The sequence below is a fragment of the Zingiber officinale genome, chromosome 9A (genome assembly GCF_018446385.1).
Source record: "Zingiber officinale cultivar Zhangliang chromosome 9A, Zo_v1.1, whole genome shotgun sequence".
NCBI classification, from domain to species: domain Eukaryota; kingdom Viridiplantae; phylum Streptophyta; class Magnoliopsida; order Zingiberales; family Zingiberaceae; genus Zingiber; species Zingiber officinale.
This window is the reverse complement of record NC_056002.1, coordinates 44,911,183-44,983,271: the sequence shown is the minus strand read 5'-3', so window position 1 is coordinate 44,983,271 and position 72,089 is coordinate 44,911,183. Positions and strand designations below refer to the sequence as shown.

Sequence of the window (72,089 nt, the reverse complement as noted above, 5' to 3'; positions counted from 1 at the left end):
CTTGGTCAGGTCTCTAGATCAAGTACTGGTCAGGCCTTTGGATCACCTCTAGGTCGGTGTTCCAGACTCTCGCCTTAGTGCGAGTTATAAGTGAGCATGTTGTTGTAACGACCCAAATTTCCTCAATTAGAGTCCTAAAAGTAATTTAAAAATATTTAAAAATGCTATAAAAATATTTTAGGGATTTTTAGAAATTTTTAGAGTATTTTTATGTAATTTTTGGAGGTCGTTTGGTATTTTTACTAAACGAAGGAAGTTTCGAAAAAAAAATGTCCAAGTCGAGAATTGGTCAAAACCCAACTGACCAGGTGAGCAAACAAATTTTTCTGTTTAGAAAAGGCAGCGAATTTATTTAAGATAGTTAACATAATATTGGATTATAAAAGGGATAAGTTGATGTTGGATTTGTCTGTTTAGAAAAGGTAGCGAATTTATTTAAGATAGTTAACAGAATATTAGATTATAAAAGGGATAAGTTTATGTTGGATTTGTCTGTTTAGAAAAGGGAGCGAATTTATTTAAGATAGTTAACAGAATATTGGATTATAAAAGAGATAAGTTGATGTTGGATTTGTTTGTTTAGAAAAGGTAGCGAATTTATTTAAGGAGTTAACAGAAATATTAAGTTATAAAAAGGGATAAGTTGATGCTCTGTTTTCCCGTGACTTAAACCATTCTCTCCTTCTCTTCTGCGTACGATGGTGGAGCTCGGGCAGAAAATGAAAGGGAGTTAGGGCATCGTCTCCGGCGGCCAGCCAAGGTCCTAGAAGCCCTTTTTGTTCGGTTGTGAGTCCAAGAAGCAAGGTAAGTGCTTCTCACCTGCAGTAGGAGTAGTTTCGGACCTTTATTCTTCTTGAATTCGAAGCATAAGAAGCGCTTATAGTGCAGATTTTTAATTAAGCCTATAGTGCAGATTTTTAATTAAGCTTATAGTGCAGATTTTTATGTAGGCTTATAGTGCAGATTTTAATTAAACTTATAATGCAGATTTTTATGTAAGCTTATAGTGCAGATTTTAATTAAGCTTATAGTGCAGATTTTAATTAAGCCTATAGTGCAGATTTTAATTAAGCTTATAGTGCAGATTTTTAATTAAGCTTATAGTGCAGAATTTTGATTAAGCTTATAGTGCAGAATTTTGATTAAGTTTGCAGGTAGATTTGATTAAGCTTGTATGCAGATTTAGTTTTAGTGCAGTTCAATAAGCATTTCAGTACAATTCTATTAAGTATTTCCATGCAATTCTGTTAAGCATTTCAGTGCAGAGTTAATAAGCATTTTAGTGCAGTTTTGTATGAGACATCTTTTTAATAGAGGTATTAACAAGTATAAGCAAGATAAAGAAAAGAAAGAAAAGGGCCAAGACCTTAAGTAGATCCCAAAGTCAATACTTTAGGGATTTTGACACACAAGGTGCTTGTTAAAATGCCAAGGCATTTAAAGAAGAAATAATTAAGATAATAAAGTATTTTACTTTTTAAGAGGCTAGTACCCAACTTTCGAGGTTGTCGTTAAACAAATCCAGGTGTCCAATTCCGAGGTCTTGGCCCTGGTAGACCGAGGTCTGCTCTTTTAGGATTGGTGGCTCACTACCCCAACCTATTAGGGAACACGCATAAGATGGTACTACGCCTGGGCCCCAGAAGAAAGTTGATTATTATTTTGAAGTATTAAAGTATAAGTTTTCAAATAAAAGAAATAAGCTTCACATAAGTTTAAAATTCAGCAAGTTTAGCTTTCTTATATACTGACATGTTGTTTAGATTTGCTTACATGTTTAGTATTTCAGTATGCTATGTTTCGTTTGTTATTAGACGAGCATTCAGTTTCTAGATTTCTTTCAGCTTACATGCATATTCGAGTTTTGTGAGTTAGATAGCGCTTACTAAGCAATTTTACTTATAGTTGCTTTTTCCTCTTACTGCAGATAGAGCAAAGGAAAAGTTATAGCAAAGGAAGGCGACAAGGAGGTGCGGATGGATGTGTGATGCCTGGACTATAGAAGCCTTGGGATTTAGCATAAGAATTTATTAACAAAAAGTTGAGTAGAATGTATTAGATGAGTCATTTAGTCTTTCGCTGCTAGTTAATTATATGTTTTGAGTTTTTTTAGAGTTTATGTATTGATCTTTACATGTGAACAACTCTAATTAAGTAAAGTTAGTAGTCCAGTAGCGCTCCGCCCTCACAGTACAGTAGTGAGAAGAGTGGGACGTTACACATGCTTTCACGCCCAACGACCGACATGTCGAGTCCTAGATTCTCGCCCCAGTGCGAGTTATAAGTGAGCCCTGCTCTCACGCCCAACGACCTTCCCGGTCGGGTCCCAGACTCTCGCCCCAGTGCGAGTTATAAGTGAGCACTGCTCTCACGCTTCCAGACTCTCGCCTCAGTGCGAGTTATAAGTGAGCATGCTCTCACGCTTCCAGACTCTCGCCTCAGTGCGAGTTATAAGTGAGCATGCTCTCATGCCTAACGACCGGCAGGTCGGTGCTCACCCCTCACTTGTAGCTCTACCTGGCACTCATCACACTTGATTCACTTGCCGCTCTGCCCGACACTCTTAGCTCACGTTTTCGCTCACTATTGTTGCTCGGTCGGCACTGACTCACTCGCCGCTCTGCCCGGCACGCATCACACTTGATTCACTTGCCGCTTTGCCCGGCACTCTCAGCTCACATTTTTGCTCACTGTTGTTGCTCGGTCGACACTGACTCACTCGCCGCTCTGCCCGGCACGCATCACACTTGATTCACTTGCCGCTCTGCCCGGCACTCTCAGCTCACATTTTTGCTCACTGCTGTTGCTCGGTCGACACTGACTCACTCCCCGCTCTGCTCGGCACGCATCACACTTGACTCACTCGCCACTCTGCTCGGCACGCATCACACTTGATTCACTCAACGCTCTGCTCGCCACTCATCATTCGCGTTTCGCTCACCGCTGTAGCTCAGTCGGCACTCACCGCTCACTTGTCGTGCTGCCCGACACTCGTCACACTCGTTTTACTCGCCACTCTGCTCAGCACTCATCGTTCGCGTTTCGCTTATCGCTGTTTCTCGATCATGCTCATGACATTGCTCGTTCATCATTTGCTTGATTACCCAGTCACGATTTACCATCTCTCGGTCGGCACTCTCTCGGTCGTGCTCACGATTTCACGCGTCCATCATTTTCTTTATTACCAGGTCGCGATTTACTAGCGCTCGGTCGACACTCACTTGGTCGCGCTCATGATTTTGCGCGTCCATCATTTTCTGTTTTACCAGGTCGCGATTTACTGGCTCTCGGTCGGCACTCGCTCGGTCGCACTCACGATTTCGTGCGTCCATCATTTTCTTTATTACCAGGTCATGATTTACTGGCGATCGGTCGGCACTCGCTCGGTCGCGCTCACAATTTTACGCGTCCATCATTTTCTTTATTACCAGGTCGTGATTTACAAGCGCTCGGTCGGCACTCGCTCGGTCACGATCATGGTTTGCTAGTCCATTTTCTTTATTGTCAGGTCACGATTTACGGTCGCTCGGTTAGCATTTTTCGATCACCAGGTCTGCATTAGGCGATTGCTCGATCGCGATTTACTATCCCTCGGACAACATTTTCTCGATCATGCGTTTGACACCGCTCGTCCATCATCTTTCGACCCGTTCGGCATTTTCCGATTGCCTGGTCAGCATTTTTCGATCGCCAGGTGTAAAATACCGGAAAATAGACGAATATTAATAAGGGAATTTTTCGGAATTTTTGGAAATTTTTTGAGAAGTTTTCGGAGCTCGTATGGACGAGTTTACGGGGATAAATATTGAGTCCCGGGAAAGCCTGTTTAGGCTACCCATTTAAGCGAGAAATTGTTTATTTTATAAATTCTTTTTTTTCCTTTTCTTATTACTTTTCCTTTATTCTCTTCCTCGCTGAAAAAAAAAAAAATCCTGCGCCCTTTTCTCTTCTTCTCTCGCACCTGACTCTCTCTTCTACCCTAACCGCCCCCAAATCGGCGATCTTCTCCTATCTCTTCTTCTCCTCTGCCGACGCCGACCTCCTTCCCCTGTGCCCTAGCTGCCGGCGACGCACGGAGCAGCGCCGACAACCGATGCCCTTTCTGCCGCTGGGATAAGGAGCGCACCCTTTTCCTCCTTCCTCGCGTCGGCCACAGCCGACGCCGCCACCAGCCACCCGATCGTCGGGCAACGATGCTGACAGCCAACCCTAGTTCTCCTTTGGCGTGCCACTGTTGAGTCCTCTTCCCGCACGAGGCCAGTACGGTGACGCCAGCCGACCACCGGCCACAACTCATAGAGCCGACCTTTTCTTCTGTGCTCAGCCGCGACACTCATCTCACGGCGGCACCTCTTCTCTACCTTAGCCTTGTGCCCTAGCCCTTCGACATCTCCTGGTATAGCCGAGTCTTCACCGGATCTGTCCTAAATCTGCCGAAGACTTCCCGGGTTGTGCCTAGCTCTACCCATTGTAGCCACCATCAACCACTTCATCTTTGGGTAAGATTTGATTTGAGTCTATGTTTGGAGGTCTCGGCTGAAGAATTTGGAACCTGTTGAAGTGAGTTGGGGTTGTATGATATGTGATCTTCATTGCTTGAGCTTCTGTTTGATCAGTTTTGATTCCAGCAGTGATTCCGGCTGTGAGGAGAAGACAGACTTGCAGTGGGCTTGTTTTAGTTCTAGCAGCGAGACCGCCCTTCTTCGGTAGTAACAGCGTCGGTGAATTGAGGTATGGTTTAGGGTTTTGAATTTTGTTGTAGGTGATTTCTACCTGTGTTAGGATTAAATGTTAATTTGGATTCATATGTAGGTTTCAATTGAAACCGAATAGTGGAATGGTTAGAGTTTTGCCCTAATTTAGTGTAAGATTTTATTTAGCCATTTATAGGAATGTAGCTAAATAAAATATATTTATGTTGGTTGACACAGGAATTTGATATGTTTTGTAGTTGGACGATCATGTGTATTAGATCTTGTTAGATGATTAGGAATACATTGGATTAATCCATGATTAATTATGATCTTGGTACCTATTGATAATCTATTTATCATTAGGTTGTGAAGATTAATTAGGTTATATGGATTTAGGTTTTGGATTTTTCTATCAAAAGGGTTGTTTGGGGTTAAGGTAATTAACCCTAATTAACTGTTAGAAAGGTTGAGGGATAGAGTTTAAGGTTTATTCCTAAATTTTCTATTTAGGATTTATTTAGCTATTTGTTTGTATTCTAGCTAAATAAAAGTAAATGTATTTGTTTACACAGGGCTCTGATTCGAGACGGTATCTCGACGTCGGATTGGACATTTCTATTATCGGAGGCGGGTACTTTTGACTTATTGTCTTTGATATGCTTAGTAGTGAAATTAACAATTTGCATTAATTGTGTTTTCTTATTTGTTTCGGTTAATCACTACCCGATACATGTTACCTGCTTGATTGATTTCTTGTTTGCATCTCGTATTGATACCTATCTGATTTCACATGCTCATGGGTAGTGATATAACCATGTTTTACCATGTCAGGACCTAGGTTTGATACCTTATTTGATCAGTATACCTTGATATGATTTATTTACTTTGGTGCACATTATTATATGTCCAGAGATTGATTTAGCATATTACCATGCTTAGTGACATGCATCATTCGCATGATTGCATGCTGTGTGAGAGATTGCTCCATTATTGTCGAGCACTTTGCCAGTTTTCATCACTGTTCGGTGCTCCGTTGTGACGCTCATGGGTAGCGTGACACAGCGTGGTAGCACGTCAGTTTGACTCTTCCGGTGCTCCGTTGGTCCGCTCATGGGTAGTGTGACGCAACGTGTAGCACATTAGAGATCCCTCCCCGTCACAGTGTACCGGGAGATGAGAGCATTGCGCTCCCCCATTTATGATTTGGGGTAGGAGTATGTGTGTACTCCGACAGCATCCCGTCCACTCGGTCACTCATCAGGGGTAGTGATGCAGAGTGCACGGTCGTCACAGCCCTACCCACTCGGTCCCACTTTTGTTGTGAGTTGGCTGACTGGCGTCAGGGGTGACCATGACATTAACATCATATGCATGATGCATTTATTGCTTATGTTTATGTTTGTTGCATTTATATGCTGCATGTTGTTTGGATACCTATGTTTGACATGCATACAGGTTTTCTATACCTTTCGGACTGTTTATCCTTTTTACCGAGTCCTGGTTAGTACAGTTTCTCTCCTGTTTACTTTGATTTGCATTTACCTTTATTTTATCAGGAGACTGTACGCATGATTAGTGCTAGGTGTTATTTCCTTACTTTGCATATCAATTGTACCTGCTGAGTGTTGGACTCACCCCGCCTCCATTGTCGTTATTTTCAGGTTGATGCTGTCAGGAGGGAGTTCCAGTCGCTAGTCCCCACAGCACGTAGTGCTAGATCTCTGCAGACCTCGATGGTTTATATATCGTTTAGTTTTGTTTTGCATTTATTGATTATGTGTGGACTTGGTTTGTTTGGATACTTGGTTGTTGTATGGATTTTTGTGATGATGATGGATTTTTATTCGATGTGTTTTTTTACTATGTGCCTGCCTGGACGGCAGAAGAGGTGAGTTCGTCGGTTTTGAGCTTTACGAGTGTAGTTGAGTAGGGTGGTTTTTGAGTCAGAGTATTACTACTTTGTTTGATTATATATAACTGCGTGGTGATGTTTTATTTTGTTGTTATTATTCCAGCCGCCTGTGGCTGAGGTATTTGTGAGATGTAGAAAAGTTTCAGATTGTCCACCGTACAGGGGAGATGCTGCCGAAATTTTCTCGGACAGGGACTCCTCTGGGGCGTGACACCAGGTCTGCATTATGCGATTGCTTAGTCGTGATTTACTCTCGCTCGGTCGACATTTTCTAGGTCGCACGCTTGACACCGCTCGCCCGTCATTTTTTCGACCCGCTCGGCAGTCTCCCTATTGCCTGGTCAACATTTTTGTTCGTATCTCGCTCATCGCTTTGCCCCGCATTCATCACCCGGTTGGCACTTGTGTTTTTTATTTGTCATTTGCATAATCGCCCGACCACTCTTCTCAGTATCGCTCAAGCGTCTTCCCGATATCACTCAGTCTCACTCAGCATCCGATCGATCGCTTGCTTGGCATGCGCTTCGCGTTATTTCTCGTCGCTTGATACTATTGGAGGTACCTGCTCAGCATTGTCACAGCTACTCGTTCGACGTTATATGACAGGTCCTGCGATATGACTCTGCATTTAGTAGTGATTTTGCTTTTCGTTTGGTTGGGTCTAGTCAGTCGGACTTGCGCCTCCTTCGACTAGACTTGAGGGGGAGACTTATGATGTGGATAGGTATCAAGGGCAGAGGAGTGATTAATGGGAGAGGAGGAGGGCATTTGGGTCAATTTACTGTAGTAGCCCTATTAGGGCACTATTCACGCCGCAAGCAAAGGGGGCTCGTGTTTTCCTCTCCACCGCCAACAGGAACAGGAGAAAAAAGGACTTTCTTCATCCCTCTCGCATTCCTCGCCGGCGCGGGCATCGGCTGCCAGCCTCCACCTCTTCTTCTCTCGCTCCTCGCGACACCCTCACTGGACCAACCTGCCGCCAGTGACCACAGTCTCTTATCCTTCGTCGCCACCCTCGAACGCCGGCCAAAGCCCTCTTCTTCTCTCCTCTTCCTCGCGACACCCTCACTGTACCAATCCGTCGCCGGTGACCACATCCTCTTCTCCTTCGCCGCCACCCTCGAACGCCGGCCAAAGCCCTCTCTTCCTCTTCCTCCTCGCAAACGCCGGCGACAACCCCTCTTTCCTCCTTCTCCTCTCGATGCCAGCGACGACAGCATCCTCCCCTCCCCGCGACGCCGCCACCGAGCAGCCCCGCGACGCTGCCCTCCTCCTCCTCTGACGTTGCCGCTTCCTCTCCCGTTCGTGCATATCGCCGGCGACGCCAGCAGTCGGCACCCATAGCCTCCGGGTGTCGCTTGCCTCACGCCAACGAGGTCCTGCTCACGTCGTCTCAGCTCTCCCCCTATCCAGCGTCGCTTCCCTCTCTCCCACACTCGCCGACAGTCCATGCTCCTTCTTCCTCCTCACGCTAGTGCTGGTCGACACTGCCTTCAGCGGCTGAGGCCGCTTATCGGTGGTTGACTCCGCTCACAAGCGGTCGATTCCGCCCATAGCCGGGTGATACTATCTCTGGTGGTTGCCGATATCCTTCGGACCATCCTCGTTAGTACAGGCTCCTCCAATCCATGTCGTTATTATGTTCCAGCCTTCGCGCTGATCTGGTTTGTGCACTATGTTCCAACCTATGCTTTAACCCCGTCCATGTGTTGTGGTCCGGCCTTTGGGTCGTGGTTGTATTTTGGAATGTATGTTTTGTATCTAGGGTTCTTGTTGTTGTTATTTCCCGGCCTGCGTGCCGAGATTCTATCCTGGTCTGAATACTGGTGTCATATCCCGGTCTACGTGTCGGTGTCTTATCCCAGCCTATGTGCCGCTAGTACCTCCCGGCCTGCGTGCCGATCTCGTTTCTGTTGGTGCAACCTTAGGTCAAGGTTGACCTGACTCGAGTTGACTTGACTCGAGTTGTATTTTGATGTTTGACGAGAATAGAAAAGCTCTATTCTGATGTTTGACGAGAGTAGAAAAGTTGTATTCTGATATTTGACAGAATACAAACTTGGGAGATTGTGGGTATAATCTTTGGTCAAGGTTGACCTGGTTGACCCGAGGTGAGTCGACCTGATTCGGAAAATCCTGGTGAGTGAAGCCAGGTGAAAGTCCTGGTGAGTGAAGCCAGGCAAGGGAAATCACGGGAGTGAAGCCAGGTGAAAGTCCCGGTGAGTGAAGTCGGGCGATTGGAAAGTCCCGTGAGTGAAGCCGGGCAAGGGAAATCGATAGGTCAAGGTTGACCAAACATCAGTGAAAAGTCCAAGTATGGAGACTTGGCGGAAAAGTCCAAGCGAGGAGCTTGGCACGGGAAAAGTCCAAGTATGGAGACTTGGCATGGAAAAGTCCAGCAGGGAGCTTGGCATGGGAAAAGTCCAAGTATGGAGACTTGGCACGGAAAAGTCCAAGCAGGAGCTTGGCACGGGAAAAGTCAAGTATGGAGACTTGGCAGGAGAAGTCCAAGTATGGAAGCTTGGCATGGGAGTCGGAGAGGGCTCGGCAGTTCCCGGACTAGGTCGAGAGGACTCGGGAGCTCGTTCTGGACGAGGAAGTCGGAGAGGGCTCGGCAGCTCGTTCTCGGGACTAGGTCGAGAGGGCTCGGTGGCTCGTTCTCTGGACCGGACGAAGTCGGAGAGGGCTCGGTAGCTCGTTCTCGGACTAGGTAGGGTTTAGGGTCGGGAGCTCTAAACTGGATCGGTCCGTGACCGATCCATGTCTGTTGGTTGACTAATCGGTCGGTAACGATCGGTAACAAACAGTGTGTTTCATGAATTACCGATCGGTGCGGTGACCGATCGAAGCGAAGATCGGGAGAAGAAGAGGGGATCGGTGCGTGGACCGATCCACAATCTGATCGGTCCTGAGGCCGATCGAGAGCGAAAGCCAACTCTCAGAGAGTTGGCTGATCGATCTGAGGACCGATCGGCTAAAACTGATCGGTCCCAAGACCGATCGAACACTCTGGACCGATCGAGGTGTGCATGATCGATCGAGCCCTAGCCGTTGCGACACAACGGCTAGTTTATCTGTCTTCTTCTTCAGGTTATATATCAAGGTCGAGGGCCTCTACAGTAACAACTCTTCTTCCTCCTAACTGCGACTTGAGCTTTGCTGAGCTCTCGGTTTGCTGAAGCTTCGCGTGAGCTTTGTGCTGGTTTTCTAGCTGCTGGAGCCGTGAAGCTGCTGCTTCATCAACGGACTCCGACAAGAAGGCAAGCAAGTGTGTTTACAATTTCTATTGTTCTTGTTTGTTTCCTCTATTGTTGTACTCCGCTGTTTTGCTGTTGCAAAGACTTTGTGGTGAGGTTTCTCCACCCAGAAGGAGTTCATATTAGCCGGTTATCCGGGGTTTCATCCACCGACGGATTGATAGGCTTCGTCCACCTTACGGACACGCCGAGGAGTAGGAGTTTCATCTCCGAACCTCGTTACATCGCTGTGCTTGAGGTTTGATTTCTCCATTTATATTTCTGTTGTTATTTTTCCACTGCGCTAACTTGATTTGTAGAAAGAAACGATAATTTGGGGTCGGCTATTCACACCCCCCTCTCTAGCCGCTATCTGAAGGTCCTAACAAGTGGTATCAGAGCCAAGGTTGCTCTTCGTCGGATTAACACCCGGGGGAGCACAAGCTAGAGAATGGATCTACTTGGAGAAGACATCACGATTCCACCCTTCTACGATTGCGACGACTTCGTGTATTGGAAGGTCAGAATGAAGTATTTTCTTATGACTAACCTAGTGAATTGGAATTGTGTACGAGTAGGTTTTTCTCCTCCGGTGGATAAAGAAGGAGAACCTCTCGAGAAGAAGAAGTGGACGAAGGGACAAATCCACCAATCCATGATCAATGATGAGGTAACGAAAATTCTTGAATTTTCATTACCTAATGATATGTTGTGCAAGATAGGTGGATACAACAATGCCAAGGAATTATGGAACAACTTGGCTAAGTTCCATGAGGAGAGCTCCACTTCAAGTCATGAAGAGGAGTAAAGTGAGTCAAGTAGCTCACATCATGGAGGTAAGGAATTAGAAGTTGAGGGCTACTCAACATCTAAGAAAGAAGAGGAGGAGAGTTCTTCTTCAAGATTGGAGCAAGAAGAAGAAGCCTCTACTTCCGGAAGGGATGAAGAAGAAAGCATACAACCATCCTCAACCCTAGGTAACTCAAGCAATTTACTTTCAAGTAAATTACATATAATGTGCTTTGAGTGTAGGGAATTTGGGCATTATAAGAGTAAATGTCCAAAGAGGATTAGGAAGACTCCACCGGCGCCAAAGGTCAAGGAAGCCGGAGTCCCGATACGCAAGGGCAAGGAGCACGTGGTGTGTTTCCAATGCAAGCAAAGGGGACACTATAGGAGCCAGTGCCCGAGGGGGAGGCAACCTCACAAGGACAAGAGACCGAGCACATCGATAGGGGGAGCTAAGGCAAACCCTAAGGTAACCTTTAAGGCACATTCTTGCAATTTGAATAAGACACATGTTAATAGTAGTTTTGTTGCAATTGTCAATAAAGATAGGCATGATAACAATAGAAATCAATACATGTGCTTATGTGCCAAACATGTTAGCCTAGGTAAGGACAATTCTAGAAATGCTAACCCTAGAATTAACTCATCTAAGGCTAAGGAGAACCTAGGTAGAAATCCCAAAACAACTAGACATATGCCTAGGAATACCTCAAAGATAAATGACAAATTAAAACTTGAGGTATTAGAAAAGGAAAATCAAGTCTTGAGGTCAAGACTTGACAATTTAGAAGAGGCCCTTAAGAATTTAGAGAAGTCAACTCTAGGGTCTAAGGGTCAAAAACCAAAGCCCAAGGACATGAGAGGTTTGTGTCACAAACCTAAGTCTCGAGTAGTCAAGCCCACTTATCATGATGTTCCATTCGATTATGGAACAAGACCTAGGGCTAGGAAGACCATCACCAAGGTCACAAGGGGAGTCACCCCTAGAGTTGATCTTGATGAGTCCCAAATGACCAAGGCTTTAAAGCCTAGGAGGGTCATTAGGAGGGTTGCTAGGGAAGTCATCCCTAGTGAATATTTAGTGAACCCAATGAGCTCAAATAGGTTTTGGGTTCCTAGGAGCGTGATTCCATCACGCTAGATGGGTTAGGGTGTGCCAACCTTAATTGGATAGGTAGTTAACCTAATCATGGCAAAAGGTGGCATTTTAGGAATTTTCAAGGTGTAATCAAGCCTTGAAAATGAAATTTTACTCATTCCTAAGGTGATTAGGATGTGCCAACCACATTTGAGGAGTTTTCTAGGATCAATCTAATTGGCACATAGTGATCTAAAAATCTTTAGTATATGATTTTAGGTCTATTACACTTAGGAATATAGAATTTATGGCAAAATGATCAAAATTATCAAAAATGGCAACTAAGGCTAGAATTACGTATTTTCTATACCTTTATATGTTATTTGCCATATATTGTTTGCCATATGCCATGTCATGACATCATATTTATTTTATTATCATTTGAAATGTCATGATAATGCTTAGGTTAGTTATATGTCATGCCTTATTTAAGTTTCATACTTTATGACATGACATCATGACATTGGCACATGTTTTCACTTATGATATTATTTTATGTCATGTCATCATCTCTTACATGTATGATCAATTAAATTGATTTAAGGATAAAAACATAATTTGATATGGAGATCAAATTGTTGTTTAGAAAATGCATGAGAACTTAGCTTAAGATGACCTAAACCCATATCTCACATCAAAATTGACTTGGATGTGTTTGATACACCTTAGATGTGTGTGAGATATTAGGATCATGAGTTAGGATCAAGGTGCATAGTTCTTGTACCTAGATGAGTCTAATTCAAAATGGAGGATCATAGGGAAAGCTTGTGTACAAGTCATGTACACTTAGCCCTAAGATTGTGGTCCTAAATTAAATGGTTTAAAATCATTTCAAAATTGATTTGAAAAACCTTGATGAAGCTTTTCTAGTGATAGCATTCATCATTGAGCAAGTTGATACAAAGTTTTTGAAATTTTGAGCTATTTCAAAACTTTTCGAACTTTGTATCAAGATTTGAAAATGGAAGTTATTTTCATAGAAAACTATTTTTCCATGATAGTATATGTTATGAGGAATGTATTCTCAAAATTTTATAATTTTTGGAATTTTCTGTAATTTTGTAGGGGTTTCTAAATTTCGGGAGGAAGAAATTGAATCGGATGTGTGACCGATCGGGAGGTTCCCCGATCGGTCGAGATCTTGGATCGGTCCTTGGACCGATCCAGAGCTCTGATCGGTCCAGTGACCGATCGGCGTGCAAAATGCTGATTTTCACCGTTGTGTTGTCTGAAATTTCAGCTGAAAGTTAAAACACAGTTTGTGTTTTGGATTTCTAAAGGTTTGAAACTCTCCAAGACATTGTTGGTGCAATGGTCAAGGGGGAGTTGACCTTTAGGGGGAGATTTACCTATTAGTCAAGGGGGAGTTGACTTTTAAGGGGAGTTTTTACTCTAAAGACTTGAGTGATATGAGATTATCACTAAGTTGATTGTTGACTTTAGTATCAAGGTGGAAATTAAGGGTTTCAATGAAAGGTATGAGACTTTCATTAGGAATAAACTCTTGACCTTAATTCACTCTTTTTGATGTGTGTCAAAAAGGGGGAGAATGGGAGAATATCCAAAGAATGTTCAAGGAAGAACATTAGAGTTTGGGGAGAATGTTCAAGGAAGAATATTGGGAAACCTAAGTTAGGTTATCAGGTTAACCTAACTTGTTTATGGTTTTGTCAAACATCAAAAAATGGGAGATTGTTGGTGCAACCTTAGGTCAAGGTTGACCTGGTTGACTTGACTCGAGTTGACCTGACTCGAGTTGTATTTTGATGTTTGACGAGAATAGAAAAGCTCTATTATGATGTTTGACGAGAGTAGAAAAGTTGTATTCTGATGTTTGACAGAATACAAACTTGGGAGATTGTGGGTGTAATCTTTGGTCAAGGTTGACCTGGTTGACCCGAGGTGAGTCGACCTGATTATCCTGGTGAGTGAAGCCAGGTGAAAGTCCTGGTGAGTGAAACCAGGTAGTTGGAAAGTCCTGATGAGTGAAGCCAGGCAAGGGAAAGTCCTGGTGAGTGAAGCCAGGCAGTTGGAAAGTCCTGGTGAGTGAAGCCAGGCAAGGGAAATCCAGATAGGTCAAGGTTGACCAGACATCTGGTGAAAAGTCCAAGTATGGAGACTTGGCACGGAAAAGTCCAAGCAGGGAGCTTGGCACGGGAAAAGTCCAAGTATGGAGACTTGGCATGGAAAGTCCAAGCAGGGAGCTTGCAGGGAAAAGTCCAAGTATGGAGACTTGGCACGGAAAAGTCCAAGCAGGGAGACTTGGCACGGAAAAGTCCAAGTATGGAGACTTGGCACGGGAGAAGTCCAAGTATGGAAGCTTGGCATGGGAAGTCGGAGAGGGCTCGGCAGCTCGTTCTCCGGACTAGGTCAGAGAGGGCTCGGGAGCTCGTTCTCTGGACCAGACGAAGTCGGAGAGGGCTCGGCAGCTCGTTCTCCAGACTAGGTCAGAGAGGGCTCGGTAGCTCGTTCTCTGGACCGGACGAAGTCGGAGAGGGCTCGGTAGCTCGTTCTCCGGACTAGGTAGGGTTTAGGGCTGGGAGCTCTAAACCTGGATCGGTCTGGTGACCGATCCAGTGATACGCTGGTTGACTGATCGGTCTGGTGATCGATCTGTAACCAAACAGTGTGTTTTATGAATTACCGATCGGTCCGGGTGACCGATCGAGCGAAGAAGATCGGAGAAGAGAGGATCGGTCCGTGGACCGATCCACTCTGAGTCCTCGGTCCACGGCACCGATCGAGACGAGGCCAACTCTCACGAGAGTTGGTCGATCGGTCTGAGGACCGATCAGGCCTCGATCGGTCCCAAGACCGTCAGAACACTCTGGACCGATCGAGTGTGCCTCGGTCGAGGCCCTAGCCGGTATGCGACAGGCTAGTTTATCTGTCTTCTTCTTGTGTTATATATCAAGGTCGAGGGCCTCTACAGAACAACTCTTCTTCCTCCTAACTACGACTTGAGCTTTCTGAGCTCTCGGTTCTTGAAGCTTCGCGTGAGCTTCGTGTTGGTTTTCTAGCGGTGTTTCGTGAAGTTGCCGCTTCATCAACGGACTCCGACGAGAAGGCAAGCAAGTGTGTTTACAATTTCTATTGTTCTTGTTTGTTTCCTCTATTGTTGTACTCCTCTGTTTTGCTGTTGCAAAGACTTTGTGGTGAGGTTTCTCCACCCAGAAGGAGTTCATATTAGCCGGTTATCCGGGGTTTCATCCACCGACGGATTGATAGGCTTCGTCCACCTTACGGACACGCCGAGGAGTAGGAGTTTCTTCTCCGAACCTCGTTACATCGCTGTGCTTGAGGTTTGATTTCTCCATTTACGTTTCTGTTGTTATTTTTCCGCTGCGCTAACTTGATTTGTAGAAAGAAACGATAATTTGGGGTCGGCTATTCACACCCCCCTCTCTAGCCGCTATCCGAAGGTCCTAACAGTTTCCCGGTCGGTGCTGATTTTGTGTCCCGGCCTGCGTGTCGCTAGTACCTCCTGACCTGCGTCGGCCTGGTCTTTATCTCCCAACGTCTAGCTCGTCTTCCGGTTCCGCGTCGTAAGATCCAGCCTGATCAGAGTCATCTACTCTTCCGGGTCGCGACAACTCGAGCCGCGTCCCATCCGAGGGCGCCCCCTAGGCCAGGGTACGTTCTCCGTTCATATTCTATGCATATTTTATTATTTTATGGCTTAGTCTTGTACTCATATATTCATTGGATCTGCCTCGAGCATCGGGGTACAGGGGGCCGGGTCAACCCGGTCGCTGGCTGCAGGTAGCGTTGACCAGAGACTTTTGAAGACTTGGTTAACATAGAAGTCATCCCAGCACACTCCCCTCTGGGACATCGCGATTCAGTCAACATTCCATCCTCCTCATCCGACGGTCCGTCTGACTCAGCTTCTGGACAGGATCATGTGTATATATGTCATAAGCTCATTATTTTGTAGATCCGAGCTATAACATGAAAATAAGTGCTTTTCAAGTTGCAAAGGTTCATGCATACACTACAATTACATGTAGAAGCCACAATCTCCATTTTGATGAATGATCAAAGAGTTTGACTTTTTATATTAAAAAAACAAGGGTTGAAGATAAATGTGTGTTGATGTTGTCCGAAAACTGAGTCAGAGGGACCGTTAGGTGAGATGGCTAGAATGTTAACCGAATCGCTATGGTCCAGAGGGAGGTATGTTGAGATGACTTTTATGTTGACGTTAGAAGTCTTCTGGTCAACGCTACCTGCAGCCATCGATCGGGTCGCTTCGGTCTCTGGTACCCTAATGCTCGAGGCAGAACCAACGAATATATAAGGAACAGACTAATAGTAAAATGATAAAATGAATGTAGAGTGGGTACGATAACGTACCCTGGTCCAGGGGCCCCCTCTGTGGATCAGTGAGCTGGTCGAGATGTTGCTCGAGTTGTCGTGATCCAAAAGAGCAGATGACTCTGAACAGGATGAAAAGCTAGATCTGACGACACCTAGTCGAGCGCCACTTGGATCCGGAAGACGACATATAGGCTGGGACCTCGCTGCGCCACGTAGGCTGGGATACAATAAAACTGGAATATAGCCTTCGCTCGAAGGCTGAAAACATAGTATCAGCTCAAAGGCTAGAGATAGGCTAGATCAGAAGTGCCGGCTCGAAATAGACCGGGCTGAATGGGGTGTTAGATCAATAGGACAGAGAGGAACATAACAAGGTGCACATTAATTAGGATTTGGAGGCCCGATCGACGAGGAAAGCATACAACAATACAGATCGAGAGCTGGATCACTGGATCGGAAGGCGAGAGTGTCGAATAGTCAGATCTGATGGCGGGGGTACCGACAGCAATGCACGAGATACTAGCGTGTCGAGAGAAGAGAGATGACGTGTGGATTGCCGACGTGTCCATGAGGAGACGACAACAGTGCCGAAGGCCACATGGAAGTTGTGGTGTTGTCCAGCAAGAGGTGGCTACGACATTGTGGATTGTCGACGGTGTGGGGGTCTGCTGGAGGCAGCGCGTGGGCTGCCGGACGCATGACGGCGGGTGGCGCTTGGCTGTTGAAGGAGAGGCGACTGGCGTGGGAGGCATCTGGCGTTAGAGATCGACGAGAGGTGAGGCAGCTACGTGATGAAGGTTGTGTCGAGTCCGTCCGATGGCAGCGACAGCGTGAGGAGGAGAAGGGGGGTGGTGGCTGGCGCCCTTGCGAAGGTGGCGTTGGCATGCCTGGCAGAGGCGACGGCTGGAGGCGTTTGGCGTTAGAGAGGAGAAGGAGAGAGGAGAGGAGGGGCGACGGCTGGAGGCGTTTGGCGTTAGAGAGGAGAAGGAGAGAGGAGAGGAGGGGAGTGGTGGCTCGTCGACGATGAGGGAGAAGATGATGCGGCGAGGCATGTGTCGCTAGAGAGTGGCGGCGTGAGATGGAGAAGAAAATGAAGCCTCCCCCTACCCCTTGCACATCCTCTCTCCTCTTAAGCCCTAAATATTGTCCTCACAAAATTACCCCTCCTCGCTCTCCTAATTTTTCTTTTGCCCTTAAGACATATCCACATCATGTGTAAAGAAGGTTAGATCTTCTATATCAAAGATATTATTTTATTGGAAATAATATTTCAATATTACTATCTATCAAATTTTATAGTGTACATTGATAAAATGTTAAAAAGCTTCAACATAAGACCATCTAAGCACATATTGCATTAAGATGTCACATGATATGACACTCCCTGAGGGCATATGTCCTTAGATACAAGTCAAAGTCATGAATGATAATTATATATGAAAATGATATAATGATAATCGAACTGTAAATAATAACAATAACAAAAATAACAATAATAATAATTTGATTAGTATGAAAACATCAAAATTCCACCATAAGAGAGTAAGAAGAGAGATTTGAATATCCTAATGTCATTGGTCTCTCTAGGGGTTAGAGAGGATTGGAAGAGAGGTTATGACGGAGAAGGAAAGTAATCAATGAGTAAAAGGTTGAGTGAATGATTGGTCAAACTCTAGTATAAGTTTATATACTCACCCCTTTTGGTTAACCATATATTCTAGGGTTTTTTTTTTAATCGAGGTGTCTAAGTTTTGCCAGATTAATCTTAAAGATAGATAACTTTTCTTCTAGTTCATCTACTTAGTAAAATTGGAACATAATTTATATATACTTAGAGGTCGAAATTTAAAATATTCATCCCTATTAGGATTTGAACTTTATTCCTCTTATTTATTTATTTAAATATTTTACTATGGTACCACATCCTAAACATCAAAGATCTTTGTTTAGTGGACCAAAGGAGAGAGAAAATCATTCTATGATTGTGCACCATGACTTTAGATGACCAAAGGTTGGTCTTTATTCAACTAGGTACACCATGACTTTAGATGACCAAAGGTTGGTCTTTGTTCAACTAGGTAAGTGATTGTGTATGTTTAATCAGCTAACTAGATGAGAGGAAAAACTATTTGTGCCTAAGATTGATGTCTTTCATTGACTAAGAGTTTACATTTAGTTGATTAAGATAAATTATTCGATCAACCAATGGAGAGAAAAATAATTTGATTAGTATGAAAACATCAAAATTCCAACATGAGGTTGAGTGAATGATTGGCCAAACTCTAGTATAAGTTTATATACCCACCACTTTTGGTTAACCATATATTCTAGGGGTTGTTTTTTTAATCGAGGTATCTAAGTTTTGCCGGATTAATCTTAAAGGTAGATAACTTTTCTTGTAGTTCATCTACTTAGTAAAATTTGAACATAACTTATATATACTTAGAGGTCGAAATTTAAAATATACATCCCTATTAAGATTTGAATTTTAATCCTCTTATTTATTTATTTAAATGTTTTACCATTGTACCACACCCTAAACATCAAAAGTCTTTGTTTAGTGGACCAAAGGAGAGAGAAAATCATTCTATGCTTGTGCACCTTTGTTCAACTAGGTAAGTGATTATGTATGTTTAATCAACTAACTAACTAGATGAGAGGAAAAAATATTTGTGCCTAAGATTGATGTCTTTCATTGACTAAGAGTTTATATTTAGTTGATTAAGATAAATTATTCGATCAACCAATGGAGAGAAAAATATTCTATGCCCAAGCACAACATCTTTGACCGTCTAAGTGACCAAGGTGAACAATTTAATTGATCAAAACTTAGAAAACTCAAAATCCTAAATTAAAAAAATAATATTATGAAGACTTAAAAAATCTTTATTTATATGATATGCACCTAAGAAAAATAATTTCCTTAAATACTTAGTTTTTAATATAATTTAATACAAACTAAGTCTATGTTCAAAATTATCAATGCTCAAAACCAAGTCTATGTTTTAAATAATTTTTAATTTTAAAATTTATTTTTTAATGTTTAGATTGGGCTCTACTTGTGGAATGGGCTCAATCTGAGTCCTTGCCCAGGTCCAAGCCCGGCCCAGTTTGTTGACGTGTGCTTTTGTACGGCAGATATCGGGCTAAGCCATTTCTGCCCAGTCCGACCCAGAGCCAGATCTGATCAACTCGGTCCGGTCTGGCTTGGCACTGTCCAAACCAGGCCTGGTGTGGCAGGATCCCGGGCACGACCCGATTCGCTACCTTCGTCTCCTTTCTCATTCCCCTTCCCATTTCGCTGCCTTCCTATACAACTGCCCGCACCGGCGCCGCCGCCCTAAATCGCCTTCGCTTCCCCTCTCCATCGCCCTTTCATTTACCCTTGCGTACTCTCTCGGCGCTCTCTTCTAAACAAGCGATGGCCTGGTGGATCCACCGTGGACTCCGCAGAGCCCTTGTTCCGCGAGGCCTCAATTCTTCGTCTCCTCTTCTTCGCCCGCCGGCGGCCTCCTCGCCCTATTTTTCATCTCTTCAGAGCAGATCCCAGGAAAATGCCGCCCCTGAGTCTGGGATCGGTGGTAGCACAAGTAGCAAAACCGCTTCTTTCCGCTCTTCTCTGAACCCGACCGAGGTCGCTAAGTTCGCTGCCATTGCGGAGACATGGTTAGTGTCATATCCCTTTTTTATATTGTGTATTATTTGTGCGATATATTGCCTTGTTTCCAATTGTTGTGGAATGGTATCCATAGAAATCTCTGCCAGTAAACACCATTCCCGATGACACTATTGCTGCTAGTTTGGTGTTTAAAGAGCTCAATTTGGGATTTTGCAACGAGTAATATTCAAAATAAATATTTGAAAAATCTACTGTTTGACGAGAATAATGTCCTTGACGAATAAAAATGTCTGTCAAGAAGGATAAGAAGGATAAGTAAACATTTTAGCCTGTTTATAGTAAGTATAACTGGACTGTTACTCTGGGAAATTTATTTCACTTATAATTCAGTGAATAAGAGCCAAACTTTGATGGAATTGGAAGGTGAATGGATACAATCTGGATTCTGAGAACTATAACTCTTGCAACATATCTCTGATTTGGCTACTATTTTTGTCAACTAGTTCTTGTTGGTATAGGATAAGTTACCATTATTCCTGTACTAATTTTGATGTAGTTTATTTATTGGTTAAGTAACTTTTTGATTTGATACGTAAAATATATAGAGTATATTAGTTCAATAAAGTTGTAGTTGCTCTTTTGCTATGACATAAGAGATTGTGAATCATCTTCAGAATGCCTACTTTTATATTGATTAAATAGTCATTAGGATTTGATTATCTATTTAATTTTATTTCAAATGACAAACTAAAGGAATCTAGTAATATGAATTTCTCAAGGATATAAAAAACTAACCGTATTATTCTCAAATGGAGTACAAATAGACAATAAATTTTGAAGAATCCAATATAATTTCAATCTACAGCAAAAGTAAAGCTTATAGCTGCAAATTCACAGTAGGATAACTGAGCGCAATTCCCAGTAAAAGTTATGTAACAGAATAGCATATCAAAGAGAGTAGTCCAAAACGAATGCAATTATAAGTTATAACATTATTCATGCAAGAGTTAAGTGACTAATTATTACAATTACTATAAGTTTTAACACATCTTATTACATGAAATTTCATTAACTGCAAAATTGATTTTATTTTAGATTTCAGAAAAAAAGTTGTAACAATCCCTATTGCTATTATCAAAGAGTTATACTGATGCTAGTAAAAAATTATGTGTTCTGATACTCAACTCTAGTTAATTTCCTTAGATATGCAAACACATTTCACAGAAAGCTAATGCACATCTCCAAGGGATCTTAACTCTTAAGTAAACTGAGCAGGAACTGAACCAAATAGAATGGGCCATCCTTACAGGAAGCTTCTTTGTTTTGTTTCATTTTCTATTTGTGTTTTCTTATTCTATGTTGTGTTTTCTTATTGTCAGTTCATATTTTGGTACCTGTGATTGTACTTTATGATCTGACTATATAAAACTATTTGCCCATGAAGCACATCCCATGGAAGAAAGCTAAGCATTATTTAACATGTTAAAGTCATCATTTGTTTCTCTTTCCCAGGGATATTGAAGTCTAATCTACTTCAAAAAGCACTTTGACATAATTTGGCCTTCTTTCGAGTACATGAAGTAGACTAATTGACTTAAAGTAACCATTTTACCAGTATATTTAAAACTGTGAGAATACAACTGAACTTGCTTCTGGTGGTTACTAATTTTGGTTTATTGGCAAGGAACATGCAGGTGGGACTCTCAAGGCCCATTCAAACCATTGCATTTGATGAATCCTACTCGTGTATCATTCATTCGCTCCACACTTTGCCGTCATTTCAGGTTAGTTTTAAAATATTAAATTTTGCATTATGTTACTTTGTCTGATTACAAGTTGATTAGTTATATTGTATAACACACAATGTTTAAATTCTGAGAGGCATTTTATTGCTTGTATTTCTTATTTCTTAAGTTTTGTTTGAAGCTTTTAGATGTTTGGTTACATAAATACTGTGTTTTTGTGTTATGGTAATAATTAACCTAGATGCATACTATAATTCTTAGGCCAGCCATATTTCTTGAATCATATTGTTTGAACAAATGCTATTCTCACTGCATAACCTGCTCTTACTGATAGAGCTAAGAGTTTGCAACTAGTTGCTCTAATTTACTAGCAAACATAATTGGAGATAAGATAGCATTATTTTAAACTTATATATCAACATGCCCTCAAGACTGAAGACTGAAATATGATGATTCACTTAAAAAAAATGTCTGTGTTAGTATTATGTTTGATAATCTACATTAGTTGTGTCAAATATATGGAGATTTTCTGGGGATGGTGTATAAGTTACAATTTAATTAGTTCTTGGATTGCTTTTTGCACAGAAAAGAGAGAAGTTCAAAATTTCAAATAATGTGCAGAAAATCATTTCTTATAAGCCAATACCATTATCTTAAAGTATAAATGGTACTGACTAATAAGATATTCTCATGTTTTGAGAAGATATCTTTTTTCAATGATGAAATTTTCCCTTTTGACTATTTTGCCTTGATATTTACTAAGATATGCTTATTGGCAGGAAAGATCCATTTTCTGTTAGGCCTTTTGAAGGTTTAAAAATTATTGATGTTGGATGTGGTGGAGGCATCCTCTCTGAGGTATCTTCTTTTTTATATGGAGATAGTCACTACTGCTAAAGAGATGCAGCATCATGTCCATTGTATTTTACTATGTAATTGTTGTTTCTTCAACTTTGACTCTGAAAATAGTCACTCAGAAATTATTTCATCTAGGAAAAGTACCGTATAAACTACAATTCATCAAATGCCTAGTTTTTGAAGATTCATTTAGTGATGAGTTATGTAAATACATTCTTGAAACTAAAGCCTAAACTAAATATAGTTGTGGTATATTTTTGAGTGTTAAAACTTTTAGGTAGGATATTAGCTAATCTATTTAGGTCACTGGTTTATTAACTTATAAGAGTAAGAGGATGAAAGAAGAGAAGTGAAAATTTGGAAGAAATAAATTTCATAAAGCTGATGATAAAATCAGTAAACACAATATTTAGAGCCTGTTTAATTTGTCAGTCTATACTGGACAAACATTAAATTACTCTCTTAATAGTATAATTCATTAGTACTTGAAACTTCAATGACCTTTTCATATGCATAAGAAATGTAAGATGATGGTTTCTATATCCTATATAGTATTGAGCAATGTAGAGTGTTCTATAGTTCATAATGATTTAATACATCTAAATCCTATATCAGTATGAAATTGCTTATAGTTTATGCCAAGTATTTTCCTAGAAAGATAGAGTATTAAAACGTAAGATGGCGAATATCTTCTAAAGGCTCAAGAAGAGAATCGCCTTCTTATTTTGGAATATTTTTAATATATTTCAATTTCATTAGTCACATTCCATATGCAGGTAGAAATTTGAAATAATAATATATAAAGATTAGTATCATTGTTTTTTTTCTTCATGACGCTAGTTTGTCCCTATAACATAAGATCATTAATTCCATCCTCTTTTGTGCAGTTTTTGCATTTATGTACTACTTGTTTTGATTATTCCACATGTGGTTAGGAACTATTGAAGAAAATTATGTAAAGTTGATTCAGTAATCAGTGGAAATCCAGTAGAAACATAATCAGTATCACTTGCTAATTCATGTTGTATGTCTCTTGATTGAACTTGGATTTTAAAATGGTGTATTGTGTGATTTTTGTGATGCTCCTTTGTCTTTGCAGCCTCTTGCAAGGATGGGAGCAACTGTCACTGGCATTGATGCTGTGGAAAAGAACATTAAGATTGCTGACATTCATGCTGTATGTTAATTCTTGCATTCATCAAATGTCTATATAGATGTATTCAAGTTAATGTTTCCTATGTAGTGAAAACAACCATTTGTGACATTTTATCATATGCAATATTCCTCCTTGTTGCACTTAAATGTCATGTTGTTGCAATTTGAAGATCTATAATGTTAGGATCGGTTGAGCTAGAGGGGGGGTGAATGGCTCACTTCGTTTTCTTGATCTTTGATTTTGCACAGTGGAAACTTGAAGCCAATGCTAACTCCGGTATTTACTTGGTATCCACCTCCTCAAGGAGGTGACTAGTCCAAGGATCCACGCCACTCACCACACTTCTATCCAAAAACCCTCCTTCTCGGAATTACACCGAAGGTGGAGAAACCTTACAACACTTACAATACTTCCTCTCCAAAAGGAAATAGCTCACACTCACTACAATGAGGAAGAGAAGAGATTTACAAACTTGAAATAGCTTCTTCCTTGTGACGTGAGATTTGAAAGCTTGGAGAGATTGAGAGCTTTAACTTCCAACGTTTGAGAGATCTTGAGCACTTCAAGGATTCTTCACACAAGAGCAATAGAACAGTATTTTTCGTTTTTGGATGCTTATTCCTCTTTCTTCCAGCGTTTTAAACATTAAGAAAACTAGCCGTTTCTCACGCTGCCGTCACCGTGAATCGATTGAGATTATGTCCCAATCGATTCACAAGTATCCGTTGGAGGTCATTGCGTCAAGATCAACGGTGCAGATTCTTTTATTTGACTTGGATCGATTGGGGCAGAGTTTGAATCGATTCAGCCGCTTGCTCATGAAATTGCAGCTTTGTGGATCGATTGGCCGATCGATTCAATACCTTGAATCGATCGGTTGATCGATTCAGGATGATTCTGTGCTTCGCACAGAATGTTCATAGATCGATCGGCTGATCGATTCAATACCTTGAATCGATCGGTTGATCGATTCAGGATGATTCTGTGCTTCGCACAGAATGTTCACGAATCGATCAGCTGATCGATTCAATGCTTTGAATCGATCGGCTGATCGATTCAGAAGGGTTCTGTGCTTCGCGCAGATCCTTTCCGATCGATCGGCCGATCGATTGACTTACCTTGAATCGATCGGCTGATCGATTCAAAGGCATTCTGCCTCACAGCCATGTCTGAATCGATTCACCAATCGATCTCTGATAGTGAGCCTAACACACATATAATCTTGTGACCTGCAGGAGCTTCTTTTGCCAAGAATCCGGTCCCCGACCTTCTCGGACTTCTCTTGCATCTGGTCTTCTGACCTGCAAGAAACCTTTTTACCAAGAATCCAGTCCTCGACCTTCTTGGACTTCTCTTGCAACTGGTCTTCCGACCTGCAAGAAACTCCTCCTGTAAACTCACAATGCATGTTAGTTCCAACGTATTAACCTAAACTTAAATAATTGTCAACACATTGAAACTTCCAGGGCATGATTGCACCAACAATCTCCCCCTTTTTGATGTTTGGCAATCTATTTAAGTTTAGGCTAACTTTCAAAATATCATAATGATACAATGATAGATAATGATTGCAACAACGCTGAAAATCATCTAAATTAAACATAAGCAATAAACATGAACATATTTAAGCAGTAAGCTTGATTTTAATTATCTTAAGCGTAAACGTCAACATATATCTCCCCCTTTGTCAAAAATAAAAAAAACAGAACTCCCCCTCAATAAGTGCACGAGGCAAATACGATAAATCCGAGGGGTGCTCCCCCTAAAACACATATATCCACAGAATAGAACAACATTGAAATAGAGACATATATATATAAACAAAATGAAATACATCATAAGAAGTATATCATACATTCAAAAAGAGACGAAGTTCACACAAGGACTCCATAACAATAACCATCCATATAGCATACAATAACATGTCATAGCGGGACATAGAACTCGATAAGATCATCGCCCGAAGGAGGGGGATCAGCAACAGCAGCAGGAGGAGGAGCCGAAGTAGTAGCTGGAGCAGGAACCGCCTCAGTGTCAGCACCAGCCGTATCCTCAGCCTGGGGAACGGGAGCAGTGGAGGGAGCAGACTGAGACGGATTACCCGTCACCCAGGAGCTCACTAAATCCACTAATGTATCCATGGTCGCCTGCATCGAAGTCTGTCGATGGACCATGGTCTCCATCATGGAACGCAGGTCGGCTACCTCCATGGACAACTCCTCCAGTCGAGTGTCGACAGTCTCTTCGAATGTCGGAGAAGCCGGCTCGGGAATATCCTCCTCAGCATCATCCGCCGCAGGGACCAAGGCCTGTGCATCCCCCCTGTGGCGAGCCCGGGGTCCCTCACCAAAAGCACGGCCATCGAGCCATCGAACTCCTGCTGGACCACCAATCAAGCCCGTCTTCTTGAAAGAGCGGGAAGAAATCCGAGAATAAGCCACGGTCATGTGCTCCAGCCGTCCCCGGGAGACATCTATCTTCTGGGACTCCAGCCAATCTGTGATAAGATGCCCGAAAGGCATATGTATCGTCTGCTGCACGGGCTGGGTAAAATGAATGATGCAATGAAAGATGTTCAGAGCGATGTTGATGTCAAGGGAATGACGAATGACATAGAGGGCAAACATGTGAGGAGGTCGTAGAGCGGCTAAGGCACGAGAGACAATGGGGAAAAGACAGTTGATGATCACTTTAAACAAGGCATTGTTTTCAGCCGACAACTCAAGCGAAGAAAATTTTGTGATTTGAGCATTTGGCCCATCCGGACGAGGACGACCAAAGAGGAACTGATGCATGGATGCAATGCTAATATGCTCAAAAGGTGGAGGCAGCTCATCGGGAAGATTGGGATAAAAGACAAAATCATTGTTTGAAGGTAGACAGTCGAGATAAGATCGAAGAATCTCATAGGAGAAGTCCAAGCTCCGTTTCGCAACACGAGTGCGATAATTTACACCATCTGAAGTGTGTAAATTATTATAAAATTCGGAGACAAGACCTACATTGATATCCCTCTCACAGGTCAACAAAGAGTCAAGTTTAAAGTGCTTGAAACGGTTATAGGTATCAAAACAGGATGTCCTATAGTATTGCAAATCAACTGATCTAGGGGTTATGAGTTTGAAGGCGTGTTTGCTAAAGGCGTGCTGCATTACAGCATTAGGAAATCTTGGATCAGTAGGAGGTTGAGGACGGGAAGGAGGAACGGATGATCCTTCGCCCGATTCACGAACCTTTTGTTTCTTTCTGTGGGATAGAAAAACAAACACAAGAGATGACACATGGTTTGACAGTGAACGGGAAGGATATGCAAAAATTCAAGGGCAATGCAGATAATGCAATGCATGAGGGATAATGCAATGCACAAAGACACACAAGAACCATATAGATTAGGTCAAATATATGAGCAAAATAAAAAAAAGAGTAGAGCAAAGAAATTTACTTAGGGTTAGGGTTTTGAGTCCGCATGTTGTGTGAGGACGCGGTGACTAGGAAGAAGGGCTGCCCAATACGTCGAGTAGAACTGGAAGAGAAGTGGAAGAGCTCCCCTTCGCCGGAGAAGCACGCCGGAGTGAACGATCGAGGCAGACGAAAGAGTCGCCTGGGAAGTCGCCTAGGGCAAGACAGCGTCGAGAGAGAGAAAAGGAAGAGATAGAATAAGTGGATCGATTCGGATTTAGGGGTTTAAGACGGGTTTTAAGGTCTCGATCGATCGACCGATCGATTGAGAATAAGTGAATCGGTCGGTCGATCGATTCACGACGCTTCTGTAAGAATGTGAACAGGCGGCTCAATCGATCCAACGATCGATTCAAACGGGATGAATCGATCCATTGATCGATTAAAATGCCTTCAGTGAAAATCGAATAACGTTGTCCAATCGATCCATTGATCGATTGAAATGGTCTGAATCGATCCATTGATCGATTCAGATGCCTTCTGGAAAAATTCCAGTACGCGTTCTATTCATTGATCCATTCAGACGATCTGAATCGATCCATTGATCGATTCAGATGCTCTCTGGAGTGAAACGTGAACCTCCCAATCGATCGACCGATCGATTGGGAAGTCGGATATTTCTGCATTTCTGAAAACCTTTCAGATCCAAGATTTGGAAATGCACAAATAATTGTATATTCCTCTAAAAATCACGAAATTTGGTGTAAATACTATTCATGTCTCATATTATCAAGGAAAAATAAAGGTTGACAAAAAGCGACACTCCCTAGATAAGATTTACACAAAATAAAAAATTGTTGAAAACATCAATGATTCGAGTGAGTCTTATCAAGGTTTCAAAAATAAGTATGGTGCCTATGGTGATTTTAAAAATTTCCAATCATAATCGTAGGGCAACGTACACATGATTTGTACACGTGCTTTTCCTATGATTGGACAAATGAATGTTTCATATGAAAATCATTTTTCTTGACCAAAATAATGCATCATAACAAGCATTATGATCAAAATAAATGTCCCTAACCTCTCACCCCCATCTAAATCACATTAAGAGGACAATCCTATGTTTTTGTGAGAGGCACAACTGAAGGTGAATAAAACTTAAAGAGCTTTACTTATGAAGTGATCATGGAGGATATGATTTAATCAATACAACACATTCCCAATTCCCTTCTAATAAAGCTAAATTCAACTTCGGGAAGAGGTTTGGTGAAGATATCGGCTAAGTTTGATTTTGATCCAACATAATTTAAAATGATATCACCTCGAGTTACATGATCACGAATAAAATGATGTTTAACCTCTATGTGTTTCGTTCTTGAATGATGAACGGGATTTTTGGTTAAGTTGATTGTACTCACATTATCACAAAGAACTTGAACATTGTTGTAGGTAAGTTTATAGTCTTCTAGAGTATGAGTCATCCACAATAATTGTGATACACACTCTCCCATGGCAATATATTCCGCTTCGGTTGTGGAGAGAGCTACACAATACTGTTTTCTACTTGACCAACTTACCAAAGAAGACCCTAGAAATTGACAGCTACCACTAGTGCTTTTGCGATCCAATTTGCATTCGGCATAATCGGAATCGGTATAGCCCATTAGGTCAAAAGTTTCGGTTCTAGGATACCAAAGGCCAACATTTTGAGTCCCCTTGAGATAACGAAGAATTTGCTTAACGACACTCAAATGTGACTCCTTGGCACAAGATTGATACCTAGCACATATACCTACGACGAAAAGTATATCCGGTCTACTAGCCGTGAGATAGAGAAGACTACTTATGATACATCTTGGAGTCAACTTCTTTCCCCTCAATGTCTTTATCCAACTTAGTATTTGTGGCCATGGGGGTAGATATTTCCTTTGCATTTTCCATCCCAAATTTCTTAAATAGCTCTTTGACATATTTGGATTGATGAATGTAAATGCCTTCTTTTGTTTGCTTAATTTGTAATCCTAGGAAAAATGTCAACTCACCAACCAAACTCATTTCAAATTCACTCTCCATGTGATTAATGAATTCATTTAAAAAATCTTTATTTGTGGAAACACAAATAATGTCATCTACATATACTTGGGCCACAAACATATCATTACCACTATTTTTCAAGAATAAAGTAGGATCAATTTTTCCTCTATGAAACCCTTTTGATACTAGAAATGTTGACAATCGTTCATACCAAGTCCGAGGAGCTTGTTTTAGTCCATATAAGGCCTTTTTAAGTTTATATACATGGGTTGGACACTCCAAATTCTCAAATCCCGGTGGTTGCTCAACATATACTTCTTCTTTTATAACACCATTTAAAAATGCTGATTTTACATCCATTTGGTACAATTTGAAACCCTTGTGGGCGGCAAAGGACAACATCATTCTAATTGACTCCAATCTTGCTACGGGTGCATAAGTTTCATCATAGTCCAACCCTTCTACTTGATTGAAACCCTTAGCGACCAATCTAGCTTTGTTTCTCACCACTATCCCTTTATCATCAAGTTTGTTCCTAAAGACCCATTTTGTATCAATAATTGATTTGTTGTTAGGCCTAGGAACTAAATCCCAAACTTGACTTCTCTCAAATTGAGATAATTCATCTTGCATTGCTAAAATCCAATCCGGATCAACCAAGGCATCATCAATGGTTTTTGGTTCTATTTGAGATATTAAGGCAACTTGACTTCCTTCATTTCTAAAGTAAGATCGAGTTCTCACTTCTTGAGTAATGTCTCCTACTACTTGATCTAAGGGATGATTTACATGAATCATAGTAGGTCTTGAGTCTTGATTTGTTATAATTTCGGGTTCAAGTGGCAAAGGTTCATTTTTCTCACCATCACTTTCTTGATTTTCTTCTCCTTGATGATTTAACTCATTTAGTGTTAGTTTCTCTAACTCAAATTGTAATTCTTCATCGTTTGTTCTTATAGAGTTCAAAGAAGGATTTTCTTCAAATACAACATTTAGTGATTTTTCAACTAGTTTTGATCTTTTGTTGTAAATTCGGTATGCCTTGCTATGACTTGAGTAACCTACAAGAATCCCCTCATCCGCCTTAGCGGAAAACTTTCCCAAGTGATCCTTGGTGTTTAGAATATAGACCTTACACCCAAATACTCTAAGATGCTTAATTGTAGGTTGTTTACCAAACCATAATTCATGAGGTGTTTTTCCTAGAAACCTATGTATTAAAGTTCGATTTTGGACATAACAAGCCGTATTAATTGCTTCGGCCCATAGGAAACTATGTAGTGAATATTCATTTAACATGCTCCTAGCGGCCTCTTGCAAAACCCTATTTTTCCTCTCAACAACTCCATTTTGTTGAGGTATTCTAGGGGTTGAAAATTCATGTTTATATCCTTTTTCTACATAAAAATTAGTGAATCTATCATTTTTAAACTCACCTCCATGATCACTTCTTATTTTGTTTATCTTATGAGCCTTTTCATTTTCTACTCTATTACAAAAAGCAATCAAGGTATCTAGAGTTTGATCCTTATGTTTCAAGAAAAACACCCATGTATATCTAGTGTAATCATCCACAATCACAAAGCAATATCTACTATCATTTAAAGAAATATATTTACTACTATCAAATAAATCCATGTGAATGAGCTCTAAAGCATTTGAGGTACTTACAACATTTTTACCTTTATGAGTAGCTTTGGTTTGCTTACCCATTTGACATGCATCACATATTTTGTTTTTTTGAAACTTCAACTTTGGCAATCCGTGCACCAACTCCTTCTTTGAAAGATTTTTGATATTCTTCATGTTGGTGTGAGTGAGTCTCCGGTGCCAAAGCCACGTCTCTTCTTCTTTGGACATGAGACACTTAGCAAACACATTAGTAGCACCAAATAGTTCAACTTGATAAATATTCTCTCTTCTATGGCCTGTGAGAATATTGGTGTTTAGTTCACTATGCTTGATTAGGCATTGAGATGAGTTGAACTCAACTCCATAACCCAAATCACATAGTTGACTAACACTCAAAAGATTAAAGACCATGCCTTTCACTAATAACATATTTTTTATTACAAATTTTTCCGAAATTCTAATATCTCAATTCCTATAACTTTTAACTCACCACTATTACCAAAAGAAACGGTACCTTTACTTTTGTGTCTAAATGATGAAAATTTTGATGAGTCCCCCGTCATATGCTTAGAGCATCCACTATCTACGAACCATGTTGTTGGATGCTCCCCCTTCTCGCATGTCTGTTTAAACACAATGAACCAAATGTTTTGGTACCCACACTTTGGGTCCGGTAGCATCAATAACAAATTGCTTGGGTACCCAAGCTTGAACAACCTTAATCCTTGAAGCATGGTTTCTACTAATTAGAGACATGAATTTAACTTCCTTATCTTGTGATTTAAAACCTAGTCCCGCTTTGTTGTACACGCCTCTTTGAGCTCCTAGAATCATGTCTAAGTATTTTGAGCTTGAAGTAAATTTTTCTAGAGCACATCTAAGATCATCAACTTGTGATTTCAATGATACATTTTCTTTTTCAAGATCATCAACATCACTTTTGTCATTTTCATGAAGCATGCAACTTTCACATGGGACAATTTCATTTTTGAGTGATTTCAATTCATTTTGCAATCTTTTAACCTTCTCTTTTGATTTAGCTAGTGCATTGGTTAAGCATGCAATGGTGGCATACATCTTATCAAGTTTGGGAGAAATTACCTCATCATCACTAGATGATGACTCACTTGAAGACTCCACATCTTCTCCATGACTATCTTCATCTGCACTATCTTCTACATGGCTTAAGGCCATGAGAGCCATGTGCTTTGAGCTCTTCCTTTCATCTTCTTCCGATGAGCTTGATGACGAGTCATCCCATGTGGCTTTCAACGCCTTCTTCTTTTTCTTGATCTTTTCCTCTTGCTTCTTCAACTTTGGACACTCCGTTTTGTAGTGCCCCTTTTTCTTGCATTCATAGCAAATTACATCAGTCTTATTCTTAGAATCCACAAGAGATTTACTTTTTCTCTTCTCATCATTGAAGATTTTCTTAACATCCTTCTTGTCAAACTTCCTTGAATGTCTCATCATTCTTCGAACGAAGTTTGCCATTTCACTTGATGATAGCTCTTCATCACTATCACTATCACTATCTTGTTCGGATTCTAAAGATGACTCCTTCTTCTCCTTTTTCTTTTCCTTGTGCTTCTTTTTGCTCTTTTCACCTGCAACCAAGGCTATACCTTTCTCCTTATGGCTTGTGTTAGCTTGCTCATGCAATTCAAGTTCATAAAATAATTCATCCAATTTCACTATTGACAAATCCCTTGAAACCTTATAAGCATCCACCATGGATGACCATAAAGAGTTTCTTGGGAAAGATTTTAAAGCATACCTTATGAGATCTCGGTTCTCCACACTCTCTCCAACTGAATGAAGACCATTTAGGAGTTCCTTGAATCTCCCATGTAGTGAGCTTACCGTTTCTCCATCCTTCATGGTGAAGTTTTGAAGTTAATTTATTAACAAATCTCTCTTTGTAATTCGTGAATCCTTGGTGCCTTCATTTAGTTCAATAAGCTTATCCCACAAATCCTTGACACTCTTAAAAGGTCCAACTTTGTTGAGTTGTTTCGAGCTTAATCCACATTGAAGAGTCACAATCGCCTTTGCATTTGCTTGAGCCTTCATTTTTTGTTCAACAGTTCACCTTGATGACTCAAGCATTTTTCCATTTTCAGTTGGCGCCATGAAACCCTCCGTGATTGAGAACCACATATCAATTTCGGTCATAAGATAGTGTTCCATGCGGCTCTTCCAATAAGCAAAATTGCTACCTTCATAGAATGATGGTCGTGAAGTACTATGTCCCTCCTTCATTGACATCTTGTAGTTCTTTAACTTGTGCTTTCTTGACAATGAATCCTCAAAAGCAAACCAATGTTCTGATACCACTTGTTAGGATCGGTTGAGCTAGAGGGGGGGTGAATGACTCACTTCGTTTTCTTGATCTTTGATTTTGCACAGCGGAAACTTGAAGCCAATGCTAATTCCGGTATTTACTTGGTATCCACCTCCTTAAGGAGGTGACTAGTCCAAAGATCCACGCCACTCACCACACTTCCACTATCCAAAAACCCTCCTTTTCGGAATCACACCGAAGGTGGAGAAACCTTACAACACTTACAATACTTCCTCTCCAAAAGGAAATAGCTCACACTCACTACAATGAGGAAGAGAAGATATTTACAAACTTGAAATAGCTTCTTCCTTGTGGCGTGAGATTTGAAAGCTTGGAGAGATTGAGAGCTTTAACTTCCAACGCTTGAGAGATCTTGAGCACTTCAAGGATTCTTCACACAAGAGCAATAGAACAGTATTTTTCGTTTTTGGATGCTTATTCCTCTTTCTTCCAGCGTTTTAAACATTAAGAAAAGTAGCCGTTTCTCACGCTGCCGTCGCCGTGAATCGATTGAGATTATGTCCCAATCGATTCACAAGTATCCGTTGGAGGTCATCGCGTCAAGATCAACGGTGCAGATTCTTTTATTTGACTTGGATCGATTGGGGCAGAGTTTGAATCGATTCAGCCGCTTGCTCATGAAATTGCAGCTTTGTGGATCGATCGGCCGATCGATTCAATACCTTGAATCGATCGGTTGATCGATTCAGGATGATTCTGTGCTTCGCACAGAATGTTCATGGATCGATCGACTGATCGATTTAATACCTTGAATCGATCGGTTGATCGATTCAGGATGATTCTGTGCTTCGCACAGAATGTTCACGGATTGATCGGCTGATCGATTCAATGCCTTGAATCAATCGGCTGATCGATTCAGAAGGGTTCTGTGCTTCGCGCAGATCCTTTCCGATCGATCGGCCGATCGATTGACTTACCTTCAATCGATCGGTTGATCGATTCAAAGGCATTCTGCCTCACAGCCATGTCTGAATCGATTCACCAATCGATCTCTGATAGTGAGCCTAACACACATATAATCTTGTGACCTGCAGGAGCTTCTTTTGCCAAGAATCCGGTCCCCGACCTTCTCGGACTTCTCTTGCATCTGGTCTTCTGACTTGCAAGAAACTTTTTTACCAAGAATCCAGTCCTCGACCTTCTTGGACTTCTCTTGCATCTGGTCTTCCGACCTGCAAAAAACTCCTCCTGCAAACTCACAATGCATGTTAGTTCCAACGTATTAACCTAAACTTAAATAATTGTCAACACATTGAAACTTTCAGGGCATGATTGCACCAACATATAACTCAAGCAAAGAATTCACTAAAGTGGATAGTAAGGAATAAATATATTTGTATGACCCTTTTCATAATTAGATATTTCCGAAGGACACGCTTAATTTTTATATGAAAAATAGTGAACTTGATCAAGGGCTTCATGAAAGAAATACTGATCTTGCTCGAGGTGCAGTAGTAGTCAAAGAAGAGTTGGCTTGAAGTGGAAATCATCAGCATCATCAGTAAGCCATGCTTATCCTAACTGCTTGGGGGGCATTAGTAATAGTATAATGGATAAATATTCGTCCTGAATTAAAGCATCAGGAATTAAATTTTAGGGTATAGTTTTTTTCACGATGTCAATGTCATTCTCTCTTGCAGGTTTAGCTATACTTTTGTCAGTTTTGTTTCTTTTATATCTTAGAATCTTTTTCTCCTCTTTTCTTTGGATTTATGTGACATCTTTTTAGTGTTTTCACACATCAAAATATGCTAAAATTCACCAGATATAACTAGTCATTTCTTCATCTGGTTTTCCATCATAATTATTCACACTCGATAAAATATCAGATCATTCATTTTTAAACCAAACATATATGTAGATGTAGTGTCAATCCTAAGTAGTCTGAGATACTCAATTTCTTGTTGTTATTATGTATGGAGATCTAATGCTGTCTTTGTTTCTTAACTTAGATTGATTAAGTATGACATATTGATATGGCATAATACAACTTGTAGTAGTTTCCATTTATTTGGAGTAGCTTACATGAGTACTAGCATACAACAACAGAATAAAAGGGAAAAACTAAAACACTACAAAACAATGTAAAATTAGTTTTACGTAATTTCTTCAATTACTTTAATTATTCTTAATGTGTTTATGATGTTTGACTTTCTTCAGGCTTTAGATCCACTGACATCGTCTATTGAATACCATTGTACAACAGCAGGTACATTCTCTTCGTTGATTCCTTGGTAGATTTTCTTTCATGATGTTGCAATTTAAAGTCACTGATGATGTTGTAAACTCTTTGTAGCATAGTTGTGAAAATGATAATTACCCTTTAAATTAATTAGGTTGCATTAACTTACATGTATACGACACATTTTTCTTGTGTGACTCTTCCTCTCCCCTAGAAAATGAACATCAACTCCCTTAGTCCCTTGCAAACTTATTTCATTTATTTTCTCTCAGCGTGACTCTTCCTCTCCCTAAAAAAATTAGCATCAACCTCTCCCCTCCGACTTATTTCACTGTTGATTTTTGCACCACTGTGGCTGGTTGAAATCAACACCATTGGTGTTGATTTTTAGAAATGAGCACCACTAATAATTTTCGAATACCATACACCTATAGTTTTCCTATGATCTTGGGTGACAAAATTCAAATGATTATTGGTTGCAATTTCATTCATGCAATGAACGGGGGAGTCAGAATAGAGGGAAGTATTGTTATCTTTTATAAAAATCTAACAGTTGTAAACACTCTTCCTACAGCAGACACACAAGCGGCAATACAAGAGCTTGACCTTGATGAGGAAAAATATTTACGAATCAAGGAGGTGGTATTCTATTCTATCAGATAATCTTCACAAACTTTCTCTGAATAGTTTGGGCCTTTATTGAAAGAGTTCGAACAACAAGGATATATATTAGGGAGAACCCATTACAACATTGAGCCAAAAATAAGATTTTGTGTTATTTAGACATCAAGAATCTAGACTTTATCATTGAGGACCAACCAATCAAGCATCTAACTCCAACACTGAAGGCTGCTTTCACGAAGCATATTGAGGCATTACTTAAACTTAAAGTTATACGACCAAGTAAAAGTCGTCATCGTACTACTGCAATTATTGTAAATTCTGGCACAACTATTGATCCCCTTACCGGAAAAGAGAAAAAGGGCAAAGAAAGGATAATCTTTAATTATAAGCGACTTAATGACTTGACGAATAAAGACCAGTATATCCTGCCAGATATTAATACAATCTTACAATAGGTAGGCACAATTTCTATATATTCCAAATTTGATTTAAAAAGCGGTTTTCATCAAGTAGCAATGCACCCAGAGTCCTTTGAATGGACTGCCTTTTGGATGCCTGATGGACTTTATGAATGGTTAGTTATGCCCTTTGGCCTTAAAAATGCACCTGCAATTTTTCAGCGAAAAATGGATACATGTTTTAAAGGCACCGAAGACTTTATAGCAGTATACATAGATGACATATTAGTTTTCTCAAAATCAGAACAAGAGCACGCAAAGCACTTGAAGATTATGCTTTCCATTTGTCAAGAAAATGACTTGATTTTGAGCCCAACTAAACTCAAAATTGCAGTTCTAGAAATAGAATTTCTAGGTGCTGTATTGGGAATTCGGCAGATTAAGCTCCAGCCCCACATAATCACAAAAATCACTGAATTCCAAGAAGAAGACCTTATGACCAAAAAGGGGATGCGTTTATGGCTAGACATTCTTAATTATGCAAGGAATTATATTCCCAATTTGGGTAAGCTACTCGACCCTCTGTATGCAAAAACAAGCCCAACTGGTGACAAGCGAATGAACTCTCAAGATTGGTTATTAGTAAAGAAAATCAAAGACATAGTTCGAAATTTCCCTCAATTAGAGATACCTCCCGAAGAAAATTTTATTATTCTTGAAACTGATGGGTGTTCAGATGGCTGGGGAGGAGTTTGCAAATGGAAAAATTGTAAGTTCGACCCCCGATCTTCAGAAAAGGTGTGTGCTTATGCTAGTGGCAAGTTCTCACCACCAAAGTCCACCATTGATGCCGACATTTATGCTATAATGAATTCGCTTAAAGCATTGAAAATCTACTATCTTGACAAAAGGGAATTAATCATTCGTATTGATTGCCAAGCGATTATTAGTTTTTTTGGAAAGACAACAACCAACAAACCTTCAAGGATTCGTTGGTTGACATTCACAGATTATATAACCAGCACCGGAATTCCTATTACATTTGAACATATTGAAGGCAAGGATAATTTACTTGCAGATTCTTTATCCCGACTAATTACTTGCCTTACTATTTCAGAATGGCTAGAAGCAGTTCTAAATGGTCTGGGGTTAATCCCTCAGGCTCTCCTGGAAGTCCAACAAGCACCAACACTGAAAGCAGAGGAGGCTCTTTCGAAAGCACTCAACAATCTCTGCCATTGGTTGAACAATACCAGCAGATGCTCAAACGAAAATACCCTATTAGCCTTGAATCTGATAATCAAAGACGTGAAAATCTGCACCAATTACAACAACAAATTGCTGTCCAAGCACAAAACACGCTTCAACAACTACGTATAATACATATGTTAAAAGTAAAGGAATGCAAGTCTCTGAGTACAAAATATAATTGGTGGCATGACTAAAGACAAAATCTGCACCAATTTTGATATAAGTACCTTCCGTTCCCTGTACTTCCACTGCATTCCGTTTCATTTTGATATAAGTACCTTCCGTTCCCTGTACTTCCACTGCATTCCGTTTCATTTTGATATATATATCAAAATGAAACGGAATGCAGTGGAAGTATAGGGAACGGAAGGTGGAAGTAAAAGGATAAGAATTTAAACACTTACTTAAATTACAGACGCTTCTTACTTCAGGGGACTCTCAGACCGTGAGGCTTCGATGATTAAACAAGTTCCTCTATTCGTCTTATATAGAAAAAGAGAAGAAAGCCTCGGGTGCTCTGTGGGCCCCATCGACAAGCTTTTTCTCTTATCCGATAAGATCGAATATATGAGGTGTCCTAACTTTACCTATGGACAAGACGTAAAGAAGGATTAGATTCCTTCTTTTACAACATACCTTATGGACAGGACGTAAAGAAGGATTAGATTCCTTCTGCACACTTGGAAGGAATATATTCCTTCCTTTACAGCACACTAAAGCACACAATATATTCTTTACAAAAGTAAACTTTAGACTTTGAAATTGGATATTCGTCGAACCGAATCGCTCAGTAGATATGTTGTCTGTTCCAGCTGTTGATCAATTTGTCTTGTAGCTGGTAACCAATCATGCCACCAATTATCTTTTGTACTCAGAGACTGACATTCCTTTCCTTTCAACATTTGTATTATACGTAGTTGTTGAAGCGCGTTTTGTGCTTGGACAGCAATTTGTTGTTGTAATTAGTGCAAATTTTCGCGTTTTTAATTATCAGATTCAAGGCTGATAGGGTATTTTTGTTTGAGCATCTGCTGGTATTGTTCAACCAATGGTAGAGATTGTTGAGTGCTTTCGAAAGAACCTCCTCTGCATTCGGTGTTTGTGTTTGTTGGACTTCTTGGAGTGCCTGAGGGATTAACCCCAGACCATTTAGAATTGCTTCTGGTCATTCTGAAATAGTAAGACAGGTAATTAGTCGGGATAAAGAATCTGCAAGTAAATTATCCTTGCCTTCAATATGTTCAAATGTAATAGGAATTCCGGTGCTGGTTATATAATCTGTGAATGCCAACCAACAAATCCTTGAAGGTTTGTTGGTTGTTGTCTTTCCGAAAAAGCTAATAATCGCTTGACAATCAGTATGAATGATTAATTCCATTTTGTCAAGATAGTAGATTTTCAATACTTCAAGGGAATTCATTATAACATAAATTTCGGCATCAATGGTGGACTTTGGTGGTGAGAACTTGCCACTAGCATAAGCACCCACCTTTTCTGAAGATCGGGGGTCGAACTTACAATTTTTCCATTTGCAAACTCCTCCCTAGCCATCTGAACACCCATTAGTTTCAAGAATAATAAAATTTTCTTCGGGAGGTATCTCTAATTGAGGAAGATTTCGAACTGTCTTTGATTTTCTTTACTAATAACCAATCTTGAGAGTTAATTCGCTTGTCACTAGTTAGACTTGTTTTTGCATAAAGAGGGTAGAGTAGCTTACCCAAAATGGGAATATAATTCCTTGCATAATTAAGAATGTCTAGCCATAAACGCATCCCCTTTTTGGTCATAAGGTCTTCTTCTTGGAATTCAGTGATTTTTGTGATTATGTGGGGCTGGAGCTTAATCTGCCGAATTCCCAATACAGCACCTAGAAATTCTATTTCTAGAACTGCAATTTTGAGTTTAGTTGGGCTCAAAATCAAGTCATTTTCTTGACAAATGGAAAGCATAATCTTCAAGTGCTTTGCGTGCTCTTGTTCTGATTTTGAGAAAACTAATATGTCATCTATGTATACTGCTATAAAGTCTTCGGTGCCTTTAAAACATGTATCCATTTTTCGCTGAAAAATTGCAGGTGCATTTTTAAGGCCAAAGGGCATAACTAACCATTCATAAAGTCCATCAGGCATCCAAAAGGCAGTCCATTCAAAGGACTCTGGGTGCATTGCTACTTGATGAAAACCGCTTTTTAAATCAAATTTGGAATATATAGAAATTGTGCCTACCTATTGTAAGATTGTATTAATATCTGGCAGGATATACTGGTCTTTATTCGTCAAGTCATTAAGTCGCTTATAATTAAAGATTATCCTTTCTTTGCCCTTTTTCTCTTTTCCGGTAAGGGGATCAATAGTTGTGCCAGAATTTACAATAATTGCAGTAGTACGATGACGACTTTTACTTGGTCGTATAACTTTAAGTTTAAGTAATGCCTCAATATGCTTCGTGAAAGCAGCCTTCAGTGTTGGAGTTAGATGCTTGATTGGTTGATCCTCAATGATAAAGTCTGGATTCTTGATGTCTAAATAACACAAAATCTTATTTTTGGCCCAATGCTGTAATGAGTTCTCCCCAATATATCCTTGTTGTTCCAACTCTTTTAATAAAGGCCCAAACTGTTCAGAGAAAGTTTGTGAAGATTGCCCGATAGAATAGAATACCACCTCCTTGATTTGTAAATATTTTTCCTCATCAAGGTCAAACTCTTGTATTGCCGCTTGTGTATCTATGTTTACAACTGTTAGATTTTTATAAAAGGTGACAATATTACCCTCTATTCTGACTCCCCCGTTCATTGCACGAATGAAATTGCAACCAATAATCATTTGAATTTTGTCACCCAATATCATAGGAAAAGTATAGGTGTATGATATTCGAAAATTATTATCTCCAATAGTCATCCTTCCTTGCTTCAATTTCAATCTTGCCGTTTGTTGAGAATTAATACCAGAGAAATGTACCAGAAAGGGGTTTTCTTCAAGTGCTTTACTTGGTACTGAATGCTGATCTACACAGCAAGTTGTAGCTCCAGTATCTAATATAGCCTTTAAAGTGAATTTTGGAATACCTGGTGTTTAAAGTAAAACCTAGAATCTCGTGTCTCTTTAACCCCCACGAGTTAGGCCTTTATATAGGAAAGTAGATATACACCAAAAGACACAAATACCCTTTTACTTATTCTAACACTCCCCCTCAAGCTTGAGAATATAGATCATATATACCAAGCTTGTTACATATGAAGTCAATCCGGGGTCCTCTAAGTGATTTAGTAAATATATCTGCTAGCTGATCATTTGAGTTGACAAAACTAGTAGATATTTCTCCGGATATGACTTTCTCTCTGACAAAGTGACAGTCAACTTCAATATGCTTTGTTCTCTCATGGAAGACTGGATTTGAGGCAATATGCATAGCAGCTTGGTTGTCACATATGAGTGACATTTGTGTAACCTCTCCAAACCTTAGTTCCTGAAGCAACTGTTTTAACCATATAAGTTCTTGACTAGCAATAGCCATAGCTCGATATTCTGCCTCTGTACTGGATCTTGCCACAACATTTTGTTTTTTGCTTTTCCAAGAAATAAGGTTACCTCCGACAAATATACAAAATCCAGAAGTGGACCTTCTATCAGAGGGAGATCCTGCCCAATCTGCATCAGAATATCCTACGACTTTAGTATGTCCTTTGTCTTCATATAAAAGACCCTTTCCTGGTGCTCCCCTGATATATCGAACAATCCGAGTCACTGCATCCCAATGTTCTTTGCATGGAGAGCTAAGAAACTGACTTACTACACTCACTGCAAATGAGATATCCGGACGAGTAACAGTAAGGTAGCTTAGTTTCCCTACCAACCGCCTGTACCGTTCAGGATCTGAAAGAGGCTCCCCCTGATTTGGTAGGAGCTTGACATTAGGATCCATGGGATTGTCGACTGTCTTTGAGTTTAACATTCCTGTTTCTTCCAGAATATCCATTGCATACTTCCTTTGGGATATAATGATCCTATCTTTAGACTATGCCACTTCTATCCCTAGAAAGTATTTGAGTTTGCCAAGATCTTTTGTCTGGAAATGTTTAAAAAGATGTTGTTTCACTTGTGAAATTCCAAGATGATCATTACTTGTGATGACAATATCATCAACATAAACCACTACATAAATGCAACCAGTAGATGAGTGACGATAAAAAACAGAATGATCAGCCTCGCTTCGAGTCATGCCAAACTATTGAATTATGGTACTAAATCTACTGAACCATGCTCTGGGTGACTGCTTGAGACCATATAAAGATTTCCGCAAGCGACATACAAGACCAGAAGACTCCCCCTGAGCAACAAAACACGGAGGTTGCTCCATGTAGACTTCCTCGAGCAGGTCACCATGTAAGAATGCATTTTTGATGTCCAACTGATGAAGGGGCCAATGGTGAATAGACAGAAAAAGACGCACGGAAGACATCTTGGCAACAGGAGAAAAGGTGTCGCCATAATCCAATCCAAATACCTGAGTATAGCCTTTAGCGACAAGACGAGCCTTAAGCCGATCAACCGTGCCGTCTACACCAACTTTCACCGTAAACACCCATCGACAACCAACCACTGACTTCCCAGGAGGTAGAGGAACGAGGTCCCAAGTCCCACTGCTCTGTAGGGCACTCATTTCATCAAGCATAGCCTGTTTCCATCCTGGATGGGCAAAGGCATCACCTGCAGTCTTTGGAACAGAAACAGACGACAAGGAAGACAGACAATAATAATAGGATGGGGAAAGACGATGATAGCTTAAAGAAACATAGTGAGGAGAAGGATTACGAGTGGAACGCATACCCTTTCGAAGTGCAATAGGAACATCAGAGTCAGGAGATGGGACCGGAGGAAACGACGAAGGACTTGGCTCTACAGATGTGTTGGTCGGCGGCAAAGCAGAACGAGGACGGCGCTGATAAACCTGCAAAGGAGGAGACGAGGCAGGAGGTGATAGAGGCGCCTCCGGAGGATAAAAGATAGTCATTGGTGCAGGTGGAGAGGGAGAAACCTCGGCCTGTGAAGCGGAAGGACCAAAAAAAGAAACCGACTCAAAGAATGTGACGTCAGCAGAGATGAAGTACCGACGAAGAGTAGGGGAATAACACTTGTACCCTTTCTGAGACCGCGGGTACCCAAGGAAGACACACTTATGAGACCGAGGAGATAGTTTGTCAATGCCGGGATCAAGAGCATGAACAAAACAAATAGAACCAAAGACCCGAGGTGGTAGAGGATGAAGGGACTGATGTGGATAAAGTACCTGATGAGGTATTTTACCCTGGAGAGTGGTTGAAGGCATGCGATTGATGAGATAACACGCAGTAAGTACGGCATCACCCCAAAACTGATGAGGGACATGAGAATGGAGAAGAAGAGTCCGAGTGGTTTCAAGGAGATGACGATTCTTGCGTTCTGCAACCCCATTCTGTTGAGGGGTATGAGGGCAAGACGTGCGATGCAGCACACCATGAGATGTCAAGAAGGTACGAAACTGAGTAGACAAATACTCGCGTGCATTATCACTTTGCAAAGTTCGAAGGGAAGTACCAAATTGAGTTTTTATTTCAAGGAAAAATGATTCAAAAATAGAAAACAACTCTGAACGATCCTTCATTAGATACAACCATGTACAACGGGAAAAATCGTCTATAAAAGTAACAAAATATCTTGACCCCATTGTAGAAGAAACACGACTCGGACCCCAAACATCAGAATGAACCAAGGAAAAGGGAGACATAGCCCGACTCTCAATACGAGGAGAAAAAGAACGACGAACATGCTTACCCAATTGACACGACGCACAAGATAAAGACTCTAAGTGAGAAAGACTAGGATGTAACTGTTTCAACTTATTAAGACCTGGATGTCCCAACTGAGCATGAATAAGAAGTGGAGATGCCGCCGCCGAACCAACAAAAGAGGGTTGTTGAAGCCGATATAGGCCATGAGATTCACATCCGAAGCCAATCATCCTCCCCGTACTCCGGTCCTGTAAGGAAACAGACGTCTTAGTAAAAGAAATGACACAATCAAGAGATCGAGTAAGTTGACTTATCGACAATAAATTAAAAGGAGCGCCGGGAACATAAAGAACATTATGAATTGAAAGAGATGAAGAAGGATGAACAATACCAATACCCTGGGATTGAGTTTGGGAACCATTGGCCATGGTGACCATTGGTAAATTATCAGAAGTAGTGAGAGAGGAAAAAAAGGATTTATTAATCGGTGGCCCCTGAATCAAGAACCCAAGGACCCGAAGAACGAGATATGCCAGCAAAGGAAGTACCAGCGTCTGCAATGGTAGCAGTGGAACCCGAAGCCTGTCGATCCTCAAACCATTTCAGAAAGTCAGTATAGGAAGGTGTTAAAGTCGAATCAGGTGTTAACTGTGAAGTGGAAGCTGAAGGAGCAACAGAACTCTGAACAATCTGAGCAGCACGAGGACGACCATGTAGACTCCAGCATTTATCAATCGTGTGTCCCGGTCGGTGGCAATGATCACACCAAGGGTGTCCTTTGCCACCTTTGCGAGGTGGAGGTCCTTTGTGTCGAGAGACCAAAGCTGACGAGTCGACAGGAACAAAAGAAGGCATTGTCAAGACTTTGGCTGGGACACGGAGAAGAGTCGCCCAGGTATTTTCCATGGTAGCTTCTGTGGGGCTGCCCAGGATCTGGTTACGGACATGAGAATAATCTGTGGGCAGACCATATAAAGCCAAAGACATAAAAAATTTCTTCCGATTTTCAAGCTCTTCAACTGGATCGGTCGCAGGTGGGAGCAGTTCATTGAAGTCACAAAGAAGGCTAGAAACTGAACCCAGATAATTTGACATTGAATCCTTAATCTGATTGGCGCTGAGGATAGTCATGAGATCTTCACAAACTTGATAGAGTCGTCGAGAGGTGTTTGTAAAGAGTTGTTGAGCTTGCGTCCAAACAGCTTTGCAGGTTTTGTGAGTACGGAAGACATTCCTAAGAGATGAATGGATGGTGGCTCGGATTATACAACACAACTGAGCGTCAACCTTCTTCCACAGAGGACGATCGACGTCTTGAATATCTTCTTCAGTTTGAGTGAGATGTGTCTCATATCCCTGTCCAATAAGCCAAAGTTCAATGTGAGATGCCCAGGAAATATAATTTTTACCATCCAACTGCTCGGAAGAAAGGGGTGCAGTAATATGGTTGGTAAAGATTGAGGTATCTGGCTTTGGGGCGCCAGATGTAGCCATGAATAGAACTGTGGACCGGACTGCGCTTGCTAATGGATGGGTCGGGGAGGAACTGGAGCACCGCTGTGACGATTTCAGACCTGTCTGTTCTCGACGAAGAGGAGAGCAAAATGGCTTCTTTGTCAATAGATAGTGACGATTTATCAATAATATTACAGGCAAAGCCTAAGCCTGAAAAAGTATAATCAACTGCAATCTCCACAATATGACAAGCAGGAAAATCTCAGTGTTGATGATGCCCTGTACAAACGGCTGCAAACTGCTCTCAATGAATTGGAAAACTCAAGAAGGGGAGCGCAGCTGTGCCCTAGCAGCGCGAGAAGAGGAAAACGCGAAGAAGGGCGTCGGGCGTCGGGCGTCTGGTGTCTGGCGTCCACGAAACAGCAGGCGGGCGTCGGGCGTCCACGAGGCGGAGCTCAGCGTCCACGAACCAGCAGGCGAAGCTCCACGCCGCGAGAGGGAGAGGTGGCGTCGGGTCGGGCGTCCACGAGGCGGAGCTCAGCGTCCACGAACCAGCAGGCGAAGCTCCACGCCGCGAGAGGGAGAGGCGGCGTCGGGTCGAGCGAACTCGCGCGGTGCGGCGCTGGAGAAGAACTCGCGCGGCGCTGGAGAAGAACACGCGCGTCGCTGGAGAAGAACCCGCGTCGCTGGAGAAGAACTTGCGTGTCGCGTGGTGCGGCGCTGGAGAACTCGCGCGGTGCGGAAGAGAAAGGCTCGGCAGAAAGAGACGGCGCGGATAGAGAAAAGAAATTAGGGTTTTAACTTGGCTCTGATACCATGTTTAAAGTAAAACCTAGAATCTCGTGTCTCTTTAACCCCCACGAGTTAGGCCTTTATATAGGAAAGTAGATATACACCAAAAGACACAAATACCCTTTTACTTATTCTAACACCTGGAATATCCAGTTCAACTTGTAAGTTATACAACAGGTTTTTAACCAGTCGAGGGTGTTGACCGCTTTGTGCTGCGAAAATTTTTTCAGTGGTATCCGTATAGAGCACATGAGCAATCTGTGCAGTAGTCAAAATATCCTCGTCATCCTCCTCTTCACTTATATGAGTGGTAGCAAGATTAGCAAAATCCCTTTGAAGATCATGTTCTAGAATAAGTTGTTCATAAAGGTTCTTATAATAGGATACTTCTTGCTTTAATCTTTCCATCTCTAATTCACACCAGGAAATGTATTTTTGTTGCTCTTGTAACAATTTATTAGGAAAGAATGATGTAGGAGCAGGGGGGTAATATAGATACCCGTTGGCCAAAGTAATATGGGCCACAAAGATTACATCCGGTAATAAGGCAATTTGGGCAATGGATTTGCACCCGCTTTTGTGTGTCACGTTGGCATCCCGTACATTTGGATGGTTGCGGAGGATAGTTGTCCCCATTTGCTATCCACTGGTGGATACATTCATATTGCTGATCCGTTATTCGAATTTGCGGTCTATAACCTCCATCAACTTGTCCTAACATAAAAATGTTTTCAGAGAGTACCAATGTTTGGATTGACCTTTGTAGGTCATTAGTCTCTTCTCCTTCAGAGATACTGTAAATAGCATCACTAAGGTTCTCTCCTTCCTGGACGGAGAGTATGTCGCAATCTTCAAGAATATCCAGTTGCTCGAACATGGCAACCCTTTTGCTGCTTCTTTTATCATTTGGACAGTCTCTTGCAAAATGGCCTTCCTGCCCACAAAGATAGCATTTGCATTTTTTATTTTTTAATAAATGCTTATGTTTTTCCACTCGGGCATGTGTGTCATGAGGCTTTCCTTTATAAGTCTTACTTTGTCGAAGGCCATATTTCTTTGCGCCAGACCCTTGATAATATCCAGGGATAGGTATTTGACTGCAAAATGAGAGATCTTTTAGAGACCTCTTAAAAGCCGCATCCTTGCATTCCTGATCTAGGAATTTATAGGCAAACAATACTCTTGGAATTACACCAATTGTCAAACCTTCGTATTTTGTATCAAAAGCTTCTTTGATTTGCTTACCCAGATCACCAGGCATTTTGAACCAGAATTTTTCAGATAATTCTGGCCCTGTATATAAGCGTTTTGTTTTTGATGCTAGGCGCATATAGTCATTCATATACTGGAGAATATTCTTCATATTGTCACATGAGAGCTTTTCTAAATCTCTGTATGCTTCATCCTGTATTACAGTTGATCCTTGTGTAGGGAAAAAGACTCTTCTCATTTGAGAAAGTATATTTTGAGTTCTTCGTCTTCCATCCACTGCCTGAATAAGAGCATCATATTCTGTTGGATACATCATACGCCACTGGACCTATACCAGTTTCTCCATTTCACCAAGTAGATTTTCCATATATTCAATTTTTTCAGCAGGATCAGTAAATCCTTGAGCGACAACATGGTTGAGAGTAATAGATTCCCATCTAGAGAAAACATCTTGAAATAATCCAGGTTGCTCTGGTATTACAAAGATTGCTCCTCTCTGTTGTTGTGCTGAAGGTAAAGTCCACATTTTAGTATTTCAGTCCCGTTGGAATTTAGGATTTCTAAATACAGGTTGTGCAGTTTGCTGTGGCTGGGAGGGACCTGTATCTTGCACTGCTGGAGGGTAACCTAGTAATCCCATAGTTGTATCAGCTGGTGGTTGATAAGGTGAAACAACAGTACTTGTTGAGTAAATTTGTTGATTAGTTTCTTCTCTTGGTATTGCATTTACTAGTCTTTGGAGTATTGGATATTCCATTTCATACCCTGTAGCTATGAGTTGAGATTGAGAAAGGTTGGAGGCAAAGGGATTAAAAATTCTTCAGGACTATCTTTGTCAACATATAAGTCCCATTTTGTAGTACCAGGTTGAGATAATTGCGCCAAGTATTGAATATAAGGAAGATCGCTATCTTCCTCAAGAATATCATCAAAAGGGTCCTTGGACCAAGGTACAGAGACTCATGGGCTTGTAGATCTTGCAAGGTCTTTAGATGTTGTTTTTGGAGAGAGAGTTTCTTCTTCTAAAAATGTGGATAGCGCATGCTTTTCTTTTGGTAATGGCTCATCCCACTTCGATTGAGCTCTAAATCTGGTGGAGCTTTAGAAATATCATAATTAACATAATAATCAAATTTTCCACTTGGCTGTCCCAAAGTGTCCCACCTTCCTGTAGTATATGGAAGACTTCTTAGAACTACTTTCTGCTGTTGATTGGGTATTGGTAGATCCAAAACCACCAGTTCCTCTAACTGTTGTAGATAACTGGGTGACTTCATAGATATTTGGATGTATAATTTATTCAAAAATGATTTGTGCTATTGCCATTCCTTGCGGGATAAAAACTTGTCAGAATGATTAAAGATTAAAACAAAGATTTCACCTCGATAATCCGAGTCAATTACTCCAGCTCCGATATCAAGCCCGAGATTCCAGGCTATGCTTGACCTAGCTGCTATTCTCCCATAGGTTCCCAGGGAATTTCCAGGCTGAGTCCTGTTGGGATAAGGGCTCATCCTCTGGGCTCTATAATGATGCTCTGATATGAAGAAAGATCAAAACCCGCTGCTCCTGATGTCTTCTCTTTTATCATTACTGCAGTCTTGGTTAATTTGTGAACTAAAATGAAGGAAAAATTATCCTTATTTGCAACTTCAGGGTATTGAGTCGGATCTTCTTCATATTCAATAGCCTTATATTTTTCTTCTAAGACTGCTAAGAGTTCATGCTCTACTTCATCTTCTTGAGTTGCTGCAGTATAATTAGTAAAACTAACCGAGATTCTTCAAGGATTCGTTGGTTGGCATTTACAGATTATATAACCGACACCGGAATTCCTATTACATTTGAACACATTTGAACATATTGAAGGCAAGGATAATTTACTTGCAGATTCTTTATCCCGACTAATTATTTGCCTTACTATTTCAGAATGGCCAGAAGCAGTTCTAAATGGTTTGGGGTTAATCCCTTAGGCTCTCCAGGAAGTTCAATAAGCACCAACACCGAAAGCAGAGGAGACTCTTTCGAAAGTACTCAACAATCTCTGCCATTGGTTGAACAATACCAGCAGATGCTCAAACGAAAATACCCTATCAACCTTGAATCTGATAATCAAAGACGCGAAAATCTGCACCAATTACAACAACAAATTGTTGTCCAAGCACAAAACACGCTTCAACAACTACATATAATACATATGTTGAAAGTAAAGGAATGCAAGTCTCTGAGTACAAAAGATAATTGGTGGCATGACTGGTTACCAGTTACAAGACAAATTGATCAACAACTGGAACAGACAGCATATCTACTTGGCGATTCGGTTCGACGAATGTCCAACTTCAAAGTCTAAAGTTTACTTTGATGATTTCCAAATTACCACCGCTTTGATGTTATATTTTGAAAATCAACACCATAATAGTGCTATTATTTGGAATACAACACTATAATGCTCCTGTTGTTTGAATGTAGTACTACAGTGGTTGGCAGTAGAGGTAAAATGGAAAACTGATGAAGATTAAGCTGATACAATTTGAAACATTCGGCGATAATGATAATGATATGATTGAGGAAGATGATGAAGATTTAGATAATTGAAGTTTGACTATGAAGATAAATTATTTTAATATTGAATGTTAGTGAATTTTATATTTACATTATTGTTTAATATTTTGTGAAATATTGGAATTTTGTTAGTGAAATATTTTATTAGAAATTTCTTATATATGTTTGAATTGTAAAAATTTATATCCAAATTGCCTTACTTCGGTAAGGCGTGCACCTTAGCTTATGCCTAACACCTCAGCCCCCACAACACTTATGCGCTTTTGGGCGCCTCATGCCTTAAATAACTATGCTTTGTAGTCATATTATAAAAAAAAGAATTTCCCTTGAAATTATTTCTGAGTGATTCTTAGTAGAAGTATTTGAAATCACAGTAGGATGAGTGTTTATGACTTTCTTCTGTGTATTGACATCATGCCATATGATATAAGATGCTTCCTATGTGTAAGTCAACTTGACTTACATTCATCCAGAATGTTTCTCTTTCGGTATGCGGTTTGTTAATTTCTTGTGCTATGGATCAATCTAAAACAATATTCACTTCTTGGGATGGTTTCTCGAGTAAGGAGCATCTAGAGATTGCGGATTTGGTGGCCAACTACAATCTACCCTATTGATACTATAAACCACTGCTTATTATGCATTAGAGACTCTCTCTTGGGAGGATTAGCTTCTTATTATTTGACATGTAGGATCAGGGATTGAGATTTGGTGCCAAGTTAGTTGAAACGGGCGAAACACTTAGTTCCGCCTATTGACCAACATCGGCACGAACTCGACACCAGTCCCGCGATAGCCGTAATGGCGTCACAAGGCCTGCGGCCGCACCGGAGGGGCATTGTGACGCTTGCGGCCGAGTAGGAATGGTGTCGCGACGCCTGCAAATGCATAGGAAGGGCGTCGCAATGCCTACAGCTGCGTCGGAGGAGCATCATGAAACCCGCAGCCACGCAGGAGGGGCGTTGCAATGCCTGCAGTCATGCAAGAAGGGCGTCGCGATCCTGCGATCACACAGGAGGGGCTGCGCGACCCCGTGGCTGCGTAGAAGGGGCTTCACGACCATCGTGGTTGCGTCGATCGATTTTTAATTAAATGTTTTTTTTTAAATTAAAAAAAATTCCAAGATGGATAAGATAACTTAAAGAGGCATAATTAAATTCTAATAAAATTATCTAATTAATTAAATAATTTATTTATTTAAAATTTAAAAATACATAATTAAAATTTCATTTATTTATTTTTTAATTATGTTATTATTTTTTAATGATCTAATTATCTCTAATTTTAATAAATAATTAAATATATTTTTTAAAATCCTAATTAAATTATCCCATTAAAATATATAAAATTTAATTTAAAATTTTAAAAAATTTGAATAAAATATTATATATTCCTAAAACTCTGCGCGGTGATCGCGATGTAGTGATGGTCTCCGCGAGTCATCGTAATCGTGATTTTTTTATTTAGTTAATTTTTTATTTTTTTAAATATCTATTTTTTATAAATAAACTATTGTTAATAACAATATTAAAAATTATCTCAAAATTTTTAAATAATTTTAAATTTCAATAAATATTTTATAAAATAATATAAAATTTTTAAAATAATTTTAAATTAAGCATAAATTTAAAATAATCTAAAAAGTTAAAAAAATATAATTCTTAAACATTTCAAATAAGTTTTTTAAAATAAAAAATTTACAAATACATTTAAAAAATAATTTAAAATTTTAAAATATTTTTATAATTATTTTTATAATTTTAAATTTAGTTTTGAATTTTAAGAATCACTTATTAAAATATTTTTATAAAAATTTAATAGGCATTATCTTATGAGAAAATATTAAAATATAAATTCAATATATCAAAATATAAAATGTTTTTAATAATCAAATATTAATATACATATATATTTATATTTAAAAAATACCAAACTATATTGGCACGGATACACGATACTGAAATCGTATTGTTCCGGTCCAAGGCCGAAACCTTGGTACGGGTTGAGATTTTAAACCTTGTATAGGACACCTTTCTCCATGCAAGGATTGAGTTTCTAAATGCTGTGTCACAATCTGTGTAGATAACAGAACTCAGTCATTGATTTATTCAGCTTAGTCATTTAAGCTTATAAAGCTTTTTTATTAGCTTATAACTCACTATATAAGACTAAATTAGGATGTCGTATACTAATTTATTACTTTTGTTTTTATAATTTTTGAGTTGGTCGAAATAATAGGATGAAGCTGATTGTATGCTCAAAGATAATTCCTTGTTGGCATTGTTGTTGATACTTGATAATGAATCAAAGTAGTGTGAGGGGAGTTTCTTGTTCTCAGTTCTCAAGAGAGGTAATACAATTAGTGAAAAAAACACTTCGGTTCATGTAAAAATATTGCACTTGATTGTCATTACCATAGTTGTCAAAAGTGTGCCCTTCGCTCACTTAAGCGCGAGGCGCAAGCCTCCCGCTTCTGAGAACTCGGAAGGAAGCGCAAGAGGTCCAAGAAGCGTGTTCAGAACTTTCCTCTTCTGTTCATTTTCTTTTTTGTTTTTTTATGAGTTTAAAGTCCTAGGCCTCTTTATTTTTGTCTGCTTTAAACCGCTGTTGCCTCTTCGTCTGTCTCACGCCGCTTGTGCTTCTTCGATCGCCTTTTCGAGGTAAGTCTCTATTAATTTCCGTTTATCCGATTTTTCTAATGTCTTTGGCATCCAGTTAGTATCTCGTGATGCTTCTAGCGGCTCGGGATGCGTCGTGCTATCACGGGACACGTCCAGTGACGCCTCTGGCGGTGCTCCGACCGTGCCCGAAGCGTCCTGCTATGCCTCCGGTGCCGCTGGGGCGTCGCGGTTACGGAACTGCACATGTTTTTTAAAGCATTTAAGAAATCAAACAACTCCTAACTTAAATGAGATATTTCAAATAGGTTTTTATAAAACCTAATTAAATTATCCCAACAAAATATATAAAAATATATTTTAAAAAAAAATTCTAATAAATTTTATTAATTAATATAAATCAGATTTAAAATTTATAAAAAAAATATTTTAAATATAAAAAATCTGATTAATTCATATAAATCAGGTTTTAATATATAAAAAATATATTTAAATAAAAAATTAAATTTTTTATTAATTCAAATAAAATAGTAAATCAGATTTAAAATTTATTTTTTAAAAAAATAAATTTAATTAATTAATTAATTCATATAAATCAGATTTATATTCTATAATTAATTTTTTCCTTCTTTATATTTTTTGATTGATTGATTATTATTGATTTCAACGGTCTTGATTCTTAATCTTAACCATGTCAATACAACGATTCCATCAATTCGAAAGGATATTGCTTGGAATTATGCAACATGTTCGGATCCTAAAAATCCAAATATTATCAGTTGTATTTTTTTGTGGTGAAACAACAAATGACGGAACTTATCGACACAAGTTACATTTAATTGGGGGCAATAGAAATATGAAAGCTTATCCGAAATGTCCCAAGCATGTTAAAGAAAAAATTAGAGAGTTCATGTAAAAAAAAGAGAGTAATTTGAAAAATCAAATAGATGAAATTCCTCATTCTGATGATATTGATGATTTGGAAGAACATGAAGATGATCATCAAACTAAAGTAAAAAGGAAACAACCAATATCCAATCCAAGCATCCATCATACGGTCCAAGGTAAAAAGTGTAAACAAACTGGACCTATTAATCTTTATTTTATGAAAAATGTCGATAAAATTGTCAAATAAAGATGTGGAAAAAAAACAAAGGACAATTTGATGAAAATAAAAAGAAGTTAAGAGATTATTGTAATTGAGAAATTTGCAAGATGGATGTATGATGCTGGAATTCCTTTCAATGCTGTTAAATATGATTCTTTTGAGCCTTGTATTGAAGCTATCGGACAATTTGGATTGGGGATGAAACCTCCATCATATCATGAAGTGAGGGTTAAGTATTTGAAGGAGTTGACAAATATGATCCGCTTCTCAAATCCCATGAAGAAGATCGTGCTAAGTTTGGGTGCACCATCATGATGGATGGATAAAAAGGGTAGGACTCTTATAAAGTTTTTGGTGAATGGTCCCAAAGGAAGTGTATTTATTGAATTAGTTGATGCTTCAGTCTATTCTCATACAGTTGACAAGATGTTTGAGTTACTTTCTAAATTTGTGTATCGTATTGGAGAAAAGTTCAGATTGTAACAGATAATACAAGCTGTAATGCTAGTGCAGTTAATATTTTAAATTTTTGTTACTTTCAATTAATAATTGGAACATATTTTATTTTTTTGACTAAATTTATTTATTTTTTCAAGTCGTCTTTTGGAAAGCTGATTTCTACACTTGTACTCCCTGTGTATCTCATTGTTTAGATTTGTTGCTTGAGGATATATTCAAAATTCCTCATTTCAAAAAATTGCATGAACGTACGTTGATGGTGAATGGTTATATTTACAATAGACCACAAGTATTGAGCATGATGAGAGAGTTCACTAGACAAAGAGATATGGTAATAACTGCAACGACATGTTTTGCAACCGTTTTTTTTTTACTTTAAAGCAATTTCATGTACAACAAGCAAATTTGAAAAACATGTTTACATCTAAAAAGTGGGCAAATAGTTGATTTTCTAAAGAGGTTGTACGAAAATATGTAGAAGTGATATTGATGCCTTCTTTTTGGAAAAAATATAGTTTTTTATTAAAAGTTGGGAGCCTATTGGTGAAAGTATTGCAGTTGGTAGATGGTGAAAAAAAGTCTCCTATGGGTTATATTTATGAGTCAATGGACAGGATCAAAGAAGCTATTGCTGTGTAATTTAACAATAATGAAGAGAAATATTGTAGCGTTTTTGAATTCATTGACAAAAGATGGAACACTCAACTCCACCGACCTTTGCATGCAACCGGATATTTCTTGAATCCGGAGTGTTTTTACTTAAACCCTGACATAGAAAATAACAAAGAAGTGATGGAGGGTTTGTATAAGTGCATATCTAGATTGGTGATACATGAGGATTTACAAGTTAAGATCACGAATCAATTGGAAAAATACAAGAAAGCAGGACCTTTTGGTTTGCTAATGGCTATCCGACAATGAACTTTAAAATCACCAGGTAAATTTGTAAATAATATATCGTGCAATATCAATATTTGATGGTAATAAAGTTAGTCTTATAATTTATATGTTTTTGTATTTGAAGTTGATTGGTGGTCTTCTTATGGTGCATTAACACTTGAATTAAAAACATTTGTAATGAAGATTTTAAACCTCAAATGCTCTTCTGCAGGCTGTGAACATAATTGGAGTGTTTTTGAACATGTAAGTTGGAGTTTTTTAAATACATATTAAAATTTATATTGTCGACTTAACCTTTTACTTTTTATTTTTTTTATATACATTTTAAGAAAAGAAATAGGTTGCCTCAACAACAATTGAATGATTTAGTATATATAAAAACAAAGCTTTGAGGCGAAGATATGACATGCGAAATGTGATTGATCTTATTACTTTGTCAGAGATAGATGATAGTAATAAATGGTTGTTAGAAAGAATGGATGACAGTGATAAAGACAATGATAATGGTTTTGTCTATGAAGGTGAAGATTTGTGTTGGAGTGATGTAGCACGAGTATCTGGGGTTGGTGAAAGTGCATATGACTTTTGATCTCGAAATGCATCTTTTTCAAAAGGAGCATCATCATTTGCTTTATCAAAGAAAGTAATTTTTAGTTCAAACTAATCTTGTAGATGAAGAAGAGATTAACCTTAATGATGAAACTGAAGAAGATACCGATGAATACAAATCAAGCGATGGAGCTGATGACGTAGATTTGGACAATAAAGATGAAGAAGATGATTATTTTGATATTTGATATTTCACCTATCACATTTTCAAAGACTTTTGATTTATTTTTATTTTTTTGAATAATCTACAACTCCATCAATGAATATTTTATTTATGATTATTTGTATTTTCAAAGACATTTTCGAATACTTTTAATAGATGTAATAGTCCTTTTGTTTATTATGTTTTTTTTCCGTAAAGTCCGCGCTTCGCCTTGCGCTTTAGCCTGAAGACCCTTGAGCGCTTTTTTGCGCCTTGCGCTTTTGACAACCATGGTCATTACTCATATAAACCATTATGTATCCATGTGGGACGCGTGTTTTTTTACTTTTTTTTGGGTTCAAATTTAGCATTTTTTCCCTTATTCTTTAAAGTGATGTTATAATTAGGTTGATTAAACTGTTGATGAAGATGAGAAATAGTTCTAGGTTGCCCTAGTTTTAATGAATTGGCAGTAACTCTCCATTTGCGTGGCAGAGGAAGTGGTGAAAGAGAACAAGAAGTTTGATGCTGTGATTTCTCTGGAGGTATATTTCTACTGGAAGAGGTTATTTGAGTATGTTCTTGAGCTATACAATCTTCATTAAATAAAGTGACATTTCAGCATTAGCCTAAACTTATCCCTTTTACTGTAAATCTGGCCACAAGATTATTTATAATTCAGTTTGCACCACATCTTGTTCCATTTCTCTAGTGCAATTAATCTCTTGTTTAGCTTTGACATATCCTTTGTTAAACATTTCAGTTTTTTAGGTGTCTAAAAATATTATCAAAAGCTAATTTGCAAATCAGTTTGCAGCATCTTCTGTGTCATTTTTACATGGACTTAGCTCATTTGCAAATTAGCTTCCTTTGTGAATATCACAAATTATTACAATTAGCTTTGGGACACCTTAAGTTGAACTGTTAAACTTCTAGATCTTGAAAAATAATTTTTTTTGTCCCTTAAATCTGTTGCAAGTTGATTTTGCAATTTACTTTGTGACCTCTATTATACCATTCAATCCTATTTTCATAGGACAAGCTCTGGGACACTGCAAGCTTATTTTCAAGCGTCTAAAAATGTATATTTTAGCCTTGAATCTTGCAATGTCAGCTTGTTCCCAACTGTCTAAAAATGTATATTTTAGTCTTCATCTTGCAGTACTTTCTATGTCATCTTATTTTCAAGTGTCTAAAAATGTATATTTTAGTCTTGAATCTTGCAATATTTTCTGTCATCATAATCCATTTTTTGCACTTACACCCTAAAAATTTCAATCATTTAAGTGTAAAAAAAAATGTAATTTTAAAACCTAAATCATGCGCAAGGTCTTTTGAAGGGAAAAATCATAGTTATGGGTGTTATGAGAAAAATAAGATTTTGAGTGTCTTTGAAAATTTTAGGAGCGCATTTTGTTAAATGAGATAAATTGGTAAAATGATCATTTCTGATAAAATGATTGTTTTCTGGTAAAATTTTGAAGATGCTTTTTGGTACAATAATCTCTCTCTGATACTTCATGGAAGAAATAAGAGAAGCTTACAGGGCATTGCAACTTTGACAAATTTGATTCAAACACATGGTTTTCATTTCAGGTAATCGAGCACGTTGCAGATCCCGCCGACTTCTGCAAATCCCTAGCAGCACTGACAGTTCCAAAAGGAGCCACTATTATCTCTACCATCAACCGTTCTATGAGATCTTATGCCACAGCAATTATTGCTGCAGAATACCTTCTTAACTGGGTACGACATTCCTTGCTTTTTTTTTTGATCCTGATACTTTATATACTTGAAGAGGAGCCTTGGCGCAACGGTAAAAGTTGTTACCATGTGATCAAAAGATTACGGGTTCGAATCTTGGAAACAGTCTATTGCAAAAAGTAAGATAAAACTGCGTACAATGAATCCTTCTCCGAGATCCCACATGATGGGAGTTTCGTGCACCGGACTGTCTTTTTTTTTTATACTTTATATACTTGTTATTGTTTTGATTGTCTAATTCACAACTCGTGCTAATTTGAGGTTTTGCAGGCTGACAGTTAAATGTTTCTTCGTTTTTAACTATTACTTCTTACTTTTTTATTTTACAGCTACCGAAAGGCACTCACCATTGGTCTAGGTTTTTGACTCCGGAGGAACTCGTCTTGATTTTGGAAAGAGCTGGAGTTTCTGTAACTTCTAAATCAGATTCCTCAACTATTTTTTTACTTGCTTTCTTTCAGTGCCGTTGTAAACCCAAGGTTTATTGAACTCGTGGTCAGGTACAAGAAATGGCTGGTTTCGTCTACAATCCGTTGACGGGGGATTGGACGCTCTCAGATGATACGAGTGTGAACTTCATTGCATTCGGCACCAAGAGAAATGAGTGAAATCTTGTTGATTTGGACAGTTCAACCTTGGTCCGGAGCTGAAGAGTTTGTCATTTTCCAGGTAATTTTCATTTGGACGGATATATAGCCCAAGCTTTCAAGTCTTTACATTTTAGACGAAGGTAGATTTCGAATAAGACGTTAACAACAAACTCTTAAGCATCCTCAAGAATCAAGATAGCGATATCTTATTTGTCTTTGTGACCATGAATGCTTAAATTGTTTATTCATTTTGTATAAAGATTAGATGTTGAATTTTTCAATGACAATTATAAAAGAAATTGTTGTTTAAAATCCAAAAGATAGTTGCTTTCATCAAGGTGTGTTCTGTTTACGTACATAAGAATTCTACGTGAGTGCATGATGCAGTCTAGAACCGTATATGACAATTAATATTGCAGCAAAAGGCGAAGCCCTCGCCCCCAGGGCCCCCACCGACCGGACCCACGGTCATCGTGAGGGAGGTAAATCGTAGCACCCGAGCTAGTATGGGACGGACCGGGTGGGATACAGGGATAGGGGATTTATTCCCCTGCTGTCACTGAGTTTCGACCCGGCGGCCTCATTGCAGCAACTCCCATCCCATACCGTCTCGGATGACCCACGGGGTCGTATATGACAATTAATATGATATGATCCAAAGTGGTAAAGATATTGTAGAAAATAAAAATAAGTATACTTTTTAATGGCAAAAAATAAACGAATGTTGCTAATTATTTACATCATTAAAAGAGCATTCTTCTTTCAAAATTTATCAAAATAACACTGTTCTAATGGTGTGAGTAACTTTGACCGATGTTGCAGCTCCTCAGACTGAGCAGCTTGGGTCGAAGTAGCTCACTAAAGTTGTTTTTGATGATACGGATAAACAAAGGAATGTTCTTTTGATTTTGTCAATTTTAATTATTGGTATAAAATAATATATTAAAAACTAAAACTAAAAATATTGTCTGATATATATATTTTTTTTATCAAAATTGATATTCAATCCAAGTTTAAATCTTAAAATCTAGAAGACATGAAAATTAAATAAAACCCCAATAAAAGTTGACTGTTGGACTGATTTCTACCAAATCAAGCTTCTCCAATTTGATCTCTTTCGGAGATGAGGCTTGAGTTTCTTGAAACCTCACAAGTCACACCCAATAGGCCAATATAGATGCAAAATTCCCATAACCATACAAAAATTCCTTAAAATGTATAGGAGAATTTCTTAACTATAATTAAATTCTAATATATGATGATACAACACTTATTGTTCTTTGTGACAACCATTCTATGTTCTCGTCCCATATCTTCTTCATTACCTGATACACTTTGTTCCATACAAGAAGTCCTTTGTTTGTGTAGAGGTATTTCTATCTTATCTCTGACTACTCCCAACCTATACCTGTAATCTTCATCCATGTGTGTATCTACAATGACACTAAACCTGTTCAAGAAACAACTGAAACATTATTTTCTGTTTCATAAAAGCGAGAACACAATTAAGAATTACCCTTATTACTCCAATGTATTTTCCCTTAGGGGTTGGGTCATCTCCTTCTGGTGATTGTCAAGAGGCATGTACTGCGACATGATAGCCATGATCTCAGAATCCATGTAAGACTGCAGAGATAATGTATCAGTAATGTGTTATGAATCCTCATCCTGCTGGAGTTCTCTAGTCAAGCTAGTTTAATGGCCAACTGAGCAATATAAACTTACCCTGAATCTGTATTTGTAGAAAATATAGGCCCCTACTGCAGCAGAAACAACAAGTGCGAGAGCAATGAATGATAGAGACCATCCAAATTTTGATTCACTTCTAGCTGCATTCTCGCAAAAGGATTAAACTGAGTCTTATGAGATAACATGGAGGTATGTTGTTTTTAAACTAGGTTAACCCTAGCAAATAGCTCAAGGTACCTAAGTTAAGTGGAACTATAGTTGGATTTTAGTGCCTTCAATGGTTTTGGAAAACTGAAGAGGAAAACCAAAAAAAAAAAGGGTTTGGAACCGCATTACATTGTTCATCATCTAAACATTCATCTTACCTATGCATGTGTCCTGAGAGTTGATGTACAAAAGGTTGCCTTGGCACTTGCAGTCGTATCCACCCCAAGTATTCCTGCAAGAGCACTCGGGGCAGTTGCATGCAAGCTTCTCCTTGCATTCATCCACATCTGATACATGAAAGCAAGATATGCAGTGAAATTCACAACGCAAATATAAATCAAAAGATAAAACAGTTTTGATTATATGATGAGTTGTAAGAAGTACCTTCACAGACGGATCCATTGCCGCGAAATCCACTTGGACACTTGCAACTATTCAAATCTCTATCCTGCATTGATAAAGAGGAAGCAAGATGGAGCTATGGAAGGGAAGTGGAAATGTAAATGACATGAATTGGTTTGATGCAACTGCACAAAGTTATTTGAAAATTGACCAACTTGGCAAGCAGAGAATGTTCGTCCATCCTTCGTGCCTGACCAGCAACCTCCGCTGTCAATTGCACATCTCCCTGGACCCACAGCTGCAAACCAAGGGGACTCAGGAACTCATAACAATAGGAGTTGAGAGAAACTACTGGCTTAAAACAAATTAACCAGAACTTTGATGCATCTTAGCTAAAAGCCGAACCTATAATTAGGAGTTATCGTGAGAGGAAAGGTTGAGTACCTGTGCAAGAGTTATAACCATCCCCGCTTAACTGAACATTGTTTACTACAGGGCATTCGCAGATCCTTCCTCTGAAAGTATCCTGGATAAGAACAATATGTTGTTGTCTCTTGAGAATCTCTCTTTTGTAGAAATTTAATGACAATATAAGGAAGAACATATAGATCTAGCATAGACTAAGAAAACATTACTTTGCAAGCAGTAATGTTCAGCTGCAGATCATACCAACAACCACCATTGGATTCTAGGCACTCATTTGTCTCAATATCTGGAAAAAATTGAAAGATATCAATAACATTTACTTGTAAGTGTTCATTATTGATGCAGAAAAGCTATGAAAACCTGGATTTAAGCAAACAGGAGGCTCAGTTGACTCCTCAAATCCTGCACAAATTGCCTTCAACACTGCTGTTCTCTCTAGCTTTCCTGAAGTTAAATTGAACTTGTACACTTTGAACAAAATTAATAAAGCAAAAGCTTTTTGATGCAAGAGAACAACATGAAGTTGAGTAAAGACCTCGATATTGGACGTCGTTAATAACCAAGGTAGGCAGGATAGCAACATCTCCACGAGATCCATGACCAAGCTGTAATTGTAAAGGAATTGACTCCACAGAAATTTGTACATGGAAACCAAAAAAAAAAAACCTTCATTATACCCTGAGTTCTTGCTCCCTCTTTAGAACTTCATTCTCGACATCATCTTCAGTATTCCCCATACATTTTAAAACATTGTCCAACGACAAACCTGATGCAGTAAGCTCAAATTTGTGAAAGAAATGGAAGGAAGAAGCAATTTGTTATAGAATTGCAGAGTCCAGAAACTCACCAAGAGAGGTGACAACTCGCTCTGCGCAGTGCTTGGTGTACCTCTTCTCCTTCATCGAACACCTGATGCTGAAATCGGTCACGTAATCCCACCAGACCCACGGTCGGCCGGTCTCGTTGGCCACTCGGTGCACGCAGATCTGGCGCAGGTTCTCCACCAAGATGTCCTTCCCGGTGTACCCGGCCCAAATGTTCCTCTCCGGATCGGGGGAACAGTACCTGCCGTGGTTGATGCACTGCGCCTGGCACTGCAGGCTCTGCCGCAGAGGCTCTGGGCAGTACCAGGTGATGTAGTGGGGCGTGAACCGGGCGAACCCTCCCTTCTCCAGCAGCTGCGCGTTGCCCCTGAAGTTCCTCACGAACTCTATCTGCTCGTCGCACCGCTCGCCGCACTCGTCGTTGCTGTTGGTCCAGAACTCGTACTCGACTCGCCTGTCCGGGTTGGGCACCGACTCGGTCCAGTCCATCTTGATTACGACCTCCTCGTCGCCCCCCTTCGCCACCGCCGCCTTGAGTTCGTCGCCGAACTCCTTGGTGACGAGCGTGGAGGGGATGTTGATCTTCTCGATGAACTCGTTGTTGTTTCGGTCAATAATGTCTTGGAGCTTGAATCCAGGGGCGTCCATGGTTAACAGAGGCTCGTCGACGTTGTCTGCGACGATCACCGCCGCCGCGCCGGCTTGCTGGCCGTTGTACGCCTTCAAGGCGAAATAGCATCCTGCATCAAACTAGGTTAAAGAAGATTCGAGGCTTAATCGTAGAACAGAGGAAGCGACGTATCGGGAGCTCACTTCCTCGATCGACGAGCAGAATCACTGGCCGCTTCGATTTGGACCGGAAGCGAACGCCGTCGAAGGCAGCACACGCGGTGTGGCCTTTCTCAGGGTAGACCACGACGCCGGTCAACGATCCGCCGTAGTTGGGCACGCCGAAGTTGGCCATCGCCGCTTCATAGCGGCCCTTGATGGACTTGGGCGAGATGACGCTGATATTCTGCTTCTCCACTATGAGCCGACCGGAGGCAAACTCGATCACCGCCGCTGACAGGAAGAAGACGGCGATCAAAGGAGGCAGCGATTGAGTTGTCGCCATGGTCCCGTTCTTCCTCTGCCGTGGAACCAGAGCCAGAAGCTCTCTCTATCTGGAGAAAATCAGTTTTACCAAAAAGTACAACTAAATATTGTTTTTTAATGCATCTCTAGGCGTTTGGTCAACACCGGAGACAAAAATAAAAATAAAAATAAAAATAAAAAAATAAATAACTTATTTAAAAATTGATAAGTAGAGTCGTAGAGAGATTTTTTCGTAGGGTCGCCACATTATGCACAAATCTCCCCAATATTGTATTATTTAAAATGAAAAGATGATTTCTAAAGGAATTGAAAGGTCCTACAAAATTATAGTCGGAAATCAATTAATGCTAACTAAAGGGGGCAATTTGTAAATTCGAGGTGTTAATTTTCCATATATTTGACTTGACTAGGAGGACTTTGAATATTGCGTAAACGATGGATTAATTTGACCATTCCAACCATAAAAATAAGGTTTGAGACCAGAAGGTGACAGTTTACTGAGGAAAATAATTCCTCACACCATGTAGTACTTAAGCAGTTGATTGTAAATTGATGTGGTGACTTATCTCCTATTATATAATTTAGAAACGAGAGTTATTTGGGATGGCTATAATCATTTTTATTAAAATAAAATAAGATTTGTTATAATAGGACTGATATCAATTTTGGATGGGTGAATGTTTTTAGAAAAAAAATTTCTCCTACTCCTTAGCTACCACTAAAAATTAATCTCGTAATATATCTCTTTTCATATAATTCGGAATAGGCTATGAGAAACATTTAAGATAAATATAATCATATTTTATTATAGTAAAAGTTAGAATAGTCTCGGGTGGTGTTAAGTATCTAAAAATTGAATCTCAACTTTTTAACAAAGGAATGAATGAATTTTTTTAATAGACTAATTGATTTAAGAATATTGAGTTGATGTATCATCGCTATGAGCATTTTTTAATTTATTTTGATAGGCGTAAAACTCGAGCTCGGTTCAATTATAAACGAGTCAAACTTAAATATTTAAGTGTTCGATTCGACTCAACTCAATTACACCCCTACCTAAAAGTGACATGATGGATCACAACTTTCGCTTAAGAACCAAAGTCATGAGGCACCTCATCTTCATCCCACCAACAACATCAAAATACACCTCATTCCACTACAAAAATTTCCAGGATTACCGACGGGCTTACCGACGGATAACAATTTCCGTCGATAATGTCCGAAAACCACCGACAGAAGATACTATTCCGTCGGTAATTTCTACAATACCGACTGATCCGGCGGTAAGAATGGGGGGGCCCACCCTCTGAAGGGTCCGAGCGGAGCTAGAGATAACCCATCCATGGGCTTGGGTTTCCGACGCTAAGGCAGGAGGATCGAAGGGCCGAGCGGGTTGCCCGTATCCCGCTCGGCTAGGATCGAAGGGCCGAGCGGGTCGCCCGTTCGGCCAAGATAAGGGCGAGGGTACAAAGGTAGCCGAGCGGCCTATTCGCTTGTCTCGGGATCTGGGATGTCAGAGAAGGCATGTCTGATGGTTGGGCCGTACACAAGATTGCACGATGGAAGATCTCACCGTCACATCATGGAAAGGTTGATACAGTAGCAGTATGGCCTCATGGACGTCTTCCTGACAGATCCATGTCTGGGCATGGCCCTTCTGACAGACCCATACCTGGGCATGGTCAAAAGGAGGTGGTTGCTTTGATTGGCGCGCCCAGGCTTCTTTGAGAGGTCTATATAAGGTCTCCATTTCTTCACCGGAGGTACACGAGTCTTCTACTTAAAAGCCACTTCTTTGCTATTTCCTCGCCTGACTTGAGCGTCGGAGGGCCGTCGCCGGGACACCCCTCCCGGCTCGGTTTTGTTGCAGGTTCGCCGGAGCACTCGAGGATCCAGCAGGGAGCGCCACGTCCCCAGCGTTCGTTGACCCCTGGTTCGGACAGGATCAAATTGGCGCCGTCTGTGGGAACGCGCCTGATCTGGAACGTGAAGATGGACGACGCCGGAGAGTTCTGCTATCCTCATGATCTAGGTCAGTTTTTCCGTTATCTGTTCTCGGGTAGCTATATGATCTGTATTAGTTCTTCGAGCCAAGGCCCCCGAGCCGTTCGGCCGGGAGGTTTATATCCGAGCCACAGGCTCGAAGCCGAAGGCCCCCGAGCCGTTCGGCCGGGAGGTTTATATCCGAGCCACAGGCTCGAAGCCGAAGGCCCCCGAGCCGTTCGGCCGGGAGGTTTATATCCGAGCCACAGGCTCGAAGCCGAAGGCCCCCGAGCCGATCAGCCGGGAGGTTTATATCTGAGCCACGGGCTCGAAGCCGAAGGCCCCCGAGCCGATCGGCCGGGAGGTTTATATCCGAGCCACGGGCTCGAAGACGAAGGCCCCCGAGTCGTTCGGCCGGGAGGTTTATATCCGAGCCACAAGAGCCACAGACGAAGACCCCCGAGCCGAGCAGCCGGGAGGATTATATACGAGCCCGTAGCTGCTACGGGCTCGATGGCGAAGACCCCCGAGCCGAGCAGCCGGGAGGATTATATACGAGCCCGTAGCTGCTACGGGCTCGATGGCGAAGACCCCCGAGCCGAGCAGCCGGGAGGATTATATACGAGCCCGTAGCTGCTACGGGCTCGATGGCGAAGACCCCCGAGCCGAGCAGCCGGGAGGATTATATACGAGCCAGGGGCTCGATGGCGAAGACCCCCGAGCCGATCGGCCGGGAGGATTATATTCAAGCGATCATCACCGGTTTTGGACCAGTTCAGCGGACCAGCACATCATATATCTATATCCCCCGTTCGGGGTTGAGCGACCTTCACTGGTCACAGACCAGATGCATGATCATCTATCTCCCCCGTTCGGGGTCGAGCAATCGTCGCGGCCAGGTATCTATTCTTCCGGTCGACATCATTCCGGTCGCACACGCGGTATCGTCCGCCCGGCATTTATCCGACCGATCGACATCATTCCGGTCGCACGCACGGTATCGTCCGCTCGGCATTTATCCGACTGATCGACATCATTTCGATCGCACGCGCGGCATCGTCCGCCCGACACCTATCCATCCGATCGGCGTCATTTCGATCGCACGCGCGGCATCGTCCGCCCGGCATCTATCCATCCGATCGACGTCATTTCGATCGCACGCGCGGCATTGTCCGCCCGGCATCTATCCATCCGATCGGCGTCATATCGATCGCTCGCGCGACAGCGTCCGTATAGCATCTATCCATCCGATCGGCGTCATTTCGATCGCACACGCGGCATCGTCCGCCAGGCATCTATCCATCCGATCGGCGTCATTTCGATCGCTCGCGCGATAGCGTCCATATAGCATCTATCCATCCGATCGGCGTCATTTCGATCGCTCACACGACAACGTTCGTCTAGCATCTATCCATCCGATCGATAGCGCTTCGATCGTCCGGTCGGTATCTTCGCGGCTGCGCACTTGGCATTGGTCCAGTTTCCGACTTGGTCTGCTCGATAGCGTTACCATCCCCTACGTCACCACTATTATAGTGACCGCTCGAACGACATTATATTATTGGTTCAGCGATTTGTCTCTGATATTGAAAGCGGTTCAATCCTTTGCCATAGACTGTCCAGTCAGTCGGACTCACGCCTCCTTCGACTAGACTTGAAGGGGAGGCTTGTGATCCGGATATGAAAGGGGCAGAGAAGAAATTAGGAGGAAAGTGGAGGGCATTTTGGGTAATTGGACGTTTAGGTTCTTTTTCTTGGTGATGAAGGCAAGCAGGGGGGGGGGGCTCGTGTTTTTGGTGGCTGCCGCCGCCAGGGAGAAACGGGGAGAAGCTTGCACGCGGAAAGGAGGCTGCCGCCGCCAGAGGAAATGGAGCCACCTCCTTCCTCTTAGGCTCCTCGCCGGCGCCGACGCCGGCCACAGGCCGTTTCATCCCCTCCTCTCCATCTCCCGCTTGTGACATCTCCACTGGAGCAACCCACCGCCGCTCTTCTTCCTCCGCTTCGCGACGCCGTCACCACCCTCCTCCGCCTCCTCACTGCGAAGCCTCTGTTCTCCTCGCGATGTTGCCGTCGGAGCCGCCTCGGTTCGCCGGAGCCGCCGCAGGCCGCCCCCCTCACTACTTTCTCTCTGTTCCTCGCCATACCACGCGCCAACTTCCAGCGCCGGCCAGCATCTCACCCAGCAGCCGCCGACGCTTCCCATCACTGCTGTCGCCCCCGGCAGTTGTCACTGTAGCCACTGTCTTCGGCGTTCGACACCACTGCCTTTGGTATCCAGCTTCGCCACTTCCGGTGTATACCGTCGTCACGGCTTCCAGCGACAACAGATGTCGCTGCCGACATCTCCAGCAGCCGCCATCACTGCTCCCAGCTGGCGCCGCCCTCCGGCGACCACCATCGTCATCCTCCGTCGCTCACTGCAGTCCACAGCAGCCACTGCTGCCTTCCCCCGTGGCCACAGCCGCCGTCGGCAGCCACCAGCCTCCCCCTCACGCGTCTACTGCCGCTGTCTTTAGTAGATATCGTCACCTTCCAGGTAGCCGCAGCTTGGTACTATTTGGGTAATTCCGGCCATCGCGCCGAGGTATTTTACTCTTTGCATCGTTATCATCATGGTGGGTTATTGGGTCTATCCGGCCTGCGTGTCGTATTCTGGCTTGCAAGCCACTGTTGTATTTCGGCTTGCGAGCCGAGGTGTTAGTCGGATAGTGCATCAGCCGAGTCATTGGAGCCAGCTACTCACCGAGCGGACATTTATCTACTATTCAGAGCCGCGACGACTCGATCGGTATTCCGACCCACTCATCCATCAATCCGAGGGCGCCCCCCTGGGCCAGGGTACGTCATTGCACTCGTTTCATACTTATTTTATTATCACGTTATTATGCGGTTACTTATATGTCTGTGGGATTCGCCTCGAGCACCGATGTACCAGAGACCGGGGGAACCCGGTCGCTGGATACAGGTACAGTTGACCGGAGGAGGACTTCAGACGTCCTGGTCAACGCAGCGGACAGATCATCAACCGGGTCATGGGGATGCGGTCAACCTTCCAGACACGTCACACCGGCAGGTTCGTCTTCTCAGCTTCCAGACAGGATCACCGACGGAATTAAAGAATCCGTCGGTAATGTTCCGACATTATTGATTGAATATTTAATTCCGTCGGTAATATGTATATATTTTTTAAAAAATACTAGTTTTACCGACGGAATCTAGATTCCGTTGGTAAAGCCGACTAAAAAACCCTAACCCGCCCTTTCCTTTCTTTCCACGCGTGCGCGGCAGCTAGCTCCTTCCTCCTCCCCGATCTCGCCGGTAAGCTCCCCTCGTTTTTCTCTTCCTCTCTTTGTGGACGCCAGCGCCCTGCTGGCCTTTGTGCCGGCCGGCGCTGGCCGTTGCCTACCGCCAGTGGCGTCCTGGCCGATGTGCCAGTCGCCGCCGGCCTGGTGGCTGTTGTACTGGCGGCCTGGTGGCCGCTGTGCCGACGCTGTGCCGGACGCTACTGTGCTGGACGCTGATATGCCGGACACTGCTATGCCAAACGCTAGCCCTAGCTGTGCCGGATGCTGCCAGCAGCTTGCTGACGTGTGTGTTGGATGCTGTTGTGCTGGCCTGTACCGGTCGTGTTTCTACTTGCTAATTTTTTGATAAATTTTGTGCTAAATTATTTTTATTTTGTAAACAGATAGCATTTGCTGCTCTTCTCCGGTAAACCTTCACATCTTCAGGTATAATTTAGTTTATTGTATTTTATATTATTTAGCATTGTTTAATTTAGATATATGTTATGTTCGTATATTAATCTGTAACATAATATCGTTCTGTTGTTTGTTTTGTGTTTGTACGTTAATCTAAGATAATTTCTAATTATCAATTTATTAGCTTTAGATGAAAATGTCTATGAACAAAGTTTGGATGTATAATTTAGAAAATGGATTTATTAAAGATGATTTTATTGCTGAAGTTGAAGAATTTGTCAACTTTGCTAAAAGTCATCCAAAATGTATGAATGATGCAGAATTTAAGTGTCCGTGCAATCATAAAAAATGTCAAAATAGAGCTTTCCATGATGAAGATACAGTAAAAATGCATATATGTAGGAATGATTTTGTGCCAAATTACTACAATTGGTACTGTCACGGAGAACCTTATTTGTATGAACCAATTGGGCCTTCCGATGGTTCATCATCTGACACAACTTTTACTGCACATGACTCATCAACTTATGATATTGGAATGCAATCAATGGTTCACGATGCAATCAATGAATGCCGCAGTTGATTATTCCAATATAAACGAAACACCTGCACCTGAATATCAGCACCTATATGAAATGTTAAAGGCTAGTGAAAGAGAAGTGTGGGAAGACATTCTCTCAGGTCACTTGCAATTATTAGCTACCGCAAGGTTATTGAATATGAAAGCAGAACATCATTTTTCTGAAAGATGTTATGATGATATATGTCAATTGATGTCAAAGTTACTTCCTGCTGACAACATAATGACAGATAACTTTTATAGTACCAAGAAATTGGTTAGAGGTTTAGGTTTGCCTATAGAGAAGATTGATTGTTGTGTAAATAATTGCATGATATTTTGGCATGAAGATAGGGAACTGAGTGAATTCAAAATCTGTACTCACCCTCATTATAAGAATGTTACCCACATACCAGGGAAGAAGAAGAAAAATATTGCTTGGAAAGTGATGTATTATTTTCCTTTAACTGCTAGATTACAACGTTTGTATGCATCTGTCGCTACAGCTTGTCACATGACGTGGCATCATGAATATGAGCATGAAGGAGGTATTATGTGTCATTCTTGTGATTCTTCTGCATGGAAACATCTTGATACTGTATTTTCCTCGTTTGCAATGGAACCACTTAATGTGAGATTGAGACTTTCCGTTGATGGATTTCAACCATTTGGTCAATCGGGACAACAATATTCATCCTGACCAGTTATATTAACACCATACAATTTACCACCCTGGATGTGCATGAAAGATGAATTTATGTTTCTTACTGTGCTTATTCCTGATCCAACCAATCCCAAAGAAAAGATAGATGTTTTTTTGCAACCTTTAATTGCAGAATTAAATGATTTATGGAATGTAGGGTCAGTGACTTATAATGTTGCAAGTAAAAGTAATTTTAGATTGCATGCTGCATTATTATGGATGATCAGTGATTTTCCAGCATATTCAATGTTGTCAGGATGGAGCACGACGGGTAAATTAGCTTGTCCATACTATATGACAGATTTTGATGCTTTTTCATTACCTTGTAGTCGGAAAGTATCCTGGTTTGATAATCACCGGAAGTTTTTACCTATTGATCACCCTTTCAGGCGGAATAAGAAAAATTTCCTAAAAAGTGTTGTAATAAAAAAACCTCCTCCAGCATTCTATACATCAGGTGAAGAAATCATTGAACAAATAGACAGTTATGGATTTCTACCAGTATCTCAATCTGGTTCTAATGAGATAAATAGATACATTGTTAGGATGTGCCAGTGTGGTTGGAAAAAAGGAGTATTTTTTGGGAGCTCCCCTATTGGAAGTATCTACTCATTCGACATAATTTAGATGTCATGCATGTTGAGAAAAATTTCTTCGATAATATCTTTAACACTGTGATGAATGTGCCTGGAAAAACTAAGGACACTGCAAAATCTCGTGAAGAATTAAAACAATTAGTAAACAGACCAGAGTTGCATCAAAATGAAACAACTAATAGATTTCCAAAGGCTTGTTATACATTAGACAAAGACGGCAAGCAGACTTTATGTAGTTGGTTAAAGGAAGTAAAATTCGCAGATGAGTATGTCTCAAATATGACTCGTTGTGTGGATATGAATAGGTTAAAGATGTTTGGGATGAAAAGTAATGACTGTCATGTATTCATGCAAAGACTTATTCCAGTAGCTTTCTATGATTTACTTCCGTATAATGTTTAGCAAGCTCTCATAGAATTAAATCTATTTTTTAGAGATTTGACAGCGAGGTGCATTACGATGGACGATATGTTTCGGCTAGACATAGACATTCCTCTCATATTATGTAAGTTAGAGCATATATTTCCACCCAGTTATTTTGATTCAATGGAACATCTGCCGGTACATTTGTCATATGAGACACAAATAGCTGGTCCAGTGCAATATAGATGGATGTATCCATTCGAACGGTTTTTGAGAAAATTAAAGAATAATGCTCGTAACAAAGCAAGAGTTGAGGGCTCAATATGTAATGCTTATCTGGTTGAAGAAGCATCTTCTTTCTACTCTTGTTATTTTGTTGATAATGTCAAAACTAGACATCACAAGGTTCCTAGAAATTATGATGATGCTCAAGAAATAGACCATTCGATGCTTTCTATTTTTAAGTTTCCTGGCAAACTAATGGGTGCATCTATTTCTAGATTCTTAACTCCAGAAGAATACCATGCTGCAAGAATATACATACTCTTAAATTGTGAAGAGGTCAAACCATACATAAAGTAAGTTGACTTCTCTAATTAAAAAATTATCCCCCGTTCAATTTGTTGCTTGATATCTCATTTACCTTAAAATTACCTTCTTTTCCAGCTTATATGAACAACAACTATATCTACAAAATCCATCAATGGATGCAGATGACGTGGCTGAAAAGTTAGAGGTTGAATTTACATTATGGTTTGAAATATATGTAAGTTGGAGATTTTATTAAGTATTTAAGTTCATGTGTGTTAAGTAGTGTTCTAATGTCTACTAATTGTGTAGGTTAAAGACCGTAGAATATCAAATGTGACAGATGATAGGATCATGAATCTTGCATCACGACCCCTTCGTAAAATAAAGGTCTACTCTGGTTTCTATGTTAATGGCCTCAAATTCCATGTGGCACCACGAGATTCACGGATGTTAACCTATAATTCTAGTGTTTGTATCAAAGGATCTATGGACAATAATAACACTCAGTATGATTACTATGGTAGACTTGAGGAAATCATAGAAGTTGAATATCCTACATTACCTATTAAGAGGTGTGTGCTATTTAAATGTTCATGGTATGATCCTACCCCAAGAATAGGTACCAAAATACATTCAAAGTATAATTTAGTTGAGGTTAATGCAAACAAAAGGTTCAACAAGTTTGAACCTTTTATTTTCGGGGTACAAGCAGCACAGGTTTTCTATCTTGAATACCCTACAAAGAGAAGAAGACCCAGTGAATGGTTGTCTGTTTGTCGAATGAAGCCTCGCTCGATTATAGAAATGTTGAATACCACTCAGGCTACTGATGCATTTCAGAATGATGAAGTGGAGAGACATTCAAATGATACACAACTTGAATCAACATCTCAATTACTTGTTGATGTTAATGTCACTTATGAGGAGATAGATGATGGAGAGATGCCCAACAGTGAAGATGAATTTGTACTAACAGAGTCTAGAGATGAAGACTTGGAAACTATTAATGTTGATTACATAGTTGCTAATGTAATGTCTGAACTGTTATTTTTTATATAATTTTGTATTGTGTTGCTAATGTTAATGTTATGCATGTGTGTATATATATTTTTGTATTGTGATGTTAATATTAATGTTATGTATGTTTGTAGATATATTTTTGTATTGTGATGTTAATGTTAATGTTATTACTAGTACATGCATGCTATGATATTGTGCAGATATATTATTATGGCTGAGCAGCAGACAGTAGCACCCCGTGACTATAAGGTTATTAGAGTTGTTGGAAATACGTATGTATTTTTGTTATTATTAATACAAGTTCATTGGTTTCTTCAATACTTTTCATATCTATTTTTTTCCTTACAGATTTGTTCCTGATGGCCACTGGGTAGCCTCTTATATCACTAGTAAGTTTAAAGAGCGAGTATGTGCTTTTGGTACTACATGGAGATATGTAGACCAGGAGATGAAGACATTTTATTACAATGAATTCGTAGTAAGTAAAATTAATATATTTGGTATTCAATAATATATTTATCCTTTCATATACTAAAATCTATACTTATAATTGCAGAAAAGGTATACATGGGAAGATGGACAAGAAGAACAGTTTAAAGCTACATGGAATAGTTATTGTGCTAAACTGTACAGAGACCTCATGTATTATATCAGGAAAAAGGGCACCTAGGCCAGTGTATGTTTCAGAGACGACATGGAGTGCATGGACGA

General features: G+C 40.4%; 3 protein-coding genes and 1 long non-coding RNA gene across 4 annotated transcripts; 3 read left to right on the top strand and 1 right to left on the bottom strand.

Annotated features, from left to right (window-relative positions):
* The first annotated feature begins 19,339 nt into the window (after positions 1 to 19,339).
* Positions 19,340 to 57,651, top strand: LOC122019877 (ubiquinone biosynthesis O-methyltransferase, mitochondrial-like). Its single transcript, XM_042577464.1, has 9 exons — positions 19,340 to 19,755; positions 21,403 to 21,492; positions 22,233 to 22,311; positions 23,411 to 23,488; positions 35,061 to 35,109; positions 55,481 to 55,530; positions 56,582 to 56,731; positions 57,079 to 57,159; positions 57,250 to 57,651. Exons 1-9 carry the CDS (start codon positions 19,511 to 19,513, stop codon positions 57,355 to 57,357), a joined length of 930 nt encoding a protein of 309 aa, XP_042433398.1. The 5' UTR covers positions 19,340 to 19,510; the 3' UTR covers positions 57,358 to 57,651.
* Positions 44,301 to 48,565, top strand: LOC122019878. Its single transcript, XR_006122064.1, has 3 exons — positions 44,301 to 47,100; positions 47,167 to 47,253; positions 48,517 to 48,565. It is a non-coding gene; the product is annotated as an uncharacterized LOC122019878 (long non-coding RNA).
* An 842-nt stretch (positions 57,652 to 58,493) lies between the features above and the next one.
* Positions 58,494 to 62,008, bottom strand: LOC122020120 (vacuolar-sorting receptor 6-like). Its single transcript, XM_042577883.1, has 13 exons — positions 61,641 to 62,008; positions 60,851 to 61,567; positions 60,681 to 60,769; positions 60,539 to 60,608; positions 60,364 to 60,447; positions 60,213 to 60,289; positions 60,022 to 60,103; positions 59,793 to 59,875; positions 59,620 to 59,683; positions 59,394 to 59,522; positions 59,065 to 59,168; positions 58,856 to 58,965; positions 58,494 to 58,789 (listed from the first exon to the last, which is right to left on the bottom strand). Exons 1-12 carry the CDS (start codon positions 61,939 to 61,941, stop codon positions 58,861 to 58,863), a joined length of 1,905 nt encoding a protein of 634 aa, XP_042433817.1. The 5' UTR covers positions 61,942 to 62,008; the 3' UTR covers positions 58,494 to 58,789; positions 58,856 to 58,860.
* Positions 62,009 to 63,914: 1,906 nt separating this feature from the next.
* LOC122019176 (wiskott-Aldrich syndrome protein family member 1-like) lies at positions 63,915 to 66,470 on the top strand. Its single transcript, XM_042576674.1, has 2 exons — positions 63,915 to 63,973; positions 65,672 to 66,470. Exons 1-2 carry the CDS (start codon positions 63,915 to 63,917, stop codon positions 66,468 to 66,470), a joined length of 858 nt encoding a protein of 285 aa, XP_042432608.1.
* The last annotated feature ends 5,619 nt before the right edge of the window (positions 66,471 to 72,089 follow it).

What these genes read in the sequence shown, in the direction of transcription:
- LOC122019877 (XM_042577464.1), top strand. Translation starts at nt 19,511, where the DNA reads ATGGCCTGGTGGATCCACCGTGGACTCCGCAGAGCCCTTGTTCCGCGA. An exon ending in ATACCATTGTACAACAGCAG is followed by an intron (nt 35,110 to 55,480) that starts GTACATTCTCTT and finishes TTTGCGTGGCAG; the next exon opens with AGGAAGTGGTGAAAGAGAAC. An exon ending in CAGAATACCTTCTTAACTGG is followed by an intron (nt 56,732 to 57,078) that starts GTACGACATTCC and finishes TTTATTTTACAG; the next exon opens with CTACCGAAAGGCACTCACCA.
- LOC122020120 (XM_042577883.1), bottom strand. Translation starts at nt 61,941, where the DNA reads ATGGCGACAACTCAATCGCTGCCTCCTTTGATCGCCGTCTTCTTCCTG. An exon ending in AGAGGGAGCAAGAACTCAGG is followed by an intron (nt 60,609 to 60,680) that starts GTATAATGAAGG and finishes TTACAATTACAG; the next exon opens with CTTGGTCATGGATCTCGTGG. An exon ending in TCCTGTTTGCTTAAATCCAG is followed by an intron (nt 60,290 to 60,363) that starts GTTTTCATAGCT and finishes AATTTTTTCCAG; the next exon opens with ATATTGAGACAAATGAGTGC.
- LOC122019176 (XM_042576674.1), top strand. Translation starts at nt 63,915, where the DNA reads ATGGACGACGCCGGAGAGTTCTGCTATCCTCATGATCTAGGTCAGTTT. An exon ending in GGTCAGTTTTTCCGTTATCT is followed by an intron (nt 63,974 to 65,671) that starts GTTCTCGGGTAG and finishes TTGGTGATGAAG; the next exon opens with GCAAGCAGGGGGGGGGGGCT.